This window comes from Hyperolius riggenbachi, chromosome 2, assembly GCF_040937935.1.
Source record: "Hyperolius riggenbachi isolate aHypRig1 chromosome 2, aHypRig1.pri, whole genome shotgun sequence".
In the NCBI taxonomy this organism is placed as follows: Eukaryota; Metazoa; Chordata; class Amphibia; order Anura; family Hyperoliidae; genus Hyperolius; species Hyperolius riggenbachi.
Window position 1 is genome coordinate 540,298,592 of NC_090647.1, and position 72,089 is coordinate 540,370,680.

General features: G+C 45.4%; 1 long non-coding RNA gene across 1 annotated transcript; it reads left to right on the forward strand.

Moving 5' to 3' along the window:
• The first annotated feature begins 4,463 nt into the window (after positions 1 to 4,463).
• On the forward strand, positions 4,464 to 59,149 carry LOC137545087 (uncharacterized). Its single transcript, XR_011025989.1, has 3 exons — positions 4,464 to 4,606; positions 54,489 to 54,585; positions 58,965 to 59,149. It is a non-coding gene; the product is annotated as an uncharacterized lncRNA (long non-coding RNA).
• Positions 59,150 to 72,089: the final 12,940 nt, after the last annotated feature.

Consider the following 72,089-nt stretch of genomic DNA (forward strand, 5'->3'; position numbering starts at 1 on the left):
AGGCCCCCAACAAGTAAAAATTCAATCATTAGGCCCCCAACAAGACAAATTCAGCAGTCATGAGGCACATAAATAGACAGCATTTCACATAAATAGGCAGAATGCCCCCTTATTATGGTAGACACCTCTCACCTGGATTCTGACAGGGACCCCCAAGTTAGGTAGTGAGTGACATGGAGCCCTTTAGGCAGTGAGTGACAGGGAGCCCTTTTAGGTAGTGAGTGAGTGACAGGGAGCCCCTTTAGGTAGTGAGTGAGTGACAGGGAGCCCCTTTAGGCAGTGAGTGACAGGGAGCCCCTTGAGTGAGTGAGTGACAGGGAGCCCCTTTAGGCAGTGTGTGAGTGACAGGGAGCCCCTTTAGGCAGTGCGTGAGTGACAGGGAGCCCCTTTAGCTAGTGAGTGAGTGACAGGGAGCCCCTTTAGGGAGTGAGTGAGTGACAGGGAGCCCCTTTAGGCAGTGAGTGAGTGACAGGGAGCCCCTTTAGGCAGTGAGTGAGTGACAGGGAGCCCCTTTAGCTAGTGAGTGAGTGACAGGGAGCCCCTTTAGGGAGTGAGTGAGTGACAGGGAGCCCCTTTAGCTAGTGAGTGAGTGACAGGGAGCCCCTTTAGGGAGTGAGTGAGTGACAGGGAGCTCCTTTAGGCAGTGAGTGAGTGACAGGGAGCCCCATTTAGGCAGTGAGTGAGTGACAGGGAGCCCCTTTAGCTAGTGAGTGAGTGACAGGGAGCCCCTTTAGCTAGTTAGTGAGTGACAGGGAGCCCCTTTAGCTAGTGAGTGAGTGACAGGGAGCCCCTTTAGGGAGTGAGTGAGTGACAGGGTAGGCCCTTTAAGTAGTGAGTGAGTGACAGGGAGCCCCTTTAGCTAGTGAGTGAGTGACAGGGTAGGCCCCTTTAGGGAGTGAGTGAGTGACAGGGAGGCCCTTTAAGTAGTGAGTGAGTGACAGGGAGCCCCTTTAGCTAGTGAGTGAGTGACAGGGAGCCCCTTTAGCTAGTGAGTGAGTGACAGGGAGCCCCTTTAGGGAGTGAGTGAGTGACAGGGAGCCCCTTTAGGGAGTGAGTGAGTGACAGGGAGCCCCTTTAGGGAGTGAGTGAGTGACAGGGAGCCCCTTTAGCTAGTGAGTGACATGGAGCCCCTTTAGGGAGTGAGTGAGTGACAGGGAGGCCCTTTAAGTAGTGAGTGAGTGACAGGGAGCCCCTTTAGCTAGTGAGCGAGTGACAGGGAGGCCACCGCCCCCCCCCCCCAGCAGCCGCCGCCGCCGCTGCTTCCCCTACCTGAGTTGCCAGCAGCGTCAGACCTCAAGATCAGCGGCGACCCGACCAGTAAGAGCGGGCGCTGGACGCACCCGCTCTATATGCGGAAGTGACGTCACTTCTGCATATCAGTGCGGGCGCTGGGTCCTAGCGCCCGCACTATTGTCGCCGCCTGATCGGGGTCTGACGCGGCGGAGGCGGTGGCGACGGCTAGAGGGATGGAGGGAGGGAGCAGCGGCCAGGGGTGGTTGAGCGGCGGCCGGGTGGCACCCGCCGCGGCGGGGATGGGGCCCCCCTGCAGGCCCGGGGCCCGTGACGGGAGTCACGGATGTCCCCCCCTGATGGCGGGCCTGCTGGTGTGGGACAACCGATTAGCAAGCGTTCGCGTTATTTGTTTGTCTTTGTTCTCCGTGTTCATTTGTTAGTCAGGGTTGGAACGTTTTGTCACTGTTGCGCTAAACGTGCAGTGACCGTGCTGTTAACGCACTTGTCGCTGTTGCGCATAACGTGCGGCGACCGCGTTTAGCTAGTTAATTTGTTATTTTCCTTGGCGTTCAGATTGTGGTTTATTTACTGTGTCTTCCTTACTCAGTTCATTCTCTGTCTTTGCTCAGTCTTGTGTTGCTGATAGCTATCGCCTCTCTTGCGATTAGCTTTCTCACTCTGGTCTGCTCTGATGTGATATGTCTACCGTCGCGGGGTGGCGACTAGATTGGTAGACATTCATATTGTCTGTCTCTGTTTTTGCTTTCTTCTGAGTTGTTACTTTGCCTAGTCTTGCCTAATCGTGCAATTTCAATCTGGCATCTGTGGCTGTACAGAGGACTTGTTCCTCTGTACTCCACAGCTCCATCTGCTGGTTGGAATTCTCCTCTACAAATCTATACTGGGTGCTCTGCTTCTGTGATTGTCATGATTTCCTTCTGCTTCAGCGCACATGGTGTGCGCTGACTGGAAATCGCCCGCAGATCATTACACTAGGCTTCTCACAGTGCAGTCTTCTTACAGTCTAGGCTTTTCATGGGCTGCCTTCTCACAGACTTCACTCTCTTCTCTCAACATTCACATCAGTGGTCGAGGCAACTAGATGAAGGGGTGGAGCCTAGGAAAAAGTAATTTTTGACTAGTAGGTTTAGATTTTTGCATTTAAAAATGGCATGCACACGTGACTTCAGCCGAAGTCGGCACATAACCGAAGCCGCTAGCAGGACCACAGAAGGGGCCAGGAGGATGGCGGAGTACCTTGCGGGCTATGGTGGGCTGGGGAAGCCCAAAATAAGCCCTTTTTTTGCCCCAGCTCAGGATCCCTTTAAAATGTGTACGTAGGCCATGTTTTATATAATACTGATGATTTCAGAGCCGGACATCTGCAAAGGCTTTATGGGCCATGGTCAGGGGTGGCTGCTGCCCAAGGCGGATTGCTAGACATAAAAAGGGGGGTTTGCTGCATGTGGATGAGGAGGCTGCAGTAGTAATGGGAAGACTACAAATGGGGAGCAACACATTGAACAGCAGAGGCACTATTTAAAGACAAACCATAACCAAGAATTGAACTTCATCCCAATCAGTAGCTGATACTCCCTTTCCCATGATAAATATTTTCCTTTTCTCAAACGGATCATCAGGGGGATCTGTATAGCTTATATTGTGGTGAAACTCCTCCCACAGTGTGATGTCAGCACCAGGGTTCTGCCAGTTTCCTGTCTGTGAACCTCATTGCATTGTGGGAAATAGCTGTTTACAGTTGTTTCCAACTGCCAAAAAAGCTAGCAGCATCTCTATCCACTGACATCACCTGCCAGCAGTAACACATGTTTTTATACATAATTATTGTAAAAATGAAACACTATTTTTTTATTTCATTATTTTCACTGGAGTTCCTCTTCAAGGCCTCTTTTCCACAGACAGTTAATAGGCAGTGAAATGCCTCTCAAACTCTCACAACTGCCTGCTGCTGCTTGATAACTGCTCACAGCTGCCTGGTAACTGCTTGTTGCTGCCTGGTAACTGCTTGCTGAGCACACGGCTCAACAGTCCGTGGAAAGGAGGCCTAAGGGAGCTGTACAGAGGCTATTAGGGATGGTCAATTAGAATGCTAATAATACTGAGTGGATGCAAATATTATGCTAATCTGTGCAGCAAATGGACCTACAGCAGCTGCAGCATTTGATTGGTGCATTTCCAGGAAGCATAAATATGCATCAAATTAGCACCAACATGGTGTTTTTAATATTTATGCTTTTCAGAAACTTTCCATTAGCTTTTAATTTTTCATTTTTTAAAACGTTTTTTTTGGATTCAATTAAAGCAAATCTAAAACAAAAGAAACAAAACAAGAAAAACGAAAAAAACAAAAAACAAAACTTATGAGATAATGAATTGTCTGTGTACTACGGATAATGAATAAAATATTAGTAACAGAAATATTAATTAAAACAAGAAAAGAGTCTCATATTTTCATTTTCTGTTATAAAGCTTTTTTTTTTTTTTTTTTAACAACATTGCATCATTCTGTCACATTTGCAGCTTTGAAACCACACTCTGTCTTATAAGCTATAAAACAAAGCAGAAATAATAACCCTTTTAACATTCCTGCAGTAAAACCTTATCTCAAGCTGTCTCTCAGGGCCCATTCACACTAGAGCATTTTGCCGCGATTTCAACAAAACGCTCAAACGCTAGCGCTTTTTAAAAGCGCTAGTGTAATAAAACCCTATGGGCCCGTTCTTACTTGGGCGATATGTGCTAAACGCCACAAATCGCCCAAAAACGTGAAACACAAATGCGTCGCCTGCACCATTTTCAGGCGATTTCCAGGCAATTGCGTTTCAGTGCTATAGAAGCGCAAAATGCGATCGCTGAAAAATCGCTGCAGTGTTCAGTGATTTTTTCACGTGAAATCGCAGAAAAATCACTCCTACAAGACGCCGGCAAAAATCGACTAGTTCACTATCTCAAAAGTTTATATTTCGCTTTGGGTTTGCTTTAAGATGGACTATTAATATTATACATTTTCTGTGGTGCATTCAAACTATCTCCAGCTCCTGATTGGATCCCACATAGTGTCCAACTTTTGTAATGGGTGTCACTCTTTAATTTCTGCGCTGATCATTTTCACTGATTGCGTTTAGTAAGCTCTCTCAGGAAGGGCTGTGTTCTGTAAGTGGAATATATTGTGAAATCAAAACCGCACCGTCTTCCTGTGACCCGATAAGACATACGCCGGTGTGATTTCACTGCTCTTTGAAGCTCTCCAGACTGGCAAGGTATAAAGTGTGACTCCGCTCTTCCGAGAACTCTGAGCCACATGAAAGCAAAGACCTGGAGACGATCATCTACCTGTAAGGACAGGAAATCGGTGAGTAATATCACAGAAAGTGACATGTCTGAGCTGTTGTTTGTACTGGACAATCAGCCGATCTGCAGACTTTCACTTCTTTCCTGGTAAAGCCCCAAAATACACCACAGAGATGCTGTGTATCCCTGTGCATTCTGTTCTGTCATAGCAGATGAAGCACAGACAGATGCCTGGCAGAAGTCATTATTACAAGGGCAGATAATGTCCAACATCTTGATTTTATTTTAACTAACTCTTTCTGTCCACCCCTTGCTTTCTGTCCACCCCTTGCCTGTGTACTCCTTACCCTCAAAATCCTCTCATCGTGATGACCAAAGAGGTGGTACTTAACCTGGGGCGATTCTTCATTTCATGTGTTTTTGCACCTAGGACTAATTAACTAAACAGCAGGACGTACCTGTTCCACGTCTGTTCACTTTGCACATGCACTACTATGTTTTCAATGCCGACTGCATCTGTTCTTCAATGCATTTTTGTATTGCTACTTGCTAGTTATGTTTTGATAATGTTGTTGTTCTTGCACTATGCTCTATGCCAATGTGTACCCAGTGCAGTTTCTAGGCTAAAATGCACCCAGGGCGAGGGTGTAAAAATTGCCCCCAGTATGGGTAGCCAAGAATAGGTACCCTAGTATAGGTAACCAGGCATAGGTGAGCCAGCATAGTTTCCCCCGCTATAGGTTAGCCAGGTAGGTGCCTCCAGTATATGTAGCCAGTATAGTTGCCCCCAGAATAGGTTAGATAGGCAGGCGCCCCCGGTATAAATTAGATAGGTAGGTGCCACAGTACAGGTTAGCTAGCTGGGTGCCTCTAATATAGGTAGCCAGAATAGTTGCCCCCAGCATAGGTTAGATAGGTAGGTGCCTCCAAAATAGGTAGTCAGTATAGTTGCCACCTGTATAGGCTAGCTAGGTAGGTGCCCCCAATACAGGTTAGATAAGTGCCCCCAGTATAGGTTAGATAGGTAGCTGCCCCTCAGTATAGGGTAGATAGGTAGGTGCCCCCCAGTATAGGTTAGATTAGGTAGCTGCCCCCCAGTATAGGTTAGATTAGGTAGCTGCCCCCCAGTATAGGCTAGATTAGGTAGGTGCCACCCAGTATAGGTTAGATTAGGTAGGTGCCCCCCATCATAGGTTAGATTAGGTAGGTGCCCCCCAGTATAGGTTAGATAGGTAGGTGCCCCCCACTATAGGTTAGATTAGGGAGGTGCCCCCCAGTATAGGTTAGATTAGGTAGCTGCCCCCCAGTATAGGTTAGATAGGTAGCTGCCCCCCAGTATAGGCTAGATTAGATAGGTGACCCCCAGTATAGGTTAGAATAGGTAGCTGCCCCCCAGTATAGGTTAGATAGGTAGCTGCCCCTCAGTATAGGTTAGATTAGGTAGGTGTCCCCCAGTATAGGGTAGATTAGGTAGGTGCCCCCCAGTATAGGTTAGATTAGGTAGCTGCCCTCCAGTATAGGCTAGATTAGATAGGTGCCCCCCAGTATAGGTTAGATTAGGTAGCTGCCCCCCAGTATAGGTTAGATAGGTAGGTGCCCCCCACTATAGGTTAGATTAGGGAGGTGCCCCCCAGTATAGGTTAGATTAGGTAGCTGCCCCCCAGTATAGGTTAGATAGGTAGCTGCCCCCCAGTATAGGCTAGATTAGATAGGTGACCCCCAGTATAGGTTAGAATAGGTAGCTGCCCCCCAGTATAGGTTAGATAGGTAGCTGCCCCTCAGTATAGGTTAGATTAGGTAGGTGTCCCCCAGTATAGGGTAGATTAGGTAGGTGCCCCCCAGTATAGGTTAGATTAGGTAGCTGCCCTCCAGTATAGGCTAGATTAGATAGGTGCCCCCCAGTATAGGTTAGATTAGGTAGCTGCCCCCCAGTATAGGTTAGATAGGTAGCTGCACCCCCAGTATAGGTTAGATTAGGTAGCAACCCCCCTAGTATAGGCTAGATTAGGTAGGTGCCCCCCAGTATAGGTTAGATTAGGTAGCTGCCCCCCAGTATAGGCTAGATTAGGTAGGTGCCCCCAAGTATAGGTGAGATTAGGTAGCTGCCCCCCAGTATAGGTTAGATAGGTAGCTGCCCCCCCATAATGGAGGGGGGGAGCCGGAGCCACGGGGATGGCAGCCCGACCTCTCCCTCCCTTCCTCTCCTCTCCTGGGCTGCCCTCCGTGCTCCCCCCTCAGCTGTAGAGTGAGCAGGAAGCAATGAATACAACTCACCTGCCTGCGTTCCAATCGCTGCTCTCTCGCCGCCGGTCTTTTCCTCTCTGCATACACACTGATACACACGCTGCTTCCGGCTAAACAGGAAACCGCTTGGCAAATGTATTTAATGAGATGGTGCACACCAGCGGTTTGTGGTTTTTAGCAAACCGCAAACGTGCCTCCTGCTGCAGGTTTGCGGTTTGCAGAAGGGTTTCTGCCTCAATGTAAAGTACAAGAAAAATGCAAACCGCTCTGGAAAACACTACATCAGAGCGGTTTTCCAGGCGTTTTTGTTACAGAAGCTGTTCAGTAACAGCTTTTACTATAACAATATGTGTAATCTGCTACACAAAAACGCTCCCAAAAATGCTAGGCATGTTTAGAAAACGTCTCTAAACATGCCTAGAATCACTCTGAAATCTGCTCTCAAAAACGCCTAGCGTTTTGCGGATCTGCTAGCGGTTTTGGTGTGCACTGGGCCTCTCACTGTTTCTTTGCTGTTGAAGTGTTTCAGAAAACAGGAGTGTATTCCACCGAATAGCTCAAAGAATCTCTTTGGCATAAATGAAAACAAATGCTTTTTTTTTTTTAGTCCTCGAAGCGAACGCTCTCACTTCCAGGAAGTATAAGGAGGACGGGAAACTTTTTTTTTTTTTGCTCAGAAAGACTGCGGCTTCTGAAAAGAAGCCGTTGGTCTTTCTACCAGGGACTTAGAGCAATAAATGGGAACTAGGTTCCCATCCGTTGATCTCCGGGCTACCGGGGGCGGCACGGGAGCGCGCAGCAGCCGCCTGGACGTGACAATCAAGGCGGCTAAAATGGTTAAAATCAGTGGCAGAAACAATGCTTCATCCAGAGTGTCTTAATACTACTTTCCTACAGTTTTTCTTGGTTTCAAATAGCTGTAGGAGCTGCCATGTTTCATGGAAAAGTTAACCCCTCCCCCCCTTCTCACTGCCCATAGCCAGCACTAGGGTGTGAAGTTCAGCCTATGTGACTTCTCTAAATGTTTGAAGCACCATGTCCTCTTTCATGTTCAGGTGCCCCCTCGGGCTGCAGCCGCCCAAAGCTCGGGATATCCAGCACTGAGTCCATAGTTAATTTTATTATATCCTGAAATGTTGCTCTTCGAGTTGCTGCATGACTTCCCTATTTCCTCCTGCCTGGAGGATTTACAAATGGTCTTAACCCTCCTGGCGGTTTGTCAAAATCCGCCAGGGGGCAGCAAATACGTTTTTTTTTTTTTTTTTCTTTTCATGTAGCGAGACGAGGTCTCGCTACATGATAGCCGCTGCTCAGCGGCATCCCCCCAGCCCCTCCGATCGCCGCCGGCGATCAGAGATCAAGATGGCGACGGGGCGGGATGACGTCACCGACGTCATCGACGTCGTGACGTCATAGGGGACTCCGATCCACCCCACAGAGCTGCCTGGCACTGATTGGCCAGGCAGCGCATGGGGTCTGGGGGGGGGGGGCGGCTGCGGCGACGCGTATAGCGGCGGATCGGCGGGTAGCGGCGGCGATCGGGCACTGCACGCAGCTAGCAAAGTGCTAGCTGCGTGCAGCAAAAAAAAATTATGCAAATCGGCCCAGCGGGGCCTGAGCGGTGCCTCCCGGCGGCATAGCCCGTGCTCAGCACGGGCTTACTGCCAGGGAGGTTAAAGGACATCCGAGGTGAAAATAAACTGATGAGAAAAACAATTGTATCTATCCTCCGTCTCCTTAAAAATGACTTTTTTTTTTAGATATCCCAGTTTTATTTTATATCTAAATCTAGGTTTTTAATTTTTTAAAATGTGTCTCTGCTCAATGACACATTAATTGAAGTATGCTAGAGCTAAAATCTATGAATTAATATTTGTATTTCTTTCCTGCTCTCAGAAGCCAATTACTTATCAGTGAGGGTCACACTGTAGTCTGACCAAGTCCGACCTGACCCAGACAGAAACTGTCATTTGCATTCATGATGTTTAACTCTTTCAGGCAGAGAAAGAAAAAAGGGACACAGCCTAGTTATTTGTGTGCTAGGCACTGTACATACACATTCTGTGACAGGAGAAGTGAAGCGTCGGCACTACAGTATTCGCGCTGCGTTTTGAAGGGTATGGCATATGACACACACCTCTTCATCCACACTTCTGGTCTTTACAGCGTGCTCTGATTAATTAGAAGTTGTAACGTAGTAGGAAGAAAGGAGAGGGAGACAATCGGCACTGCTGCTGTTATTATTTAATCCAAAGTGCGGTGGAACACATGTACATAATCCAAAACAGTGAATCTTTAAACTGTGGCATCAAAATTTTCAATCAACAATGACATGCATGAACGTACCAGTGTCTGAGGTGGTGTGGTGGCGGTGGGTGCTGGGCACAGATAGCCTTACGGCCGTTTCACACAAGAATTGCGCTTCTACAGAGGCTGCAATGTGTGCTGTCACTGGCTGGGCTTTATAATGTTGAAAGCTCGGTATGCGGCGAAATCCGCCGCTCTAGACCACCCACTCAGCTCCCTATGCGACCAATAAGGTGCTGGAACGCTTATGCGCTCCAGCCAGGATTGGATGGACGAGAGGGAAGTCAAAATACTTCCTCTCTCGATGGAAGCCTGAGCAGTTCACACTCCATTAGGTGACTGCAGAGCTTAAAGGGCAACTGTAGTGAGAGGTATATGGAGGCTGCCATATTGATTTCCTTTTAAGCAATACCAGTTACCTGGCAGCCCTGTTGAGCTATCTGCCTGCAGAAACACCAGAAACAAGCATGCAGCTAATCTTGTCAGATTTGACAAAAATGTCAGAAACACCTGATCTGCTGCATGCTTGTTCAGGGGTTATGGCTAAAAGTATTAGAGAGGGAGAGGGTCAGCAGGATAACCAGGCAACTGGTATTGCTTAAAAGGAAATCAATTTGGCAGCCTCTATATACCTCTCACTACAGTTTTCCTTTAATGCTGATCAGACCATACGCATAGGGATAGGTGCCATCTTGTGGCCAAAAACTATAATGCAGCACATATATGCTACTTAATGATTTCCAATGTGCTAAAATGGTGAATAATGTGTAGGAAACTAATAATCATAGTTAATAAATCCTGTTAGGAGTTGATCATTTATAATTCATCATTTTTTAAAGTGACACGTGCATTAAGTGGCTGAAAACAGCCATGTGCTCGATTAGAGTGAACATAATATTAAAAATATTATAAAAATATGAGTGGACTAAAAATGCATAAATTAAATATGCATAATGGAGGGGCTAAGGATAACAGGGCTTCCTGGCTGGAAGAAATACATTTGCGTCTGTACACGATACTGCTGTGCCCATTGCTGTACCTGATGTTTGCCAGTACCAAGAGCCATCAAACATAAACTAATTATGCTTTAATACAAATTCCAAACCGTCACATACAAAACATTTTTGAAATTTCGTTTTTACCAGTACGATCCAAGAATGTTCTGATAGCTTTCAAGCCAGGATCATGTGGGACCAGGCTATATAGGCTTTCCACGTCGATAGCCCCTATCAGATCACCCTGATGCCAGGGAAATTCTTCCAGGCCAGACTAAACATGCACATGTCTATCTCATCATGTCACATGTCACCTCAGTTGTCCTTTAACCACTTCGCATCCAGATTTTGTTTCCCACTTATGGACCAGAGCAGTTTTGACAGTTTAGCTACGTCCTTATTTCATCAGAAATAACTTTAGCCCTACTCATGATACAGAAATGAAATAATAATTTTTCAAGACAAACTAGGCTTTCATTGCATGCCATTTTTTCCCTCAAACAATTTTGTTTTCTATGAATTTTAATGGGCAAACAAGGAGAAAAATAGAAAAAACACATTTCTCAGTTTTACCAATTCCAGTTTAAAAATAAAAAGTGCTACTGTAGATAATAAACACACATTTTGTTTGGCTATTCTTACCGCTTATCACAAAACTTGTGACTCCTGTCACAATTTATGGTGAAGATATTTGATTCTGAAATAATGCTATAGAGTGTATTTTTCACTATGAACTGAGAAAATAAAAGTATTTTTAATGGTAAAAATGAATCTCACTAGCTCAGGAAACATATATTCCCATTCACCAATTAGTGCTGCATCAGATAGTGCCAGAAATGTGCACAGGAGCAAGCCCCATCCTGCACAGCACTGCTTCTGCTACAAGTCAGTAGATTCCACTGACCTGTGGCTTAGATCCTAGGTTCTCAATGTGTGGTACCTGTACCCCAGGGGGCACTTCTGAGGGTTCCAGGGGGTACTCAGGCTTGATATACTTAACCAAGAATAACAAATTTAGAGTTGTACAAAATAATAAATCTTAAACAACTTCAAATTAAGTGTTTTAGCTAATTAAAAGCAATAGTAAATGCTTGGAAATTGTTTAGAACCAATAATCATGTACTTTGATTAAATATATATTTGTCAAGGGGTACTTGTGATAATGTTTATTAAGCTAGGGGGCACTTGGTGAGTACAGGGTTTTAAAAGGGGTACAAACCAATAAATGTTGAGAAACACTGGCTTAGATTAAGTCACAGAGGACGTAGACATACTGTAGTGGTGGATAAAGTGGTTAAATGTGAATTGCTTACATGTCTAAGAGTGTTTAATGAGAACTCCCTCTGTGTGGTCACATTTATGAATAACATTGTTTATAAATCACACCTTAACCACCTTCACACTGTAAATGAATCACAAATATTTAGCTACGGCTGACCGTGCCCTAATGTCACTGAGTTCAAGGCTTACAGATTACCCAGCATGCCCATGGTGAACCAGAACTCCTAGGAGTATGTAAGGGGCTACAATGGGCCAAAAAGCCCTCTTACTAATATGTTATGCAAAATAAAAGTTTGCCTCCTTAAAACAGAAAGTATTTGTGATTATTCAGGTTGGAGTGATCATATGATGCCCCACAATGCATCACTGCTGAATATGCAAATACTCCCTGTGGTGTCCCTGCAAGCTAACCACACCTCCAGAACCGCTGGAATGCAATGATGTGTCAGCCTGTTAATTGTACAGAGCCACAATAATCCAACATGCTACTTGGAGGTAGCAGCTCCCGTTCTGCCCCAATAAATATGTTAGTGGGGCAGAACGGGAGCTGCTACCTCCAAGTAGCTTTTTACAACATCGCTGCCCTGAAGAAGAAACCTTCTCCTAGACCTAGCTTGCATTATACAGGTATTTAATCAGGGCCGGCCCTAGACTTTTTGCCGCCTGAGGTAAGTTTTGAAAAAATTGCCGCCGCCCGCCCCATCCCCCCCCCCCCCCCCCTGGGATGGAGGGGTAGCTGCCAGGACGGGGGTGTTGGGTCGGACCCCCCCCCTCCCTCGCCTGGGTCCCCCGATCTGCGCTCCCCTCCAGCTTTAAATGTAGCGTAAGCAGCCGACAGACAGTAAGAGGCACGGGCGGGGGATCACTCACCTCTTCCTCGTTCCAACATGCGCTCCACTGACGTCACTTCCTGCAACGCCGGAAAATACAGTGGGCGGCGTTGCAGGAAGTGACGTCAGAGTAGCGCACGCTGGAACGAGGAAGAGGTGAGTGATCCCCCGCCCGTGCCTCTTACTGTCTGTCGGCTGCTTACGCTACATTTAAAGCTGGAGGGGAGCGCAGATCAGGAGACCCAGGCGAGGGAGGGGGGGTCCGACCCCCCTCCCCACCACTAGGCCCAATACCCCCGTCCTGCCAGCTACCCCTCCAGCTCGGCGGCCGGCACCACCGCAACCACGGACAGGCGGATGCCGCCCCTAGAACTTTGCCACCTGAGGCAAAAGTTTCACCCCGCCTCATGAGCGGGCCGGCCCTGTATTTAATTCATGATTTTACAGTGTCAGTTGCCAGAAGTTTTTCTTCTTTCTTCAAAGTGCCACCTTGTCACTCAGTCACTTGTCACTTTATGATCATTTACAGAGGCGGGAAATGTCACCTTTGCTGGCTTATTTTAGAAATACTATTCCTTGCAGTTCTTTAATTAATCATTTATATGCAGGATCAAGGTTCTCTAAAGCCTGTTATTTTTGCTGTAAATTTGAATCTTTTTTTGTGTAGTGGCTTAGTATGCATTCATTTGTAAGTCTAGATTTTTTAATAAAAGTTGCACAGCGGTGACATCTTCCGCAACACTTTACATAGTTATGTCACTGACTGTCCTCAGAGGAGCTCACAAACTAATCCTACCATAGTCATAGTCTAATATCCTACCACATTATTATTGTGTATTTATATAACACTGACATATTCTGCAGCACTTTACAGAGTACATAGACATGTCACTTACTGTCCTCAGAGGAGCTAACTATCTAATCCCTACCATAGTCATAGTCTAATGTCCTACCATATTATTATGATGTATTTTTATAGCACTGACGTCTTCTGCAGCACTTTACAGAGTACATAGTCATGTCTCTGACTGTCCTCAGAGGAGCTCACAATCTAATCCTACCATAGTCACACTCTAATGTCCTACCATATTATTATTATGTATTTATATAGCACTGACATCTTCCGTAGCACTTTACAGAGTACATAGTCATGCCACTGGCTGTCCTCCGAGAAACTCACAATCTAATCCTTCCACAGTCGTAGTCCTGGTGCCATTACAAATATTTTCCAGGACAACAGAGGAGGTGCTCCACAGACAGCAGAGCACAGGGAGGATTTTAATGTTTACTTGTTACTGATATTCAAGTGAAGCACGTTGGTGGAGGCGCCCAAAAGTATGTTGTAGCAACAGCTAGATCATTTTACTCATAAAATTAGATAAATAAAAATAAAAGTAAATAAAAATATAGGGTATGATGAGGAGGTCTCTTACCTCCAAAGAAGACTCACGTGGGTAGAAAAAGGAGTCTTTATTAAAATAACGGTTATACTGTAGACAACACGTTTCACGGGACTCAGCCTGCTTCCTCAGGTCAATAAAACAGGTAACCCTGTTATCTGCTATAGTTAGGTGTATAGTATAGATATACACCTAACTATAGGTACATACATCTTCAGTATAGATAGCGAGGTATAGGGGCCTTCAGTATAGGTAGCCAGATATAGTATAGTTAGGTGTAGGTGCCTTCAGTATAGATAGCTAGGTATAGTGTAGTTAGGTGTAAGGGCCTTCAGTATAGGTAGCCAGGTATAGTTTAGTTAGGTATATGTGCCTTCAGTATAGAATATCTAGGTATAGGTACCTTCAATATAGGTAGCCAGGTATAGTATAGTTAGGTATAGGTGCCTTCAGTATAGATAGCTAGGTATAGGGGCCTTCAGTATAGGTAGCCAGATATAGTATAGTTAGGTGTAGGTGCCTTCAGTATAGATAGCTAGCTATAGTGTAGTTAGGTGTAGGGGCCTTCAGTATAGGTAGCCAGGTATAGTGTAGGTAGGTATATGTGCCTTCAGTATAGAATAGCTAGGTATAGGTACCTTCAATATAGGTAGCCATGTATAGTATAGTTAGGTGTATGTGCCTTTAGTATAGGTAGCCAGGTATAGTATAGTTAGGTATAGGTGCCTTCAGTATAGATAGCTAGGTATAGTACTTTCAGAATAGGTAGCCAGGTATAGTATAGTTAGGTGTAGTTGTCTTCAGTATAGATAGCTAGGTATAGCGTAGTTAGGTGTATGGGCCTTCAGTATAGGTAGCCAGGTATAGTGTAGTTAGGTATATGTGCCTTCAGTATAGAATAACTAGGTATAGGTGCCTTCAGTATAGGTAGCCAGGTATAGTATAGTTAGGTATAGGTGCCTTCAGTATAGAATAGCTAGGTATAGAGGCCTTCAGTATAGATAGCTAGGTGTAGGTGCCTGGGTGCCACTTACCTCCCTCCAGCTCAAGAGGTGGTGTCTGGGGCTAGTCCTGGTCTCCCCTCCTTCTGCCGCGACTGGCTGAAGGGCAGATGAGCAGCGGTGGCTGAGGGAACGCTCCGGCAGGTGTAGGGGCGGCGGGCAGGATGCGTTGTGCCCGGCGCCGCCCCCAGCCATGACGTTGAGTCATGGCAGAGCCGCCCCTGGCCTCTCCTCTTCAGCTGTGCCGCCTCTCTCCTCCCCTGCCTTCTGATTGGCCAACAGCCGACAGCAGAATTTGATGTGACACGGGCCAAGCTTGGCCGCATTATACAGCTGCCGGCTGCAAAATGTAATGTGACGCGGCCACCAAATAGGCGGTCGCGATCTACCGGTAGGTCGCGATCGACCTATTGGGCACCCCAGGTCTATACTGTCTCAGTTTTGCAAACAATCAATTATTCCCTAGTTTAAAATGAATTAGGGCACAGTGATTAAAACCATCCTGGCGGTATGGACGAGCTCAGCTCGTCTATCACCGCTGGAGGCTGCCGCTCAGGCCCTGCTGGGCCGATTTTCTTCAAATAAAAAGCAGCACACGCAGCCGGCACTTTGCCAGCCGCGTGTGCTACCTGATCTCCACTGCAGCGCGGCGATCCGCTGCGTGCAGCGGCGAAAGAGGGTCCCCCCCCAGCCGCCGGAGCCCAGCGCAGCCGGAACAAATAGTTCCGGCCAGCGCTAAGGGCTGAATCGGAGGCGGCTGATGTCAGGACGTCGGCTGACGTCCATGACGTCACTCCGCTCGTCGCCATGGCGACGAGGCAAGCAAAACAAGGAAGGCTGCTCATTGCAGCCTTCCTTGTTAATTCTGATCGCCGGAGGCGATCATAATTACGCTTCAGGAGCGCCCTCTAGTGGGCTTTCATGCAGCCAACTTTCAGTTGGCTGCATGTAATAGTTTTTTTTTTATTTAAAAAAAACCCTCCTGCAGCCGCCCTGGCGATCTTAATAGAACGCCAGGGTGGTTAATGCACCATTTGGCCTTCATCATATTTCAGTCGAAAAATCAAGAATCATTCAACCATTGCCCTGCTTGTTGTGTGTTGTGGTACAAAACTATTCAACCATTCAGGGCCGGTTTTAGTAACAATGGGGCCCCAAATTAACCTGAGGGGTGGGGGCCCCCTACAGAACCCCCCCCTCGACCAAAAAGTGACAGGGCCCTTAATTGCAGTCAAATTTTGTTGCATCCAAATTTTACCCCAGAGTCCCTGAGCCAGCTGTGGTCCCTCCCTCCAGATCACCCCCCAACTTAACAGTGCTCCCCATGGCCCCTGCAATGACAGCAGCAATGTAGCATCTCACCTGTTCTGATGGGGAAGCCCCTCTGTCAGTCCTTTGACTCCATTTCAGGGTCCCTGGGGAGCACAGTTACGTTTTGGGGGAGACTCCTTGGGGGCCCCTACAGGCCAAGTTTTGGGGGAGACTCTTTGGGGGCCCCTACAGGCCATAGCCATAGCAATTGCCCCCTTTGCCTCTATGAAAACATTGCCATGACCATTGCTCTGCCTGGGGAATGAGAATGTACTAATTCTTTGTTTTTACACTAACAGCTTTTAAACTCCAATTTACTGGCAAGGCGAAGGTAAAATGCAGGGCCGGATTTACCATAAGGCACTGTGATGATCGCTGCTGCAGCAGCTGTTGCTGGAAGTAGTAGTGCTGCAGCTCAGGCAGTTCTGATCTATTTCCATGCAAACTGCATAGCTTTGTCTGTCTTTCCCTGCTGTCAGCTTGTGACTGATTATCATTCACCTGTGTGGGAATCTGCATGTCTGCTCCCATTGGATGACCTCAGTATAAAGATCTGCTTCCTGCAGGGTTTCCTTGGGTTAGCATAGCTTCAGTTAAGCCTGTCTTGCTGTCGCTTTAGCCCCCGATCGTGTTTCTTGTTATTATGATACTTTGCTGGTTTTGCATCATATATTGGTTCATTGCCCATATATATGCATACCAGCACGTTTATTATTTTCCTTGTATTTGTGTTAAGTTGATACATCAGTGTCGCTGATGTATACGTACACGAACTGTTTATATCCTGTGTGCAGTTAGTCAGCTTTCCAGCACGTTTTGGTAGGTTGCGCGTACCGTGACCACCCGTGCTGAGGTAGTTACCCTGCTCCTGGTTACCGTTTGTGGATTGCGTTCATCTCTGCGAAGAGATAACGAATCCTTCTGAATCCTGTTCTGTTACTGTTTGTGGATTGCGTTCATCTCTGCGAAGAGATAACGAATCCTTCTGAATCCTGTTCTGTTACCGTTTGTGGATTGCGTTCATCTCTGCGAAGAGATAGCGAATCCTTCTGAGTCCTGTTCCCTGTATTACTCCATTCCTAGTCAGCGTTCCTGCTTATGTCATATATCGGTTCATTGCCGATATATACATATGTTAGTCAGACGTTACAAATAGTTTCATTGATAGCTGTAATTGTAATACGCTAGGAAAACATACTTATTGTATATTTATCTGTGTTACGTTCATCTATCTTGATCCTGCTATTTTCTGACTATCCTGTCCTGTCTTTGTGAGGCACGCCATCGCCGCAACGCATTGGCTGCCTCATTCCAGTCTGTCTGGTTTTGGACGCTTGCTGTCGCTAAGTAGCCGCTAGCTAGCAAGCGTTCATTCTGTCTACCTGTCCTGATCTCCTCAGTTCTGGTTTGTGCGCTCAGCGCTACTTTGCGCTGAGACGTTATAACGAAAGCATTGTTTGTGGCTGTCAGATCTGCACCGGCTCTGTGCGCCACAATCTCCTATTGGAGTCAGTCCTCCCCTCCACTATACTAGGGATAGCCTGTTTCCTGGTGCTAGTGTGTGTACCTCCTCCACGCCAGCTCATGCGTTGCATGCTGACTGTGGAGAATACACCACCAAGCCTTACATTATGCAAACCCCATTACCAATCCCTATTGTGGGGGGAATTTCCAGAAATTATGACACTGTTTGTCAGGGGTCCTGCTCCTTTAAAAAATTTGAAAAGCTTGGTCCTGAAGTTACAGACAAATTTATATCAGAATTGGTTAAAGTTCTGGCCAATCCCGACTTTCGGGCTTCTGCAATTTCTACCTGGTCTGATTGGATCGTTTGTGCTCTTTTTAAGGGCAAACTTTTTGATTGGGCAATCGATGTCTTAGATCACACTCAGTTTAGACAAAGTCCTTTGCAATTTATAGCTTTTGTAATTCACAATTGGTTGCGCATAGATCCATTGCCTTTTCCTCTTAATGAACTCCTGGCAGCAGGCCAATCAGCTGCTCCTTCAATTGCTTGCAAGAATGAGCAGCAAGCAGAAAGTGTTACTGATAATTTTCCTGCAGCTTTGAATAAATCATCAAAAACCGCAAGGTCAAAGGCAAAACGCAAACGTTCTAAAAAACGTGTCCAATCTGCAGAGTCGTTATCCTTAGCGACTGAGACCTATAATGAGATTCTGCCATTAACAGATAATGAAATGCAATTGTCTTTCAGGGGAGTTAAATGGACTTATGAAACTACTAATGAACTTTCATCACTGGCTAAGGAAAATAAAGATTTTTGTTTAAAAGAATTATCTGAGTATGATTATGAGGAGATATTACAGAGTATTGAACAAATCAACTTATTTGTGAAGCAAGGAAAGTTTGCATACACTACAGTTAAACACTTGCTACAGGTATTAGAGATTCTTAAGAATAAGGAATCTGCCAATCACCTGCTAATTAACCCAATCTATGTCCCTGCCACAATCATATCTGCAAACTGTGATCTGCCTGTTAAGTATGCTTGGAATCCTCCATTTGAGAAAGGAGAGATGGAAGCTCTGGTCAATGAATGGAAGAATGATTCAAGTTCATTTTGTCAATTTTACAGTGCAAAAAGTGAATTAGTATTGAATGCATGCATTAAGTCTGCCTATAACCTAATAAAAACTGGTGTGTGTGGGTATGACTTTGTGGCTCCATTGATCGATGTGTGGAAAATGATTTTGGATGATTTTTATGCGATTCAATCAGTTGATACCAGGGAAGACACACTGTCAATTGGAGACTGTCCCACTTCTCCAGTTACTGAGTCCCTGCCATGTCTTGTGAATGTTCCTGTAACCCCACCCTGTACCATGGATAACTCAGTGTTACTTCCCAGTAAAACAGAAGCCACTGATACTTTCTTAACTTTGCCCTGCACAAATTTCTCAGCAGAGAATCCAGAGGTCCTGCTGACTTCTGAGTCCAGCCTAGCCAGTACTCATGAGTCTTTGTTCAGTGAAACAGACACCAGAAAAATCTTGCCTGTCTCTGCAAACACTTCTGCAGAAATTACCCGTGTTAATAAAGTTCAACTCCTGTCTGATCCAGCAGATGCCAATAGATGCACTACATCAGTTTCCGAGTCCCAGCAATCCTGTCCAGAAATCTCAGAACCCCAGCATCTGAATTTTCCAATTTTACAATTGAATGGTGATTCAGATGCGCAAACATTGTGTCTTGATCTTCCTGTTTATACACCTCGCTCTAGTTTCGTGAATAGCTCAGAGCATCTGCTCTGTGAACCTGAAATCGCAGAATTATTACCTTGTTCAGAAAATGTTCCAATAAATTTGCCCTGTACCATGAATTGTGCAGTAGATCTCTCCAATGAAACTCAGGTCACAGAATCATTATGCTGTCCAGCAGGTGCTTCCATGGTTTTGCCCTGCAATATGGACTGTTCAGTGATCCTGTCCAGTGAAGCTGTGGTCGCAGAGTCTTATGCTTCACCCAGTACTTTGGATATTTCAAACCCTCTAGCAGAAGGGTCTGAGGCACTGCTTACCTCAGTTGGTGTTGCAGTAATATTCACTTGTCTAGCAGCTGTTTTGGAATTACAGTCTGCTCTAATAAAACTTGGTGAATTTCTGCCCAGCAAAGCAGAAGCCATTGAAATATTGTCCTCGTCAGCAATTGTGTTAGATACCTTGCCCTGTACACAGTCTGATTTAACCAATGTTGAGTCCCTCTCCAGTGTTGTAACAGCCGAGGAACTCCAGCCCTGTCCTCTGAATGTTTCAGAAGTCTTGCCCTGTAACATGGATAATTCTGATTCTCTGGTCAAAATAATAGAAATCTCAGAATTTCAGTCCGGTCTGATGAGTGTTCCTGAAACCCAGCCCTGTATCCTGAAAGATTCTGGTTCTCTGGCCGCTGTGGCAGAGGTTCCAGAGTCCCCTTCCTGTCCAGGGAATTCCTCAGTTTTGCCTAGTCCAGTGGGGGCTGCTGCAATACTGACTTGTTCTGCAGCGCCTCATGAGCTCCAATCCAGTGTATTAAAAGAGTCTCTGTCCAGTCCAGAGGTAGTTGTGGAGTCCCTATCTGGTACAGTGCATACATCAGAAGATTTGTCCTGTCTTGTTAGTGCCCCTGAATCTGATTTGTTACTGACTTTGCTGGAATCAGCGACATCTAAGTCTGATCCATCATTCTCGTGTAAAAGTCCAGTAGTTGCGAAGTTTAGTCATGATGATTTTTTTTTGGCCAGTCCTGGTTTTGGTCCTGTCTTGGCTGACCCTGAGGCTCACAGTTCCTTGACATGCCCAGAGGTTTCTCTTGTGCCGGTGTGCCCAGATGTTCTTTGTGTGCCAGAATGCCCAAGTGTGTCTAAGGTGTTAGCGTGCTCTGATGCTTCCTTAGTGGGAACACGTTCTGATGTTGCCAGTCTGCCTGCATGCCCAGAGATGGTTCTGGTCCCTGAAAGCCCTGATATTGATGTTTGTTCTTGTGGCCCTGACTCGGGAATTGCCCTAGGTTCCATAGGGGTTCTTGATAGTTCTCCATGTGAGCCTAAGGGGCATTCTGACCTATGGGGATCTCTTTGGAGCTTCAAGGTGTTCTGGGAGGTCTCTGAGAAAACTTGTCCTGGTGCCTTGGACTGGTTCAACAGTGGGTTTTGTGTTGGTAAAGACAGTACCGGTGGGCATTGCAAAGGCTTTGGCGTTTCTGAACGGTTCCTGGAAGGCGGTGGGTATCGCTCAGGGAATTTCGGAGGGCTTTCTTCTGGAAATCATGGTTCTGATGGGTGTCACATTGGGGCTTGTAGTACTGATGGGCATGGTTCTGTAGGTTCTGGTTCTGATGGGTCCAGTCTTGTGGGGACTGATTCTGGAATTCGGTCTTGCCGGGCTGTCCCGGTCATCATGAATTATCAGTCGGACTGTTTTGTTGGGAATTTCAGTTTTGAAAAGCGTCTGGAATCCGCTTTTAAGGGCGGGGGTACTGTGATGATCGCTGCTGCAGCAGCTGTTGCTGGAAGTAGTAGTGCTGCAGCTCAGGCAGTTCTGATCTATTTCCATGCAAACTGCATAGCTTTGTCTGTCTTTCCCTGCTGTCAGCTTGTGACTGATTATCATTCACCTGTGTGGGAATCTGCATGTCTGCTCCCATTGGATGACCTCAGTATAAAGATCTGCTTCCTGCAGGGTTTCCTTGGGTTTGCATAGCTTCAGTTAAGCCTGTCTTGCTGTCGCTTTAGCCCCCGATCGTGTTTCTTGTTATTATGATACTTTGCTGGTTTTGCATCATATATTGGTTCATTGCCCATATATATGCATACCAGCACGTTTATTATTTTCCTTGTATTTGTGTTAAGTTGATACATCAGTGTCGCTGATGTATACGTACACGAACTGTTTATATCCTGTGTGCAGTTAGTCAGCTTTCCAGCACATTTTGGTAGGTTGCGCGTACCGTGACCACCCGTGCTGAGGTAGTTACCCTGCTCCTGGTTACCGTTTGTGGATTGCGTTCATCTCTGCGAAGAGATAACGAATCCTTCTGAATCCTGTTCTGTTACTGTTTGTGGATTGCGTTCATCTCTGCGAAGAGATAACGAATCCTTCTGAATCCTGTTCTGTTACCGTTTGTGGATTGCGTTCATCTCTGCGAAGAGATAGCGAATCCTTCTGAGTCCTGTTCCCTGTATTACTCCATTCCTAGTCAGCGTTCCTGCTTATGTCATATATCGGTTCATTGCCGATATATACATATGTTAGTCAGACGTTACAAATAGTTTCATTGATAGCTGTAATTGTAATACGCTAGGAAAACATACTTATTGTATATTTATCTGTGTTACGTTCATCTATCTTAATCCTGCTGTTCCCTGACTGTCCTGTCCTGTCTTTGTGAGGCACGCCATCGCCGCAGCGCATTGGCTGCCTCATTCCAGTCTGTCTGGTTTTGGACGCTTGCTGTCGCTAAGTAGCCGCTTGCTAGCAAGCGTTCATTCTGTCTACCTGTCCTGATCTCCTCAGTTCTGGTTTGTGCGCTCAGCGCTACTTTGCGCTGAGACGTTATAACGAAAGCATTGTTTGTGGCTGTCAGATCTGCACCGGCTCTGTGCGCCACAATCTCCTATTGGAGTCAGTCCTCCCCTCCACTATACTAGGGATAGCCTGTTTCCTGGTGCTAGTGTGTGTACCTCCTCCACGCCAGCTCATGCGTTGCATGCTGACTGTGGAGAATACACCACCAAGCCTTACATTATGCAAACCCCATTACCAATCCCTATTGTGGGGGGAATTTCCAGAAATTATGACACTGTTTGTCAGGGGTCCTGCTCCTTTAAAAAATTTGAAAAGCTTGGTCCTGAAGTTACAGACAAATTTATATCAGAATTGGTTAAAGTTCTGGCCAATCCCGACTTTCGGGCTTCTGCAATTTCTACCTGGTCTGATTGGATCGTTTGTGCTCTTTTTAAGGGCAAACTTTTTGATTGGGCAATCGATGTCTTAGATCACACTCAGTTTAGACAAAGTCCTTTGCAATTTATAGCTTTTGTAATTCACAATTGGTTGCGCATAGATCCATTGCCTTTTCCTCTTAATGAACTCCTGGCAGCAGGCCAATCAGCTGCTCCTTCAATTGCTTGCAAGAATGAGCAGCAAGCAGAAAGTGTTACTGATAATTTTCCTGCAGCTTTGAATAAATCATCAAAAACCGCAAGGTCAAAGGCAAAACGCAAACGTTCTAAAAAACGTGTCCAATCTGCAGAGTCGTTATCCTTAGCGACTGAGACCTATAATGAGATTCTGCCATTAACAGATAATGAAATGCAATTGTCTTTCAGGGGAGTTAAATGGACTTATGAAACTACTAATGAACTTTCATCACTGGCTAAGGAAAATAAAGATTTTTGTTTAAAAGAATTATCTGAGTATGATTATGAGGAGATATTACAGAGTATTGAACAAATCAACTTATTTGTGAAGCAAGGAAAGTTTGCATACACTACAGTTAAACACTTGCTACAGGTATTAGAGATTCTTAAGAATAAGGAATCTGCCAATCACCTGCTAATTAACCCAATCTATGTCCCTGCCACAATCATATCTGCAAACTGTGATCTGCCTGTTAAGTATGCTTGGAATCCTCCATTTGAGAAAGGAGAGATGGAAGCTCTGGTCAATGAATGGAAGAATGATTCAAGTTCATTTTGTCAATTTTACAGTGCAAAAAGTGAATTAGTATTGAATGCATGCATTAAGTCTGCCTATAACCTAATAAAAACTGGTGTGTGTGGGTATGACTTTGTGGCTCCATTGATCGATGTGTGGAAAATGATTTTGGATGATTTTTATGCGATTCAATCAGTTGATACCAGGGAAGACACACTGTCAATTGGAGACTGTCCCACTTCTCCAGTTACTGAGTCCCTGCCATGTCTTGTGAATGTTCCTGTAACCCCACCCTGTACCATGGATAACTCAGTGTTACTTCCCAGTAAAACAGAAGCCACTGATACTTTCTTAACTTTGCCCTGCACAAATTTCTCAGCAGAGAATCCAGAGGTCCTGCTGACTTCTGAGTCCAGCCTAGCCAGTACTCATGAGTCTTTGTTCAGTGAAACAGACACCAGAAAAATCTTGCCTGTCTCTGCAAACACTTCTGCAGAAATTACCCGTGTTAATAAAGTTCAACTCCTGTCTGATCCAGCAGATGCCAATAGATGCACTACATCAGTTTCCGAGTCCCAGCAATCCTGTCCAGAAATCTCAGAACCCCAGCATCTGAATTTTCCAATTTTACAATTGAATGGTGATTCAGATGCGCAAACATTGTGTCTTGATCTTCCTGTTTATACACCTCGCTCTAGTTTCGTGAATAGCTCAGAGCATCTGCTCTGTGAACCTGAAATCGCAGAATTATTACCTTGTTCAGAAAATGTTCCAATAAATTTGCCCTGTACCATGAATTGTGCAGTAGATCTCTCCAATGAAACTCAGGTCACAGAATCATTATGCTGTCCAGCAGGTGCTTCCATGGTTTTGCCCTGCAATATGGACTGTTCAGTGATCCTGTCCAGTGAAGCTGTGGTCGCAGAGTCTTATGCTTCACCCAGTACTTTGGATATTTCAAACCCTCTAGCAGAAGGGTCTGAGGCACTGCTTACCTCAGTTGGTGTTGCAGTAATATTCACTTGTCTAGCAGCTGTTTTGGAATTACAGTCTGCTCTAATAAAACTTGGTGAATTTCTGCCCAGCAAAGCAGAAGCCATTGAAATATTGTCCTCGTCAGCAATTGTGTTAGATACCTTGCCCTGTACACAGTCTGATTTAACCAATGTTGAGTCCCTCTCCAGTGTTGTAACAGCCGAGGAACTCCAGCCCTGTCCTCTGAATGTTTCAGAAGTCTTGCCCTGTAACATGGATAATTCTGATTCTCTGGTCAAAATAATAGAAATCTCAGAATTTCAGTCCGGTCTGATGAGTGTTCCTGAAACCCAGCCCTGTATCCTGAAAGATTCTGGTTCTCTGGCCGCTGTGGCAGAGGTTCCAGAGTCCCCTTCCTGTCCAGGGAATTCCTCAGTTTTGCCTAGTCCAGTGGGGGCTGCTGCAATACTGACTTGTTCTGCAGCGCCTCATGAGCTCCAATCCAGTGTATTAAAAGAGTCTCTGTCCAGTCCAGAGGTAGTTGTGGAGTCCCTATCTGGTACAGTGCATACATCAGAAGATTTGTCCTGTCTTGTTAGTGCCCCTGAATCTGATTTGTTACTGACTTTGCTGGAATCAGCGACATCTAAGTCTGATCCATCATTCTCGTGTAAAAGTCCAGTAGTTGCGAAGTTTAGTCATGATGATTTTTTTTTGGCCAGTCCTGGTTTTGGTCCTGTCTTGGCTGACCCTGAGGCTCACAGTTCCTTGACATGCCCAGAGGTTTCTCTTGTGCCGGTGTGCCCAGATGTTCTTTGTGTGCCAGAATGCCCAAGTGTGTCTAAGGTGTTAGCGTGCTCTGATGCTTCCTTAGTGGGAACACGTTCTGATGTTGCCAGTCTGCCTGCATGCCCAGAGATGGTTCTGGTCCCTGAAAGCCCTGATATTGATGTTTGTTCTTGTGGCCCTGACTCGGGAATTGCCCTAGGTTCCATAGGGGTTCTTGATAGTTCTCCATGTGAGCCTAAGGGGCATTCTGACCTATGGGGATCTCTTTGGAGCTTCAAGGTGTTCTGGGAGGTCTCTGAGAAAACTTGTCCTGGTGCCTTGGACTGGTTCAACAGTGGGTTTTGTGTTGGTAAAGACAGTACCGGTGGGCATTGCAAAGGCTTTGGCGTTTCTGAACGGTTCCTGGAAGGCGGTGGGTATCGCTCAGGGAATTTCGGAGGGCTTTCTTCTGGAAATCATGGTTCTGATGGGTGTCACATTGGGGCTTGTAGTACTGATGGGCATGGTTCTGTAGGTTCTGGTTCTGATGGGTCCAGTCTTGTGGGGACTGATTCTGGAATTCGGTCTTGCCGGGCTGTCCCGGTCATCATGAATTATCAGTCGGACTGTTTTGTTGGGAATTTCAGTTTTGAAAAGCGTCTGGAATCCGCTTTTAAGGGCGGGGGTACTGTGATGATCGCTGCTGCAGCAGCTGTTGCTGGAAGTAGTAGTGCTGCAGCTCAGGCAGTTCTGATCTATTTCCATGCAAACTGCATAGCTTTGTCTGTCTTTCCCTGCTGTCAGCTTGTGACTGATTATCATTCACCTGTGTGGGAATCTGCATGTCTGCTCCCATTGGATGACCTCAGTATAAAGATCTGCTTCCTGCAGGGTTTCCTTGGGTTTGCATAGCTTCAGTTAAGCCTGTCTTGCTGTCGCTTTAGCCCCCGATCGTGTTTCTTGTTATTATGATACTTTGCTGGTTTTGCATCATATATTGGTTCATTGCCCATATATATGCATACCAGCACGTTTATTATTTTCCTTGTATTTGTGTTACGTTGATACATCAGTGTCGCTGATGTATACGTACACGAACTGTTTATATCCTGTGTGCAGTTAGTCAGCTTTCCAGCACGTTTTGGTAGGTTGCGCGTACCGTGACCACCCGTGCTGAGGTAGTTACCCTGCTCCTGGTTACCGTTTGTGGATTGCGTTCATCTCTGCGAAGAGATAACGAATCCTTCTGAATCCTGTTCTGTTACTGTTTGTGGATTGCGTTCATCTCTGCGAAGAGATAACGAATCCTTCTGAATCCTGTTCTGTTACCGTTTGTGGATTGCGTTCATCTCTGCGAAGAGATAGCGAATCCTTCTGAGTCCTGTTCCCTGTATTACTCCATTCCTAGTCAGCGTTCCTGCTTATGTCATATATCGGTTCATTGCCGATATATACATATGTTAGTCAGAAGTTACAAATAGTTTCATTGATAGCTGTAATTGTAATACGCTAGGAAAACATACTTATTGTATATTTATCTGTGTTACGTTCATCTATCTTGATCCTGCTATTTTCTGACTATCCTGTCCTGTCTTTGTGAGGCACGCCATCGCCGCAACGCATTGGCTGCCTCATTCCAGTCTGTCTGGTTTTGGACGCTTGCTGTCGCTAAGTAGCCGCTTGCTAGCAAGCGTTCATTCTGTCTACCTGTCCTGATCTCCTCAGTTCTGGTTTGTGCGCTCAGCGCTACTTTGCGCTGAGACGTTTTAACGAAAGCATTGTTTGTGGCTGTCAGATCTGCACCGGCTCTGTGCGCCACAATCTCCTATTGGAGTCAGTCCTCCCCTCCACTATACTAGGGATAGCCTGTTTCCTGGTGCTAGTGTGTGTACCTCCTCCACGCCAGCTCATGCGTTGCATGCTGACTGTGGAGAATACACCACCAAGCCTTACAGGCACTATAGACACGTGCCTACAGGTGACTGATAATGGAAAGGCGGTTCCTGCTCTTTCCCGAGTGCCCCTCCTCCTTCCCTATACAGACTCCAGATAAGCGTATAAATGAGAGGTTACTCACCCTGCTCTCGGCATTCCATTGACAAGGTCTCCCTTCAGTCAGGGGTGCCACAAGTACTACTACTACTACTTAATACTGAGGGTACCTCTGGCTACCTAATACTTGGGGTCACCTATAGATAATTAATACTGTGGGTACCTCTGGCTACCTAATACTTAGGGGCACCTGTAGCTACTTAATTCTGAGGGTACTACCTAATACTAAGGGGCACCTGTAGCTACCTATATGACAGGCAAGGGAAGTAAGGGAGAAGTGACAGTTGGGACAGCCAGCACACTTGCAGTATGGTTCGGTGGGGGTTTGTAGGTTCATGGAGGGCAAAGTCTAAGGTACCAGGACATCTGTGCCTATAGGCCCCTGTGAGGTAAATCCGGCCCTGGTAAAATGATCTGAGGCTATGAAAATATCAAACTCATTGGGATCTGGGAAGGCTCAATGGGAACCAGAGTCTTCTTTCTTCATGGGTAAGTATCTAACCTGAAGCCAGTTTATTTTCATTTCCATCCAGAATCTGCATAATGAGTGTAAAAAAAATAAATCAATACATTGCAAAGTGAGAACGAAGTTAAGGTCAAGAAACGATTGATATTCACTATGTAATTTATTCATATTGTTTGATCCACAATCAGCCTGCATGTAATCATTTTTACTGCTGGCAGACATGAAAAAAAACCAGCACCAACTGTCATTATCTATAACCACACCCCCTTAGAATGCGATAGGCTTAAAGTTTTTTTTTATAGATATACATATGCACAGAGGGAAATACTGATTGCTTGGCTGTTATTTCCCACAATGCAAGAAGGCTCACGGACAGGAAATTGTCCTGACATCACACTGTGGGAGGGGTTTCACCAGAATATCAGCCATACAGAGCCCCCTGATGATCTATTTGAGAAAAGGTAAAGATTTCTCATGAGAAAAGGGATATCGAATACTGATTGGGATAAAGCTCAATCCTTGGCTACAGTTCCATGTCTGTACTTGTGTCTCTATCTCTCCTTTATGTTATTAGAGCGAAAAAGGAGCAAGAACACATTTTCTGGAACACGAAAAGGTAAAAAGGTATCCAGTTGAAATTGTCTTTTTTTTCTTTCAACATAAATATACACTCTTCTCCCAGAAAGCTATATTGGTCTCCTTATCTACAGGTCCATACTTCCTGTGAGAAGTGAAGATAGAGTAACACGCTGTGGTTGGCTGACAGAACTTTGGTGTGCATGAAACTCACAAGAGCCCGGTGCAGTTGACATTCTACTTTAGAATAAGGGACTGTTATTTGGATTGTCGTCATTAAATAAAAATCCCCACTTTCTATTCTATCTGGGCAAATGCGGTTGTTGACTACATTTATCAAGAGGTGTGACTCATGTAACTTTACATCATAGCGCAGAGCTGACTCTTCTATCTCAGGCCTACACCCCGAGAGACAACACCAAGGAGGAAGTCAGATAAAAGAAGCTACTTTTCATTCCGTGCCAAATTCTCCAAAACCTCATCTTAAGACTTTGATCTCCGCCTTCCTGTTAATGTCACTGCTTCCTTTTCTATCTGAAGTTTGATGTCATCCAAACACGACGCTTGCTGGTGACCAGCCAGAGACAAACTACGGGAGACTTTGCAAATTTATTCTTTGGCCTCTCTCCACTTTAAGCATCTGGTTATATTCATAGGAATTGTCACTTTAAAAAACACTTTAAACCCTGTAAACCTAGGGGGTATATTTATCCAGTGCTTAAAGAGAACCAGAGATGAAGTGAAGTAAAGCTTTTATACATACCTGGGGCTTCCTCCAGCCCCATACGCACGGATCGCTCCCACGCCGCCGTCCTCCGCTGCCTTTATCCGCCGGTACCGGGTCCCGTAGTTTCGACCAGTCGGCCAGTCGGCGCCAGCACGCGGCCAATTGTCCGCATCACTGGGGCTCCCTCCATACCCGTTCGCATGCGGCTCCGTACTGCGCAGCCGCATGCGTAAGGGTATGGGGGGAGCCCTGTGCATGCGGACAATTGGCCGCGTCCGCCGGAAGTGACGGGACCCGGTACCGCCGATAGAGGAAGCGGAGGATGGCGGCGTGGGAGTGATCCAGGCTTATGGGGCTGGAAGAAGCCCCAGGTATGTACAGTATAAAATCTTTTTTCATTTTCCCTCTCTGGCCGTCTCTAGTTTCCTTTAAGAGACTCTGAAGTCTCATTTTTTTTACCAGTTTTTTAAATTTAATCTTGTTTAGCATTATAGCCTAAGTGGAATCGCTGCAATCCCGCCGCAAAACAAGTGTTTTTTTTTAATAGAGAAAAAGCCCTGCAAAGTTCCTGGGCTCGTAGGGCTTTACTTCCTTGAAGAGGCAGAGCTTTGAGCTGTAGCTCTGCCTCTCCGCAGTCAATCTCTGCTGATCGCCGCCTGCTCTCCCTCTCAGTCTTCTTTCACTGAGAGGGGCAGGGAGGAGGTGGAGATCGGCGGAGTTTGTTTGCGGAGAGGCAGAGCTACAGCGCAAAGCTCTGCCTCTACAGGGAAGCACGATCTGCGACCTGTAAAGTCGTTTTGCGGCGGGATTGCGGTGATTCAACTTAGGCTATAATGCTAAACAAGATTAAATAAAAAAAAAACTGGTAAAAAATGAGACTTCAGAGTCTCTTTAAAGGGAATCTGAAGTGAAAATAAACCTATAATATAACGAATTGTATGTGTAGCACAGCTAACAAACAGAATATTAGTAGCGCAGATATGAGTCTCATATTGTTTCCAGTACAGAGAGAGTTAAGACACTTCAGTTGTTATCTATGCAAAAGAGCTTCTCTGAACTCTCCGACCAAACTTGGTTGGCTCCAGTGCCATTTTATGAAGCACCTATACATGAAAAAAACAGTGAAAGACAACTTCAGATAACGTTTTACTGCAGAGAAGTTCAAAGGGTCATTAGCTCTGCTCTGTTTCATAGTTTAAAATGCAGAGTGTAGTTTGTAAACTGCAAATATTAGAGAATGATGCAATGTTATAAAAATAAAGCTATATAACTGAAAATAATGGGGGGGGGGGGAGGGGTAATTATTATACTAGAATACTGACCGCACATTGGAGGGAAGGGACTATTGTACTAGCCAAGTCACAATCCTCACCACATTTACTGGGGTTGGTGGTGGGGAACAGAATTATTATACTGACCACATTTTACAGGGGGAGGGGGGAAAACACTATTCTACTAGCCATGTACATACTGGGGGTGGAGGGGGGATCGTTACACCAGCCAAGCTACGTTTACAGCAGAGGAAGGTGTTACACTGACCACACTTCAGAGGCTAGGGGAGTGTTGGATTATTATACTAGTCACACTTACTGGGGGAGATATTATTCTGGGCTCACTGCATCGGGAGGGGGTGGGGATTATTGGCAATTGCCCACACTTGCTGGGGGGGGGGGGAGGTCACTGGGGGATGGCATTGAAGAAGGTTAATATGGGATAGAGGGTGTAACTTAGGTTGGGGGACCCCATGAAATGTTTGCAGGGATGCGTTATGAAATTGTAGTTATGTCCGTGTGCGTTGGTCTCCAATTCCCCCCCCATGCGTGGGTGAGTGATCTGGCTGGCAGATCATCTCAGCCGAGTCCAGGCTGACCCTATTATTATTGTACTCACCCCGCCTGCTCTGTTATGCGCTGCCACATCATCCCGCCTCCCCCCTCCATAGCAACAGAATACATTGCTAGCAGACTAGCAACACATCTGCACAGAACTCAGTCTCGAACTGTCCTCCAAGGGATTGAGTCCTGATCCCAGCAGGCCACAGTCCTTGGACGTGTGTATGAGGATTTAGTTTTGGATAATATGGAGAGGAAACAGAACCTATGGGTTTGCACTACTGTTTTTATCTCCATACTTCCTGCCCCTAGGATCCTTTTTATTGCCCTTATTTTCCTTTGCCTGAGACTTGATCTCTCTGTCCTTATGCTACACACTGTACATTACCAAGTGATCCAAGGTCTAAGAGCCCCATCAATATTATGCTATGGGTCCCACAATTTATAATTACATCACTGATCACTTACTGCACTGCTGTCCAACTTCACGGGCACGGGGGGCCATTTTTTTTTCAGACCCCATGGTGGACGGCCGAAGGTTCTTGCTAGAGCCGCAGACAACCCCCCCCCCTCCCCCCCCCCCCCCCCCCCTCTCCCGGAAAAAAATGCAATTAAAGGACAATTGGATTGGCAGCACTTTCCACAAAATCCACACGCAGCGCGCCAAAAACCATGGGGGTTCTGTTGTGCCGAAAAATGGGTGTGGCCATGGACCAGAATGTGGGTGTGGCCACGGGTGGAGACAAATTTACATGAACTTAGCAATGTGGGACATTAGATTAGGACAGTGGGGGCGAGCCTTTTGGAGGCCGAGTGCCCAAACTGCAACCCAAAAGTCACTTATCTATTGCAAAACAGCAATTTAAACTACATACAAACGTTTTAACTCATACATGAACATTATGGAAAATCCAAGTTGAAAATAAACTCTGAAGATAAACAATTTCATCCATCCTACTCCTGAAAAAAATGTATTTTTTTTTAGAACCTCCCAGTTTTATCCAGTTTTATTTTCCGTTTTAAAAAGCTAAAAAAGTAGGTTTAATGCTATTGTCTTATGATGATGATTCAGCTTTTCCATAGTCTCCCAGTTCGCAATCATGTGACCCCCAACAAGACAAATTCAGCAATCATGAGGCCCCCAACAAATCATGAGGCCCCCAAAAAGACAAATTCAGTAATCATGAGGCCCCCAACAAGACACATTCAGCAATCATGAGGCCCCCAACAAGACAAATTTAGCAATCATGAGCAGGGCCGGGACAAGGTCCACTACCAATAGAGGCTCAGCTGACCGAGTGCGCCCCCCCCACACACAGTTAAATGAAACTATAAATTATGCACATATACTACTACATATCCACCTCACCATCAGCAGGCAGACGCTGAGAGGGACGTTTAGAAGGGGGCTGGACTGACTCACGCAGTGACCCAGACACCACCAGACAGCCAGTGTCAGGAATGGGGGGTGGGAGCTACCAGCGCAGTATAGGCTACGTGAGGTGTGATGCACGCTGTGCTGGCTCTCTCTCTCTTTGCATAAAAACGCAGGGCTGAAGGGAGAGAGAGCGGAAGCATCATCACCATAGCAACAACACCACGGTGTCAGGAGAAGGGATGGGATTCAAGCACGCCATAAGCAGAGCTACCAACAGCACAGGCTACTTACGTGAGATGCATGCTGCGCTGGCTCTCTCGCTGTGTATACACGACCTGCTGGAGAGAGAGAGAGAGAGAGAGCGGCTGACCCTGGTGCTGACATCACACGGTGGGAGGGGTTTCTCTACAATATCGGCCATACAGAACCCCCTGATGATCTGTTTCAGAAAAGGAATACATTCCTCGTGGGAAGGGGGGTATCAGCAACTGATTGGGATGAAGTTCAATTCTTGGTTACGGTTTCTCTTTAACTACTCACTTGCTCACCTGTAATGTATTACTGTCAGAAGCTCTGCTCCCTACATCTCTAAGACTGCCGTGGCTATGGTTCCCAAAGTCCTCTGAAGCTCTGCGGCCACCAATTGGGCCACCACAGCAAGCAGTTGGGGGTGGCCACTGAGCTTTGGAAGATTTTAGAAAACAAAAAACACCACAGCAGTAATTCTACCACACCGCCGATCCTAGTAGTAATATTAGAGAGTCTTACATTCCCAGACCTCTACTTTGCGTTGGAAGTACTTTTTAAGTGCAATCAGGGATGGTCCGCCCATGAGGCGGGGTGAGGCAGGTTCCTCAGGCGGCAAATTCGGGGGGCGACACCCACTTGGCTGTGGGTGGGAGGGGCCGCTGAGCTGGAGGGGTTAGCGAGCAGGAAGGGGGTATTGGGCACAGTGGCGGGGAGGGGGGTTGGTTATACTGGGTGGGGGGGACGGCATTTTTTTCACAAATTTGCCTCAGGCGGCAAAAAAGTCTAGAACCGGGCCTGAGTACAATTAAGCACGCTACCACTTTAACTAAGCTTTAAATAAATTACTTTATGTCATTTGTATATTTCTTCAACTCTGCAGAATCAATTAAAGCAGAAGTTCAGATCTTTAGATTCACAAGAATAAAGAAATAAACGTTATTGACCATCAGGAAATTAAGAAATGTTACTTCCCTATAAGTTGTTCCTTTCTGAGGTCGGACATCTTTGATTTAGTGAGAAAATATGATAGTTGCATTTGTGGTTTCATAAAATTCCTATGTAAAGTCCCAGAGTGGCTGTGAGTAGATAAACTGCTGGTGAACCTTTGCGCTGAAGAGGAACTTTAACCCAGGAGTGAACTTCATCCCAATCAGTAGCCAATACCCCCTTACCCATCAGAAATTGTTACCTTTTCTCAAATAGATCATCAGGGGGCTTTGTGTGGCTGATATTGTGGTGAAACCCCTCCGACAGTGTGATTAGAGATGTCGCGAACCTCCGATTTTCGGTTCGCGAACCGGGTTCGCGAACTTCCGCAGAAGGTTCAGTTCGCAATAGACTTCAATGGGGAGGCGAACTTTGAAAAATAGAAAAAATTATGCTGGCCACAAAAGTGATGGAAAAGATGTTTCAAGGGGTCTAACACCTGGAGGGGGGCATGGCGGAGTGGGATACATGCCAAAAGTCCCGGTGAAAAATCTGGATGTGACGCAAAGCAGCGTTTTAAGGGCAGAAATCACATTGAATGCTAAATTGCAGGCCTAACGTGCTTTCAAACATCTTGCATGTGTATACATCAAACAGGGAGTGTAATTAGAGTACTGCTTCACACTGACACACCAAACTCACTGTGTAACGCACCGCAAACAGCTGTTTGTGTAGTGACGGCCATGCTGGACTACTGCGCAACATGGCGTGATTGCTCTTCCTCACTCAGTGATGTCAGGTAATGTGTGACTTCCTTCTCAACTTTCCATGGCATTGTTAAAAAGCTTACGTTTTGTTTTTAATTTACATTTTCTACTTGCTGTGTACTTGTTCAGTACCACTACAATGAGAATCCTGTGGAGGCGGGCAAGTCTGCCATTGTGACCCCGGGTAATGGCCGGGGAATGAGAGGTTTGAATCCGGTGTGGAGCCTGAGCAACGGCTACCACTACACATCCAAGGAGGGCAGCGGGCAGGCATGCTCGCCCGCCCGCCTCGAGGTAGTGACCAAAAATAACAATACAGGAGGAGGACTTTCGAGGCCCTGCTGTGTATTTGAAATGAATGTACTTTAAATCCTTTAACGAGAACCAGTTATGGCGGGCAAAGATGACACCACATTCCTTTCACGAGAATCATATGGAGGCGGGCAAGTCTGTCATTTGTGACCCCGGGTAATGGCCGGGAAATGAGGGATGGAATCCGGTGTGGAGCCTGAGAAACGGCTACCACTACACATCCAAGGAGGGCAGCAGGTAGGCATGCACACCCGCCCGCCCCGAGGTAGTGATCAAAAATAACAATACAGGAGGCGGACTTTCGAGGCCCTGCTGTGTATTTGAAATAAATTAACTTTAAATCCTTTAACGGGAATCCGTTATGGAGGGCAAGTCTGCCATTGTCACTGCGAGGAATGAAGGTTGGATTGCGGCCCGAAGTGGGAGCCTGCTGAGACCCATGCTGTAGCTGCCCTGACCGTGCTTTGCAGACCAGGCATCTGTGGTCAGATGGACCCTTGAGCCAGCGGAAGACAAACCAAGTCGAAAGCATTTGCCAAGAATGTTTTACGGAGGGCAAGTTTATTTGCCCTTTTTTTAAATTTTTTGAAAATGATAGATGGTTGTATTTTTAAATTGTTTGAAAGTTTAGATGGTTGTATTTTTAAATTGTTTGAAAGTTTAGATGGTTGTATTTTTAAATTGTTTAAAAGTGTATCCATTCTTCCTCCCCCCCAGCCACGAACAATACCATGGGAACGTGGAGCAGCAGAAGCCCCCTGTGACGGCTGCCACGGTTGTTCTCCGCTGCTTGTCTTTTGAGGGGTGCTTCTTTTCCTCAGGTGTTCTTGCCATAGCTGTTTGTGCCTTCTCTCCAGGTGCCTTCGTAAAGCACTTGTCCCTACATGACAGTTGGCCATTCCACGGCTCAATTTTTGCTGGCAGAGACAACAGATGGCTTTGCTCCGATCTGAGACACACACGTGAAAAAATTTCCAAACCGCTGCGGCCCCCTGGGGTGATGGCGCTACGGTGGCATCAGCAGCAGCTGACGTTGAAGGGCATGTGTGCTCCCTGGCCATAGCTGGCGATACATGGCACCGGACACTGCCCCCAGCTGTTTCTGAGGACGAGCTCCCTCTGCTTCTATCATGGAGTCGTCTCCTCCTACTCCTCTCTGACTCCTCCTCTGAACTGTCCCCCTGGTCATCTCCTCTACCGGGAACATATGTGGTATCCGTATAATCGTCATCATAATCCTCCTGGCCAGCTGCGCTTTCCTCAGACACCTCCTCAAGTGCACCAACTTCAGGTGGTCCACCATCATCCCCATCCACACACGTTACGTCCATACTATCGCCACCTAACTCAGACGTATGAGGTGGTGTACCTGCGCCTTCTTGTTGTTGTTGCAGTAGTGGCTGGGAATCAGTGATTTCACCACCACCACCAAATAACTCCTGCGAAGTGTCAAATGCAGCGGATGTGGTGCTTGTTGTAGCGCTGGTGGCTGCGGGAGATGAGGTGTTCTGTGTTAAATACTCAATCACCTCCTCACGATTTTGGGAAGTGATGGCACGTGCTTTCTTCTGAGCACTGTATTTTGGGGCAGGTCCGCATGAAATCACAGCAACACCACCTCGCACAGCCACAGACCTGCCGGTGCCTGGTGGCCTTCCTCTGGGTCTGCCTCTACCTCTTCCTCTACCTGGTTTGTCCATTTTGTCCATCTCGGGGGTATGCTAGCTATATGCAGTGAGGTGGGTTCTCACTCAACACAACAGGTAGTTAGATGCAGTGAGCTGGGTTCACTCAACAGTAAAGGTACTTAAGATGCAGTGAGGTGGGTTCTCACTCAACACAACAGGTAGTTAGATGCAGTGAGGTGGCCAGGTAGGTTCACACTCAACACAACAGGTAATTAGATGCAGTGAGCTGGGTTCACTCAACACAAGGCTAGGTATATGCAGTGATGAGGTGGGTTAAGTAAACACAACAGGTACTGGGTAGTTAGATGCAGTGAGCTGGGTTCACTCAACAGTAAAGGTACTTAAGATGCAGTGAGGTGGGTTCTCACTCAACACAACAGGTAGTTAGATGCAGTGAGGTGGCCAGGTGGGTTCACACTCAACACAACAGGTAGTTAGATGCAGTGAGCTGGGTTCACTCAACAGTAAAGGTACTTAAGATGCAGTGAGGTGGGTTCTCACTCAACACAACAGGTAGTTAGATGCAGTGAGGTGGCCAGGTGGGTTCACACTCAACACAAGAGGTAGTTAGATGCAGTGAGCTGGGTTCACTCAACACCACGCTAGGTATATGCAGTGATGATGTGGGTTAAGTAAACACAACAGGTACTGGGTAGTTAGATGCAGTGAGCTAGGTTCACTGAACAGTATACAGTAAAGGTACTTAAGATGCAGTGAGGTGGGTTCTCACTCAACACAACAGGTAGTTAGACTTAGATGCAGTGAGCTGGGTTCACTCAACACAACGCTAGGTATATGCAGTGATGAGGTGGGTTAAGTAAACACAACAGGTACTGGGTAGTTAGATGCAGTGAGCTGGGTTCACTCAACACAAAGCTAGGTATATGCAGTGATGAGGTGGGTTAAGTAAACACAACAGGTACTGGGGTATATGCAGTACTGGGTAGTACAATGTGCAGCTCCCTGTCACACACACAGGCAGTCAGTCACTGAATGTGCTGGGCTGCTGGCAGTGGCACACACACTATCAATTAGCAAGGCTGTGCATGCAACAAAAGTGTCAGAAAAAAAAAATGTACAGGTTGAGCTCTGAAAAGAGCTGTTGCTGGGTGCTTTAAAAGCAATATTAATCAGTCAGGAACAAGCAAAGCAGCCTAGAACCTAACTAATCTGTCCCTAAGAGAAAAAGTCTGCAGCATCTGTCCCTTTCCTCTCTCTAGCAGGCACACGAGTGACTGTAATGGCCGCCGGAGGCTGCCTTATATAAGGGGGGGTGGGGCTCCAGGGCTTACTGTAGCCTGAATGGCTACAATGTGCCTGCTGACTGTGATGCAGAGGGTCAAAGTTGACCCTCATAGTGCATTATGGGGCGAATCGAACTTCCGGAAAAGTTCGCCTGGCGCAGGCGAACGCGAACCCCCAATGTTCGCCTGGAACCGTTCGCCGGCGAACCGTTCGGTACACCTCTAAGTGTGATGTCATGACCATGGTCCTGACAGCTTGCTGTATGTGAACCTAGCTGCATTGTGGGAAATAACGGCTGTTTCCAACTGCCAAGCAAGCAATATTTCCCTCTGTGCATAGAACAGGACAGAAGCTGTCATCACCAGTGATTGATTTCAGAATGTAAATTAGGGAGAGGAAAGATTTTATAATGGGCAAACACTGACTACTTTATAATGAACATAGTAAAAAAAAAATATCCAATTTGTATTAATTATGTTATTTTCACTACAGTTACTCTTCACTGCACTTCAATTGCCTCCATAGTCACCAGATCTCAATCCAATAGAGCATCTTAGACTGTCAGCTTACAAGGGCAGAGCTCACTCATCCTTCTGTGTCTGGGAATTTGCTACATGTTTGTTCATCATATTGCATTTGTCACTGTAATCACTATGTCTACCAATTATTATTAGTAGTAGTATTATGTACCAATGTCTATATTTGATATTACATACCGTTGTCTGTATCATTTTGTACCCCATGCTTGTTTCTTACTCTGTACAGCGCCACAGAATATGTTGGTGATTTATGAATCAATACTTATTTGACAGGTTATCTCCCAAGCTGCATGACATTTGTAACAAATGTGTATTAATCTTGGAAAGTAAGCTTCTCATTAGCCAACCTTTGTAGCTCAGCCATAAAGCGAGAGAGGCTCCAGCCTCAGGGTGCAGTGTAGGAGGGGGCGCACAACTCGCTCAGCTATCATTCCCTTATTGCAGAGGTCCCCAAAGTTTTTCAGTCAAGGGCCGGGTCAACATACTTCAGACTGCAGGGGGGCCGCAACATAAATAAAATGATACTGAAAAACGACATTGAATCTAGGTATCGATTCCCCCAATCATGCCCAGAGGAGAGCTCCCAGCAGAAGCCATTCAGTCATGCAGCACTCGAAGAAAGTCTTTGTGCTCCAGACAGTGAAGCATACCCAGGTGACAACCTGATGCAGAATTGGATTGGAAGCCAGCGAATGACTGCTCACTGGCTTCTACAGTATGTGGATGGGTGGTGCCAACACTGCTATTCTATATGCGGGCTGACGATATTTAAAGGTACAGTGGGCTGCATCTATAAGTTATACATTTTCTGTTTGGGGGGCCAGTGTAAAAGCCTCGGAGGGTCGCATTCAGCCCGCGGGCCTTAGTTTGAGCACCACCCTATTGTGTTTGAAGCAGAAAGAAATGAGAAAAGGGGATACATGGCAGTGACTGCAAGACAGCTAACTAGAGATAAAGGTGTTAAGGAGGGGGGGGGGGGGTTGAGGGCCCCGGGGGCGCCTCTTAAGGTCCGTACACACGCCGGACTGCAGGCAATGATGGGTCCGTTGTCACCTCCCGCTGGGCGGGCGTTCCAGCGACAGTCCGGTGTGTGTACAGTCTGTCTGCAGACTCATACGGCTGTTTCTGAGCGATCCGCCCGGCGGATCGCTCAGAAACAGCCTTATCAGTCCGCCGACAGACTGTACACACGCCGGACTGTCTGCTGAAAACCCGCCCAGCGGGAGGTGACGACGGACCCGTCGTTGCCTGCAGTCCGGCGTGTGTACGGACCTTTAGTCTAATAGCAATCAGAGTTTGACGGCTGGGGAGGGAGGGATAAAGGGGGGTGGGAGGGATGGAGGGGTGCACGTTGGTGTCTAAGCCTCAAGTGCTAGAGGACCTTGTCCCGGTTCTGTTTGGAAGTAACAACATGATTAGCATAAGAACTGTCCATCGTAACTTTCAAGAATTAGGTTTATAAGCTGAGCAGCTGCAAACTAGCCTGAGATCACCAAGCGCAAATCCAAGCAGTGAAAGTGGTGTACTGTAATGTTTCTACGCATACTATGTAGTCCTTTACAAAAGCCATGCACAAGAAATACCTTCTAGTATAGCTAACACTATCTCAAGTACATTATTATATTATTAGCATTACACTTATACTAGGTTGATAAATGGTTTATATTTTCTGAAATTGTCTAACACAAGCACCCACTAAACCTTACACCTTCTAGGAAGTATGAATCGATGTTGAGAGCCTGTGGTGTAAGTTATTACACTCTGAAGCCATAGAAGCAGAGATGAATTAGAATGTGATGGGGCCCTGTAATGATCCGCTTAGCTGGATGCACTGGCAGACAGCTGTTTGACCATTCCTCTACTCTGTGGGCTGCAGGTCTCTGCAGGAGAAACCTGTTTTTCCATTACAAGTTTCTGGTCTGTTCTGCTGCTGAGGAATTTGCATACACTCGTTATGCAAATCCCTTACCTGCCTCCTTTGATGACTGGCAGTATAAAGAGCCATGTTTCCCAGAGACCTTTGCTGGTCATAAGAGTTAGTCCTGTGGAACACTCCTGAGTGTCAGCAAAACAATGGCAAATTGAATTGAATTGAATCCCAATCGGACATGTCGGATTTAATCGAATCAATGAATCGAATTGGACAAAAAATTGTATGGTGTAGATGGGGCTTAAAGGGGTTCTGTGGGGGTTCCTGAGGAGAAAAACTGCCACTTACCTGGGGCTTCTAACAGCCACCTGCAGTGGTAATGTCCCACGCCGTCCTCCTCCCATCCGCCGTTCCCCGCAGCCGGCACCGGGCTATTATTCGGCTGTCACACAGACGAATAATGCGCGTTGCCGCGCCTCCGCTCGCGTCATCTGAGGCTTACTGCGCAGGCGCAGTACAACGGAGCCTTGTACTGCGCTTGCGCAGTAAGCTTCCGATGACGCAGGCGGAAGCGAGCGGGTGCGCGGCCACTGTAGCGCAGCCGCAGTTGGATTCCATGCCCCGCTAGACCGGGGCCGGTGGCGGAGAACGGCAGATAGGAGGACGCCGCCGTGGGACATTACCACTGCAGGGGGCTGATAGACGCCCAAGGTAAGTGTCTGTTTTCCTCCTTAGAAACCCCGTAACAGAACTCCTCTAAGGTCACTAGCCTGTGTGTAATAAGAATCTAGGAATCTCTTCTGATGGAAGGTCTACAACTTTTTTTCAACCTGTGACTCCTTTGTTTGTAATGTTGTACATGAAGCCATCAGAACTTTACTGCAGTGTGAGACAGATGTTTTTTACGAACCCTAGGGAGCAGGGCAGGGCTGGGCTCAGGCAGAGGCAAGAGAGGCTCCAGCCTCGGGGCGGAGTGTAGAAGGGGGCGCACAACTCACTCAGCTATTGAATTTTAAGCAGAGATGAATAAGAAAAGAGGATACATGGCAGTGACTGCAAGCCAGATAACTAGATTAAGGCGTGTGTGTGTGTGTGTGTGTGTGTGTGGGGGGGGGGGGTTGGGGGCCCTGTAGTGCCTCGTAGTGTAATAGCAATCAGTGTCTAACGGCTGGGGTGGGTGGGGTGTAAGGGTGCACTTTTGTGACTCAGCCTTGGGTGCTGGTGGACCTTGTCCCGGCTCTGGAGCAGGGACAGTGTACAAATTCCAAAGTGTGTGATTTCTTATCTGTGTGGTGGACACGTGCAGTCAATATAACAATGGTATGAGAGCAGAATATGTTTTCTCTCCATGCCCTTAGTTGTCAGTCTCTAAAACGTTTCCCCCCACGGGGCACCCTGTGGCTTCTGGGCCCCCCTTCAGAAGCATCCATTGCAGGGTCTATTGTTACGCCCATGCAGCCTGGGTTCCCTTCTTTCAAGGGCCATACAACAAGTGTGAACATCTTAATATTCACACCCATAAAAAGTGTAGCCGCAAAAACACCTGATCTGAAGGATGGACCCCTTTATTAGAGGGAGGGAGGTAGTAGTTGAGGCTCCCTTACAGCTCTGGGCACCCCTGCGGTCACAGGGGCTGCTTCCCTGTAGTTAAACCCCTTTTTTCCAGTACACTCCAGGACAGGTACACTTTGAGACTTGGCTCCTCCCAGAAACAGGAAACATCCCAGAGCCTCCCTATAAATTAAAAATGGAACCGGAGGTCAGGCAGTATAGGATGTTTCCTGTTCCAGGAACATGCCTCTCTAAGTGTACAGCTGTCCCGGAGAGCCTGGGGGGCTAGGGGCGAGTGGTGTACGCAGCGTTTTTTCTGGGAGGCTGGGTTATCAATAGTACCCATTTAGCTTACCCAGGTCCCTGCAGCAGACTCTGTTTTTTTCCTGGGGAAGAGAGAGAGCTTGCGGGAGGGCCGCTCCGAGGACGCAGTGTGGCAGGAGGCTTTCAGCCGGGCGGTGGACGCCGGATTGTGCGGGCAAAGGCCGCATGTGGAGCACTTCCGGGTCCGGAGTCAGCTTCCGGGGCAGATGACGTCACCGCATGCGCGCTGACTGAAGAGGAGCGGCCTGTTAGCGTCCCAGCACCACAATCTCCTCGTGGCAATGGAGGAGACACAGGAGCCGCCGAAGGTGAGAGCGGTAGGGTGCTGGGATGGGGCTGGGGCTGTGTTTTGCCGGCGGGAAGCGGTGTATGGTCCTCGCCTATTCATCTGACTACGGTGCAGTATGATGTGCAATTGTTTTGTAATATCAGCATGTGGTTTCTTGACTTAAACTTTGGAATATGCTGTTCATGCACTGTGGGCATTTTGTTTTTATGCATGTTTGACTGATATCCTGTAAATTGTTTGCCAGCAATACTTTAACTGATCTGGTGGATAACAGTATATGAACAGGAGTTTCTTCACTGTTGGTTATGGGATATCATGCATTTAATCACATATGGGTTTGTTTCTTTGTATTTCAGACTAACCCAGGTGATTCGGTGCCTAGGCCCAGTCATAAGCAGTGCCCTGCATGTAGTAAAAAATTAGATATGAACTGGAAGAAATTTCTTTGCCAGCATTGTCTATCTAAAGCAGTAAAGGAGGATGGAGGTTCTACTAAAGAATTAATAAACTCTTTTAGTAAAGAATTGAAGGATACTTTAAAAGACTTTAAAGCTTCATTATCAGTGCCGGCAGTATCTCAACAGCCTGAAGGGCCTCAGCAGGTTCAGATACAAACACTGTCTAAGACTCAAACACAAGCACAACCTCAGGTGCAGTTTCAGTCTCAAATACAGTCCCAGGCACAAGCACAGCCACAGGGTCAGGCACAAGCACAGCCACAGGGTCAGGCACAAGCACAGCCACAGGGTCAGGCACAAGTGCAGGAACAATCCGTGGTGGAACACATACATAAAAAAGCATCTAGAAAATCTAATCGGGTGGTGGAGTCAGATGAAGAAAATGAACCATTAAGTGTTTACGATTCTTCGGCGGAGTCTGATATGTCACAGGATGGGAATAGTCAGGAGAAGCCATCTCGATTTAAATTTCCAGTATCAGAGACAGAGATGTTATTGGAAGCAATATATGAGGAATTAAAAATTAAAAAGTCAAAACCCACTGAATTATCCGTTCATGATAGGCTATATGAAGGAATGGAGTCCATGGAGGATTTAGTATTTCCAATACATCAATCCACAAAAAATATGATTAGCAGCCGGTGGAAGAATCCTGATAGGAAACTTTTTATGTCTAGAGGATTTAAGAGACTGTTTCCCTTTGCCGAGGACGATTGTAAAAATTGGGATAAGTCACCTAAACTAGATGCAGCTTTTTCACAGGTGGACAGAGATGACGAATTGGCTTTTGAGGACTTGGGTCACTTAAAAGACCAATCTGACAAAAAGATTGAATTTGCGCTTAAAAAGTTGTGGCCTGCGATTTGTACAAATTTCAGGCCGGCAACGGCAATTACCTGTGTTATCAGAGTACTGGGTCTGTGGATGTCCCAGTTGCGGGAGAATATAGTTGCTGAGACTCCTAAAGATCAATTACTGAACTCTATGACGGTAATGGACAAAGCAGTATCTTACATTACCGACGCAATATCAGAGTCAGTAAGAATTACGGCCAGAGCTGCGGGTATTCTCAGTGTGGCTAGACGTCATCTATGGCTAAAAACCTGGCAAGGTAGTATGTCTTCAAAGAATAGGGTGGTATCAATGCCGGTAGTGGGGGATACACTGTTTGGGCCGGAACTAGAGCAAATTCTAGAACGTACAGCTGACAGGAAAAAGTCATTTCCCAGAAAGAAATCACAGGTTCAAGGGAAGCGTCCTTTTCGAAAAGACCCACAAAACTTTAAGAACTTTAAAACAAGATTTCAAACCAAAAAAAGAGACTGGCCTTTTTTCGAAAGGTCAGAAGAGGCAGGACTCGACAGCAGGGCCGCCATCAGAAATTTTGGGGCCCCTCACAAATCATCAGTCCGGGCCCCCCCCCACACACACACAAACTGAGAAATGTGCGTAGCCATTACATGTTGGCAGAGCTAGTTGGAGGCTTGCTGTCCACAAATTAATCACGAATAACCACGGTGGATACTCGTGATTCAAGTTAGCTCTAATTGCCACAGCTGAGTGGCTAGATGCGGCGGGGTTAATTACCCAGAACGCCGTTCTCCACCCAGCGTTTCAACGAGGTGCAAGTGTCCGAATGGACGCGTTGCAAGCCTCGATATCGAGCACTTCCTCCTTCAAGCCGGAAGGAGGAAGTGCTCCATCATTTTTTTAGAACCTCCCAGTTTTATTTTCTGTTTAAAAAAGCTAAAAAAGTAGGTTTAATGCTATTGTCTCATATGGTAATGATTCAGCTTTTCCCATAGTCTCGCAGTTAGCAATCATGAGGCCCCCAACAAACCATGAGGCCCCCAACAAGACAAATTCAGCAATCATGAGGCCCCCAACAAGACAAATTCAGCAATCATGAAGCCCCCAACAAGACAAATTCAGCAATCATGAGGCCCCCAACAAGACAAATTCAGCAATCGTGAGACCCCCAACAAATCATGAGGCCCCCAACAAGACAAATTCAGCAATCTTGAGGCTCCCAACAAATCATGAGGCCCCCAACAAGTAAAAATTCAATCATTAGGCCCCCAACAAGACAAATTCAGCAGTCATGAGGCACATAAATAGACAGCATTTCACATAAATAGGCAGAATGCCCCCTTATTATGGTAGACACCTCTCACCTGGATTCTGACAGGGACCCCCAGGTTAGGTAGTGAGTGACATGGAGCCCTTTAGGCAGTGAGTGACATGGAGCCCTTTAGGCAGTGAGTGACAGGGAGCCCTTTTAGGTAGTGAGTGAGTGACAGGGAGCCCCTTTAGGTAGTGAGTGAGTGACAGGGAGCCCCTTTAGGTAGTGAGTGAGTGACAGGGAGCCCCTTTAGGTAGTGAGTGAGTGACAGGGAGCCCCTTTAGCTAGTGAGTAAGTGACAGGGAGGCCCTTTAGCTAATGAGTGAGTGACAGGGAGGCCCTTTAGCTAGTGAGTGAGTGACAGGGAGGCCCTTTAGCTAGTGAGTGAGTGACAGGGAGGCCCTTTAGCTAGTGAGTGAGTGACAGGGAGGCCCTTTAGGTAGTGAGTGAGTGACAGGGAGGCCCTTTAGGTAGTGAGTGAGTGACAGGGAGGCCCTTTAGGTAGTGAGTGAGTGACAGGGAGGCCCTTTAAGTAGTGAGTGAGTGACAGGGAGGCCCTTTAGCTAGTGAGTGAGTGACAGGGAGGCCCTTTAGGGAGTGAGTGACAGGGAGTCCCTTTAAGTAGTGAGTGAGTGACAGGGAGGCCCTTTAAGTAGTGAGTGAGTGACAGGGAGGCCCTTTAAGTAGTGAGTGAGTGACAGGGAGGCCCTTTAGCTAGTGAGTGAGTGACAGGGAGGCCCTTTAAGTAGGGAGTGAGTGACAGGGAGGCCCTTTAAGTAGGGAGTGAGTGACAGGGAGGCCCTTTAGGTAGTGAGTGAGTGACAGGGAGGCCCTTTAAGTAGTGAGTGAGTGACAGGGAGGCCCTTTAAGTAGTGAGTGAGTGACAGGGAGGCCCTTTAGCTAGTGAGTGACAGGGAGGCCCTTTAAGTAGTGAGTGAGTGACAGGGAGGCCCTTTAAGTAGTGAGTGAGTGACAGGGAGGCCCTTTAGGTAGTGAGTGAGTGACAGGGAGGCCCTTTAAGTAGTGAGTGAGTGACAGGGAGGCCCTTTAAGTAGTGAGTGAATGACAGGGAGGCCCTTTAGCTAGTGAGCGAGTGACAGGGAGCCGCCCCCCCCAGCCGCTGCCGCCGTCGTCGTCGCCGCCTCCGCTGCCTCCCCTACCTTGCCAGTGAGTGCTGCCCAGCGTCAGACCTCAAGATCAGCGGCGACCCGACCAGAGCGGGCGCTGGACGCACCCGCTCTATATGCGGAAGTGACGTCACTTCCGCATATCAGTGCGGGCGCTGGGTCCTAGCGCCCGCACTATTGTCGCCGTCTGATCGGGGTCTGACTAGGTGGAGGCGGCGGCGGTTAGAGGGATGGAGGGAGGGAGGGAGCAGCGGTCATGGGGGGTTGAGCGGCGGCCGGGCGGCACCCGCCAGGGCCGCGGCGGGGATGGGGCCCCCCTGCAGGGCCGGGCCCGTGACGGGAGTCACGGATGTCCCCCCCTGATGGCGGGCCTGCTCGACAGTTAGGAATCCTGCAACCCAATTTAAACAGTGACATAATTCCGGTGGGAGGAAGGTTGGGCTACTTCCTAACACATTGGAGAGAAATGTCAGACAGCCCATTTATTATCAATACGATAAAAGACGGTTATCACATAGTATTCCAAAAGTTCCCACCATCAAGATTTGTGATAACCAAGAATTTGATATCCTCGGTCCATCTGGAGGCCATACACTCAATAATACAGGATATGTTGGAGAGGAAGGTTGTATCGGTAGTGCCAGTGGATCAAAGGAGGAAAGGTTTTTATTCAAAAATCTTTCTGGTTCCAAAACCGTCGGGAAAATTCAGATTGATTCTGAATTTAAAACCGATCAATCCTTTCATAAAATACGAAAAGTTTCGTATGGAATCAATTCACTCGATCAGGAATCTTTTAATTCCGGGAGGATTTATGCTCAGCATAGATTTAAAAGACGCGTACTGGCACATTCCGATAGAACTGGAATCTCAAAAGTTTCTGAGGTTCGCTGTCCAGATGGGAAGCGGAATACAACATCTACAGTTCCGTTGCCTCCCGTTTGGGATTACTTCTGCTCCAAGGATCTTTGCAAAGGTCATGGCAGAAGTAGTCGCAGCACTGCACAAAAAGGAGGTACTAATAGTCCCCTATCTAGACGACCTATTAATTATTGCAAAATCAAAGCAAAATTTGATGGGACACAGGGAAACAGCGTTGCAGGAACTTCAGTTAGCCGGCTGGTTAGTCAGCGAAGAAAAATCGCAGCTTCAGCCCACTCAGGAAATCCAGTTTCTCGGATTTATCATAAATTCGATAGACCAAAAGTTATATTTGCCAAAGGAAAAGATAAAAGTAGAGGACGAAGTAAAAATTAGATCTTCAATGGTGGTTGGCAGTGAGCAACCTAGAGATAGGAAAATTATGGAGATTTCCGATACAAAAAATTCTGACCACAGATGCAAGTGCAGTCGGTTGGGGGGCACATGTGGACTCTTTTCAGACACAGGGCATTTGGGATCAGTCAATGGCCAGAAGTTCTTCCAATTTCAGAGAGTTGTATGCGGTAAAGATGGCAATCATCAGCATGATGCATATGTTACAGACCACTCACGTTCAAGTACGAATGGACAATTCCACGGTGGTGGCCTACATCAACCGTCAAGGGGGAACAAAGTCGAAAAGACTGTTGCAGTTGGCGTTAGAAATTCTGAAAATTGCAGAAAAGAAATTTCTATCTTTAACGGCAGTACATTTGAAGGGGACATTGAATGTTCTAGCCGACCAGTTAAGCAGACAACAAATCTCCAATACGGAGTGGAGTCTAAACGACAGAATTTTCGATCAGTTGGTGATCAGATGGGGTCGTCCTCACGTAGATTTATTTGCGAACAGGAGAAACAAAAAATGCAGTCATTTCTACTCTCTGAATATGATGGACAATCCATTAGGAATAGATGCTCTGTCGCAGGACTGGAACAAGCCATTGATGTATGCATTCCCACCTCTGAATCTGATGGCCCTAGTGTTACAAAAATTGTTAAGGTCAACCGGAACAATGATGTTAATTGCTCCGGATTGGCCCAGAAGGTCATGGTACCCCTTGCTGCTGGCTCTCTCGGTGGATCCTCCATGGAGACTACCAGTAGCGAAGGATATGATTCTCTGTCAGGGACAGCCTATCCAACAAGCAACTACGTGGAAGCTAACAGCATGGCTACTGAGGAAGCAGTCCTTAGAACCAAAGGGCTGTCTTCAAGAGTGATTACAACACTGCTAAACAGCAGAAAACGTAATACTAGATTAATTTACCAGAAATACTGGAAAACATATAATTTATGGTTACAAACGTCAAACTTCAAATCCACAGAAATCGCTTCCATTCTAGAATTTTTACAGGAAGGCGTGGATAAGGGGCTGGCTTTGAGCACGATAAAAGTCCAAATTTCAGCCTTATCGGTTTTTTTTTTTTATAAAAAGTTAGCGACGGATCCGCTCGTTATACGGTTTGTTAAGTCAATTGAAAGAAGTAAACCAATTTTGGTTAAAAATTTTCCCAGATGGGATTTACCTTTTGTTTTACAGTCTCTTTCATCTGATTTTTTTACGGAGAAAGATTCCTTACGTATTTCTACGTTAAAGACAGTATTTCTGGTAGCCATTACCTCTGCGAGAAGGGTTAGTGAGCTACAAGCGTTATCTTGCAGACAGCCGTTTTGTTCTTTTTATGAGGATAGGGTAGTGTTAAGAACAAGTCAGGAATTTCTTCCTAAAGTAAGTGATATTTACCATAGAACACAGGAGATTATACTACCATCATTCTATACAAACCCTAAAACGAAGGAAGAAGTAAGATGGCATAGACTGGATGTTAAAGAAAACCTATTAGCATACCTGGACAAAGTGAAAGAGTTTAGGAAGACGGAATCTTTGTTTGTAAACTTTTCATGTAAACATAAAGGAGCTAAAGCTTCAGCCACAACGATAGCCAGATGGATCAAAGATTGTATAAGAGAAGCTTATAGAGCCGCAGGGAGAGACCCACCTTTAGACTTAAAAGCTCACTCTACAAGGGCAGCTGCTACGACATGGGCCTATAGGCAGGGAATATCGCCTTTGGACATCTGTAAAGCTGCAACGTGGAAGAGTCTCAACACCTTTATGAAACATTACAAGCTTGACCGACTATCTGCAAAGGATCAAAGCTTTGGGAGAACTGTCCTGGAGGCAGTAAACCCGCCCTAAGGTGTGTGTAAACGTATTTTCTTGTTTATCATCTCAAAGTGTACCTGCCCTGGAGTGTACTGGAAAAAACACATGTTAGCTTACCTGCTAACGGTATTTTTAGTCACTCCAGGACAGGTAGGGGTACCCACCCTTTCAATGGGGAAATAATGTATCTAATGTACATATGATTTTATTAATATCTGTATATATCATATCATGATCTTGTAAATGGAATGGTTGTGTTTTATATAGTACTAGCTGATTGCCCGGCGTTGCCCGGGTATGTATTTGGCTGGTGTTGGCTCCGCCTAATTTTTCTAACCCTAACACACAATTACTCACTGACCAAGTTTGTGAGCTTTGCGGTCTTTGGTATCAATAATCTGCATTGAAATGAAACAAATCTGATTGGGTGTGAGTGGCTCCACCCCCTTTTCTGAATTTGAACCCCAGTCACCCAATAACCAACTGTACCAGGTTTGAGGCCTGTGCCATTAACAGTTCAAGAATGGTAGCAATTAAATATTCCCCTTGAAAAGCAACAGGTGAAGTTTGATTCACTTTTGTAGGCTCCACCCACTTTTCTGAATATTAATCCCAGTCACCCAGTGACCAACTGTGCAAAGTTTAAAGACCCTGCCATTAACAGAATGGCTGCAGTTTACATTTTCCCAGTGAAATTTGTATTTGTCTCCACCCACTGATGACCCGGCGTTGCCTGGGTATGTATTTGACTGGTGTTGGCTCCGCCCACTTTCTAACCCTAACACATAAACACTCAATGACCAAGTTTGTGAGCTTTGGGGTCCTTGGCATCAATAATTTGTATATTCCCATAGAAATTAAACAATCAGATAGGCTGTTTGTGGCTTCACCCCTCTATAGCATTTGAACCCCAGTCACCCAATGACCAACTGTAGCAGGTTTGAGGCATCTGCTATTAACAGTGTAAAAATGGCAGCAATTTAAATATTCCACTTGAAAATCACCAGGTGAATTTTGATTGGCTATTATAGGCTCCACCCACTTCCCTAAATATTAATCTCAGTCACTCAGTGACCATCTGGGCAAAGATTGGGAACCCTGAAATAAACAGTGTAAGAAGGGCTGCAGTTTACACTTTCCCAGTGAAATTTGTTTTTGGCTCCGCCCACTTTTTGTAACCTGGACACAAAGTCACTACTCAATGCCCAAGTTTGTGAGTTTTTGGGTCCTTGGCATCAATAATTTGTATTTTCCCACGAAATGAAACAAATCTGATTCACTGTTTGTGGCTCTGTCCCCTTTTCTGAATTTGAACCTCAGTGACCCAATGACCAACTGTACCAGGTTTGAGGCTTGTGCCATTAACAGTGCAAGAATGGCAGCAATTGTAATATTCTCCTTGAAAAGTGACGTGATTTTTGATTGGCATTTTAAGGCTCCACCCACTTTTCTGAATATTAATCCCAGTCACCCTGTAACCAGCTATGCTAAGATTGAGAACCCTGCCATTAACAGTGAAGAAGGGCTGCAGTTTACAATTTCCCAGAAAAATCTGTTTTTAACTCCACCCACTTTTTGTAACCTTGACACACCGTGACTACTCAATGACCAAGTTTGTGAGCTTTTGGGCTCCCGGCATCAAAATTGTGCTAATGGAAGCAGTTTATCCAGCAAAGAAATCTGGCTGTTTTTGGCTCTGCCTCTTTACTGAATTTGAACCCCAAACACTTAACGACCGACTGTAGCAGGTTTGAGGCCTCTGCTATTAACAGTGTGAGAATGGCTGCAGTTTCAATATTCCCCTTGAAAATCAATAAGTGAATTTTGATTGGCTCTTGTAGGCTCCACCTACTTTTCCGAATATTAATCCTAGTCTCCCAGTGACCAACTGTGTGAAGTTTGAGAACCCTGCCATTAACCGTGTAAGAAAAGCTGCAGTTTACATTTCCCCATGTAAAAAGTTAGTTGTTTTTGGCTCCGCCCACTATTTCTAATCTTGTCATACAGTCACTTAATGACCAAGTTTATGAGCTTTGCGGTCTTTGGCATCAATAAGCTGCATTTTACCTTTGAAATTAAACAAATCTGATTGGCTGTTTTTGGCCCGCTCCCTTCAGAATTTAAACTCCAGTCTCCCAGTGACTGACTGTAGCAGATGTTAGGCCTCTGCCATTAGGAGTGCATGAATGGCAGCAATGTAAATATTCCCCTTGAAAATCAAAAGGTGAATTTTGATTGGCTGCTGTAGGCTCCACCCACTTTTCTGAATATTAGTCCCAGTCACCCAGTGGCCAACTGTGTCACGTTTGAGAACCCTGCCAATAACAGAATGGCTGAAATCAATCTAACAAATCTGACTGTCTGTTTGTGGCTCCACCCCTTTAGTGAATTTGGACCCCAGTCACCCAATGACTGACTGTGTCAGGTTTGAGGCCTCTGCCACTAACAGTGTAAGAATGGTAGCAATGTGAATATTCCCCTTTGAAAATCAATAGGTACATTTTGATTGGCTGTTGTAGGCTCCACCCACATTTCTGAATATTCATCCCAGTCACCCAGTGGCCAATTATGTAAAGTTTGGGAACCCTACAATGTAAAAAAATGAAGTTGTTGGCACCGCCCACTTTTTCTAACCTTGACATACAGTCACTCAATTATCAAGTTTATCAGCTTTGGGGTCCTTGGTATCAATACTTTGTATATTCCCATTGAAAAATGAACTAATCTGGCTGTTTGTGGCTCCGCCCCCTTCCTGAATTTTGACCCTAGTCACCCAGTGACCAACTGTACCAGGTTTGAGGCATCTGCTTTTACCAGTATAAGAGAATGGTAGCTGATGAGATATTCCCTTTGAAAATCAAAAGGTGAATTTTTATTGGCTGTTGTAGGCTCCACCCACCTTCCAAAATCTTAATCTGTCACCCAATGACCAACTGTGCAAAGTTTGAGAACCCTGCCATTAACGGTGTAAGAATGGCTGCAGTTTATATTTTCCCAGTAAAAGTTGTTTTGGCTCCGCCCACTTTTTGTAACCTTGACACACAGTCACTCAATGACCAAGTTTGTGAGCTTTCAGGTTCCTGGAATCAAAAATGTGTGAATGGAAGCAGTTTATCCACCAAGGAAATCTGATTGGCTGTATGTGGCCATGCCCCTTTAGTGAATTTTGACCCCAATCACCCAATGACCCACTGTAGCAAGTTTGAAGCCTCTGCCATTAACAGAGTAAGAATAGCAGCAGTTTAAATATTCCCCCTGAAAATCAATAGGTGAATTTTGATTGGCTGTTCTAGGCTCCACCCATTTTCTTGAATCCTAATTGCATTCGCCCAGTGACCAAGTGTGGCAAGTTTGAGAACCCTGCGATTAACAGTCTAAGAATGGCTGCAGTTTACATTTTCCCATTTAAAATGAATGGCTGAAATTTGATTGGCTGTTTTATGCTCCGCCCACTTTTCCTGGATTTGTAACCTCGGTCACCAAGTGACCAACTGTGCCAAGTGTGGGGACTCTGGCTTGATTACTGTGAGAATGGCAGGCTTTTACATTTTTTCCATTGACTTAAATGGGTGGAATCTGATTTGCTGTTTGTAGCTCCGCCCAGGTGTGCAGGGGGGCCGCGAGACCCCCAGAACATATCATCCCAGGTAGTAAGGGATCTGTGTACCAAGTTTCGTTCAAATCGGTCAAGCCGTTTTTGCGTGATCGCGGCACATACACACACACATACATATACACACACACACACACACACATACATCCGATTTTATATATATAGATGTATAAACATGAGGTTAGGTTTGTTCCTGTTACTTGTCATTATACTGCCTGACCTCCGGTTCCATTTTTAATTTATAGGGAGGCTCTGGGATGTTTCCTGTTTCTGGGAGGAGCCAAGTCTCAAAGTGTACCTGTCCTGGAGTGACTAAAAATACCGTTAGCAGGTAAGCTAACATGTGGTTTTGCCACTTGAGCCAGTGCAATGACAGCTGGAGACAATAAACCTGACAATCCATTTAAAGCGGAATATAACCCACAATTTCTTCTTTGCTCTAAAAGATTATTTACAGCACATAATATACTAACACAAAGTTTTTTTTTTTTAGTAAAACAGCATTCAAAGGGTTACATCACAGGGCTGACTCTTTCTTCTGCAGGGAGAACCCGCATCCAAACTGCTGCTAAGCTTGTCTTGTGTACTCATTCTTTTTCTTTACATCTATGTAAACATTCTCTGGCTGTGCAGGACTTCAGCTGATGAGTCCTGGGGTGAAAAACAGATCAGAAATAACTGCTGGCAGCATTTTTATTTATTTATTTATTTGTTGTATTTATAAAGCGCCAACATATTACGCAGCGCTGGACATTAATTTAGGTTACAGACAATATTTAGGGGTGACAAACAGCAATATGACAATACAGGAATACAAGAAAACCAGATCACACAGCACAGTATTAGTACAAGGTAATGCTTAGTCAGTCACTGAAAGGGAGCATGGAGATTAGGCAAGTTAGGTTCACTCAAATGCATAGCATGGGTGCACAGTAATAGAGGTGCATGATCAGGTAGGACACAAAAGGAGAAGGACCCTGCCCAAAGGCTTACAATCTAGAGGGAGAGGTAGGGACACGAGAGGTAGGGGACCAGAGTTCGGCTGTGGGTTTAGAGCAATTGTGAGGGGTGGTAGGCAAGAGTGAAAAGGTGAGTTTTGAGGGCCTTCTTGAAGGTGTTGAAGGAGGGGGCTGCCCTAATGGGTGGAGGTAGGGAGTTCCATAGTGTCGGAGCGGCTCTTGAGAAATCTTGGAGGCGTGCATGGGACTGGGTGATGCGGGGGACGGTCAGGCGAAGTTCATTGGAGGAGCGGAGTGAGCGGCTTGGTGTGTATCTCTGAGTAAGATCAGAAATGTAGGTTGGACAGGTTTTGTGGATGGATTTGTAGGTCAGACACAATATCTTGAATCTGATTCTGGACTGGATAGGAAGCCAGTGGAGGGATTCACGGAGGGGAGCCGCCCTGGTGGAGCGATGGGAGGAGTGGATAATTCTGGCAGCCGCATTCATGATGGACTGCAGTGGGGCTATTCGGGTCTTAGGGAGTCCAGACAGAAGGGCATTGCAGTAGTCGAGGCGGGAAATTATGAGGGCATGGATGAGGAGTTTGGTGGTGGCAGGGGTCAGGAAAGGGCGAATCTTACAGATGTTACGAAGGTGGAAGTTGCAGGACTTTGTGAGGTTTTGGATGTGGGGAGTGAAGGAGAGTGTGGAGTCCAGGGTGACACCCAGACAGCGGGCTTGAGAGGTAGGGTGAATAGTAGTGTGGTTAACAGTGACCTGCACATCTGGGAGGTCCAGGGATGACCGGGGTGGGAAGATCATAAATTCCGTTTTGTCTAGATTTAGTTTTAGGAACCTAGCGGACATCCAGGAGGAGATGGCAGATAGGCAGGAGGAGACCTTGTCCATGGTAGTGGTGGATATGTCAGGGGTGTGGAGATAGATTTGGGTGTCATCTGCATACAGATGATAGTTAAAACCCATGGAGGAGATAACCTTGCCAATGGAGGATGTGTATAGGGAGAACAGTAGCATTCACAACAGAATGACAACAGTTATAAATGAAATGCACCAGCAGCTTTAAAAATAAATAAACTTAACTTTGGGAAGTTATAATGTCTAAATGAATAATAATACTTGTGCATAAAAGCAAATATGATAATTGTATGGGTTATAAAAAGTAGGAAAACACATTTTTGTTGCAAATTTTGTCAGTTTTAAACCGCTAAGCTGATAATGTGCCTGTCTGTCCGACATCACCAGACCCTTATGAGGGACGTATGTCAGAAGCGCACACATGTCTGGATACGGATTCCCTCTTTTTAGGGGAACACGTGTGCGCTTCTGACATACGTCACTCATAAGGGTCTAGTGATGTCGGACAGACAGACACATTATCAGCTTCTTTAAATGGATTGTTATTTGCAACCATTCTGTAATTCTAAATGTTAAATACCTATGCATTTGTTTACCGTATATGTTGTTTCTAAAAAGGGAACGTATGTATTATGAATTGTCATTTACTATCTTAGGCACTGTTATTGGCCTGATGAAGCGGGCTCAGATCCGTGAAACGCGTTGCCTGTGCTAATAAAATGTCTTTGTTTACACAAAGATCTCGTTACTGAGGTAAGCCAACTCATTTTCTCAATTTTATCTGATTTTAATTGTTTTATCTACACCAGGATGCCTCTTTTCCACATTTGTGCTCTCCATACCCTCAACATTTGGGAGTGTGTAGTGTGTGTAAGAGGACTACAAGTCAAATAATTTAGGGTGAACTGTAATTGAGAATTACTGTAATAACGCGCATTGGATCCTGCTATGCATGTGTGTGAGAAAACATGCTGACATGGCAGCAAAATGTGACGAACAGCAAAAGCTGTCATTGCACCAGATCTCCAACTCCCCATGGCCAGTTTTCCATTGCAGCAAAACAGACTAAAAAAAGTCTGTTTTGCGCTATAGTGGGTACCAAGCAGAAAAGAGTCAATGTATGTTTCCTATGCCCGAGATTGAGAAAAGTGTGCGCCCTTTGTAAGTGTACATTTTTTATTACATACAGTAAGTCCTGTTCAGTTGTTTAGCTGTGTGGAACTGAAACACTAGGTAATGTGTGATGATCAGAAAACAGCACAACGCCGCCATCTAGTGTCAAAACTTTGAGTAACAGGAGATAAACAATAAAAAAATGAAAGTTATGTAACATGAGCTACAGTACGTGACTGCATACAGGTAAGCAATCTACAGCACAAAAAATATCGGGAAAATAATGCCATTTTTATGTGTCTGCGCACACAGTTGTAAATGTAATGCTATCTTTTCACTATCACTAGATAAGCCCCTTAATGATACCAGAGCTGGACTAACTAGGAGAAACAGGGGAAGCAGGCATGTACTGCAAGCTGATGTTTACTGCTCCCCTGTTCTCCTCTGTCCTCCTCCTTTCCTACCTAAATGCCTATAACCCCCAGGGCAGCTTCTTCCGGTTTTGCCTAGTTGGAAGCACACTGTGCAATGTGCATGCGCATACGTCATGGGCATATGCAGAGCACTCCTGGCCACAGACTTGCGATGTAGGACGTGCGCAGCTGGGCCTGAGCCTGTGCACTAATGTCCAACCTGGAAGAGGCTGCCGGGGGGCATTTAGGTAGGAAAGGAGGAGGACTGGGTGAACAAAGGGAGTGGTGGGAATCAGGACAGCTTTCAGCACTTACCTGTTCCCCTCCATTTCTCCTAGTTAGTTCAGCACTGGTATCCTTTAAATCACTGGCGTAACAATAGGGCCTGCAGCCCCTGCACCCGCGGGGGGGCCCGGCCCCCCTCCTGGGGCCCGCTCGGGGCCGTTTTGTGGGGGTTGGAGGGGACGCAGCATGAGGGGAAAGCCATGCAGCAATTCGGCGGGGAGGGGGGAAGGTCCCCCCCCCTCCCTCACCTCGGGGCTCTCCCCTCTGCGCTCCCCTCCGCCTTAAATCTAAGTCCGGGCAGTGTCTGGGCAGTGGCGGGCAATCTTCGGGTGATCCGGATAGTAGTTATCCGGATGACACCCAGTACTGCTGTGCTGTGCGACGGGCTGGGCGGAGGATCAAGCTTACCCTTCTGACGTCTTCTCCGGCCGTCCCTCGGCGCCTCCCAAGATGCGTTCCACGCAGCGGTCCTGTGACTACAAACACTTCCTCCTTCCGGGTTGAAGGAGGAAGTGTTTGAAGTCACGTGAGCGCCGAGTGGAATGCATCGTGGGAGGCGCCGAGGGACGGCCGGAGAAGACGTCAGAAGGGTAAGCTTGATCCTCCGCCCAGCCCGTCGCACAGCAGTACTGGGTGTCATCCGGATAACTACTATCCGGATCACCCGAAGATTGCCCGCCGCTGCCCAGACACTGCCCGGACTTAGATTTAAGGCGGAGGGGAGCGCAGAGGGGAGAGCCCCGAGGTGAGGGAGGGGGGGGACCTTCCCCCCCTCCCCGCCGAATTGCTGCATGGCTTTCCCCTCATGCTGCATCCCCTCTAACCCCCGCAAAACGGCCCCGAGCGGGCCCCAGGGGGGGGCCCGCTCAGAAATTCTGCAGGGTGGCCCGGTGGGGCCTAGTTACGCCCCTGCTTTAAATTACTTTCTATATAACACACAGCTTTTAAAGTCTGTATAATAATACAAAGAAGGCAATGACGGCCCCAGAATTCAACTATAGTATATCCAAACTCTGGCTAGTGGATGTGAAGAGATTATGGAACCTTGTAGTGGTTACAGTCCAGAGATAAACTATAGTATGGCTGCACTCCAGATGCGAGGGCCCCAGATTTTCCAAAGGCCCCCTACAGCAGTACCGCTTGTACTGCCCTGATGGCAGCCCTGCCACACCCACTAACAAGCTGGTTGAGTTTAGCAAAATGCTCATCCCTAGATTATATATTTAACTAGTTGATGACCCGGCGTTGCTCGGTTATATATTTGGCTGCTATTGGCCCTGCCAACTTTTTCTAACCTTAACACACAAACACACTCAATGACTAAGTTTGTCAATTTGGGGTCCTTGGCATCAATAATTTTATTTTCCCATTGAAATGAAACAATTCTTATTGGCTGTTTGTGGCTCCACCCCCTCTTCTGAATTTGAACCCCATTCACCCAATTACCAACTGTACCAGGTTTGAGTCTTGTGCCATTATCAGTACAAGAATGGCAGCAATTTAAATATTCAATTTGAAATACGTGAATTTTGATTGGCTTTTGTAGGCTCCACCCATTTTCCTGAATATTAATCTCAGTCACCAAGTGGCCAACTGTGTCAAGTTTGAGAATCCATGGCTGCAGTTTAAATTTTCCCACTGTAATTTGTATTTGGCTCTGCCCACTTTTTGTGACCTTGACACACAGTCACTCAATGGAGTTTGTAAGCTTTCAGGTTCCTGGCATCAAAATGGTGTGTATAGAAGCAGTTTATTCAGCAAAGGGATGCGATTGGCCCTTTGTGGCTCTGCCCCCTTTATTGATTTTAAATCCCAGTCACTTAATGACTGTTTGTAGAAGGTTTGAGGCCTCTGCCATTAACAGTGGAAGAATGGGAGCAGTTTAAATATTCCCCTTGAAAATCAATAGGTGAGTTTTAAATGGCTGCTGTAGGCTTCACCCAGTTTTCTGAATATTAATCCCAGTCACCCAGTGGCCAACTGTGTCAAGTTTGAGAATCCTGTCATTAACAGTGTAAGAATGGCTGCAGTTTATATTTTCCCACGTAATAAGTTGGCTGTTTTTGGCTCTGCCCACTGTCTCTAACATTGACAAGTTTATGAGCTTTGGGTTCCTTGGCATCAATAATTTGCATTTTCCCATAGGAATTAAACAAATCTGGCTGTTTGTGGCCCTGTCCCCTTTTCAGAATTTGAACCCCAGTCACCCTATAACCATTTGTACCAGATTTAAGAACTCTACAATTAACAGTGTAAGAATGGAATCCATTTAAATATTCCCCTTGAAAATCAATAGGTGAATTTTGATTGGCTTTTGTAAGCTCCACCCACTTTCAGGAATTCTAATTCTAGTCTCCCAGTGACCAACTGTGTCAAGTTTGAGAATCCTGCCACTTACAGAATGGCTGCAGTATATATTTTCCCAGGTAAAAAATTTAGCTCCACCCACTTTTTTTAAACCTTGACAAACACAGTCACTGTATACCCAAGTTTGTGAGCTTTGTGGTCCTTAGCATCAGCAATTTACATTTTCCCACTGAAATTAAACAAATCTGATTGGCTGTTTGTGGCTCCACCCCCTTTTCAGAATGTGAACCCCAGTCACCAAATGACCGACTGTACCAGGTTTAAGGCCTCTACCATGAAGAGTGTAAGAATAGCAGCAACGTAAACATTCCCCTTGAAAATTAACAGGTGACATTTGATTAGCTGTTGTAGGCTCCACCCACTTTACTGAATATTAATCCCAGTCACCCAGTGGCCAACTGTGTCACGTTTGAGATCCCTGCCATTAAAGGGACACTATGGTTAAATAACTGGCTATAATATCAGTTAATATAAAATATGGCTCTGATGAAAAAATGCAGGACACAGCTACATCGCAGAGAGCTGGTCTCCACAGCAACAGTGTAAGAATGGCTACAGTTTATATTTTCCCCTGTAAAAAATGTAGTTGTTGGCTCCGCCTTCTTTTTCTAACCTTGACATACAGTCACTCAATGACCAAGTTTATGAGCTTTGGGATCCTTAGCATCAATAATTTTATATTTTACCATTGAAATTAAACAAATCTGACTGTTTGTGGCCCTGCCCCCTTTTCAGAATTTGAACCCCAGTCACCCAAGGACTGACTGTAGCAGGTTTGAGGCCTCTGCCATTAACAGTGTAAGAATGGCAAATATTCCCCTTGAAAATCAATAGGTGAACTTCTCACCAATCTATGTTTCCCAATATTTGTTGTGTACTATGTACAGTACTACAGAGGATGTTGGTGCTATATAGATAATAAAATAATACTAATAATAATACTCTTCTTTTCAGAATTGTATCCATTCAGAGAATGTTTACCCTTATGATTCATCTTCATCTCTGGGTCTGGATACAGAGAGACAGAAGAGGCTGAACTTGATGGACTTGTCTTTTTCAACCTAGACAACTATAAAACCATGTCAAGTGTAAACTCCTGTACATTTAGAAAGAATAAAATGGAAAGCTAGATCCTGTAACGATTTGTGTCAGCAAGAAACAAAGTTCTGATTCTTAGGTGATCTGCAGTATCACCTATAATACAGATATGTACCTGATTATATGGTGATATGCAGAATCACCAATAATACAAGTATACCAGACAACTGATGTGATAGCTACTAGCAAAGTACAGTGCTTGGTGCAACAGTAGTACTGATAGGTTTAGCAATACCTCACCAGAGGAGCTGGTGGGTCCTAACAGTACAGAGCCCCTCACCAGAGTCAGGGCCCTCTGGTGAGAGTAGAGTGGTCAGACTAATCGAGTTGGCAACAGACAGACAGATACAGTACAAAATCAGAAGCAAAGACAAGAAGGTTTAACAGGCAGAATCGGCAGCAAGATCAGATGGGTAGAAGTACAGAATCGTGAGGCAAAAGGATAATCAGAGTTCAGGCAAGGTTCATACACAAAGAGGCAATAAAATCAATTATAATTATAGCTATCAAACAATTCCTATCTTGTGTGAAATCCCCGGTTTCCTCCCGGATCAAAGCACACCGGAACTATCTAAGGGTCTGAGCGCTAACACGAAGTATTCGCAACATCAGACAAGTTGAGAGTGATTCAGCTTGGCTTATGAAGCAGAGGAGACCCCTCTGGCACGCCTACTCCTGTCAGCCAATGAGGAGCGGCGAGTGTCTTCTCTGACGTCAGCCGACCAGCCGGTCAGCTGACGCGCCTCCTCCCCGCATAAAGGTCCTGTCTGTGGTGACCTTATGTGCGGCTGACAAACCCGTCCTCGGCGTGCTAGACGCCCGAGACGCGGGTAGACTACTAGGCAGGGAGACGGAGGCAGCTGCAGTGGTAGCGCTGTTCACCACAGCTGCCTCTCCATTGTTCATTACAGATCCCCTTTAAAGAGACTCCGTAACAAAAATTGCATCCTGTTTTTTATCATCCTACAAGTTCAAAAAGCTATTCTAATGTGTTCTGGCTTACTGCAGCACTTTATACTATCACTGTCTCTGTAATAAATCAATGTATCTTTCCCCTGTCAGACTTGTCAGCCGGTGTCTGGAAGGCTGCCAAGTTCTTCAGTGTTGTGGTTCTGCTATGAACTCCCCCTTCCAAGCCCCTCTATGCACACTGCCTGGGTGTTATTTAGGATTAGAGCAGCTTCTCTCTTCTCTCTTATCTTTTACAAGCTGGATAAATCATCCTCTGAGCTGGCTGGGCTTTCACATACTGAAGAATTACAGACAAGGGCAAAGCTGTTTGCAGGAAGAAACGAGCAGCCTGAAACTTCAGTGCATGAGAGCTGAAGGGGGAAAGAAACACACAAATGATCTCTTGAGATTCAGAAGTAAGGCTGTATACAGCCTGCTTGTGTATGGATGTATTTTCTATGTGTGGACATACTGTACATCAACCTACTTCCTGTTTTGGTGGCCATTTTGTTTGTTTATAAACAAACTTTTTAAAACTGTTTTTAACCACTTTTAATGCGGCGAGGAGCGGCGAAATTGTGTCAGAGGGTAATAGGAGATGTCCCCTAACGCACTGGTATGTTTACTTTTGTGCGATTTTAACAATACAGATTCTCTTTAAAAAGAAATGAAAGGAGCAGAACTCTAGGCAACAAGTGAAAAATATTTTGTGCTTCGGCAGAGTGACAGAGTCAGAAATACACGTGGCTCCAGTCCAGAGGGTGAGCAGCATGTTTGTGTTGTCATAGTGGAACAGATTCCTTCTGACTCTCACGCTCCTGATACTTATGGAGTAAAATCTCTCAAGTGTTCAGCGCTAATGTCCTTTCACTGACCCACGGCCATTTTCAGATCAATCTCAGTCTGTGTTTATAAGGGGGTTGTTTCTTACGCTAATGTTTGAAAGATAAAGATACATTGATAAGATTATCTATATAAAGCTTTCGTGTATATATATCTAAACAAAACTCATTAATGATGTTTGTTTTGTGCTGTCAAGTTGGGGAGGAAAAGATCTGCACAGATCTCGAAAGCACAAAAAACATACGATAACTGAGAGTTTGACATAAACATGACATTGCTGGCCAACATTAACACAACATGTACAGCAGTATTAACGTAAATAAAGAAGGTAGCTTAGCAGCATATCACAAAGCCACTATAATTATAATTACAATCTACAGCATGCTACTTTTTAAATACAGTAGATAAGATAAAGTCATTTAGATATTGTCCAGTCCTGATAGAAATAATTTCCCACTGTTCAGACTTTTGCTTCACAAGGAATTTTCCAAACAGTATTTTATATTTTATACTTTGGTGTTTTCTGCAGAAGAAGCCATATGCAAACTGTGTGAGTTCTGAAAATAACCAATCCCCACAAAGTACAGTAGGGTCCCAGTTATCTGAAACTCAACTAACCAGCAGTCTTATCAACCAGCACACATCGCCAGCAGACAGTACTCACAGTGGTGAAGACCAACTTCTTAAGGTACATACTCACGGGGGACCTTTGTGGCTAGTCGCTAGCGCACAGGGGACGCGCACGCGACAGCCCGGCGACAGCTCCGCCTGTGTGACAGCTGTCGCCGACAGTTCCTCCCCCCCCCCCCCCCCCCGCAGGGAGCTCCGCTCAGTGTGTGCGTGTTGCTGTCGCTAGTCCGTATACACACGGCGGACTAGCTACAGTTGTGGCGAAGTTGCGGCGACAGCTGTAGCAGGCGATTGACCAAGTCAATCGCCTGGCGACAGCTCTAAGTAGCGATGGTTCCGGGGCGCGCACGTCATACACACGAGCAACCTGTCGCCGCAACACGCGCATGCCACGTGGTTGTGGCGACAGTTGTAGCCCGTGTGTATGGGCCATTAGGCTTTTTGTAGGCTCTGCTGTCATTAAAGAGGAACTCCAGCCTAAACAAACATACTGTCATTAAGTTACATTAGTTATCGTAATTAAAATAGATAGGTAATATAATCTCTTACCCACACTGTTTTAAAAGAACAGGCAAATGTTTGATTTCATGGGGGGAGTCATCTTTTTGGTTGAAAGGAGGTGACAGGGAGCATGCGACACAGTTCCAACTGTCCTGTGTGCTGATCACCCCTCCCAGTTGCTAGGCAATGTGAATAACAACATCGGCAATCCCATCATGCTTTGCACAGCATCAGGGAAAAAAAGCCCAGGAAGTTTTCTTTGATGGGTGGAGCTTAGCTAAAAATGTAGCTAAAAATGATACTTTGGTAAGAAAAACAAAGTTTTGATGCTGTGAAACTGTTAAAGAAACACCAAGCCTTTTCAGTGCTGTTGAGTAGATTTTTAGTCCGGAGGTTCACTTTAAAGACTGAAATCCATTGCTTCCCCGAGGTTAATAAGCTTTCAATTACTGTATGTAATATGAAGGTGTGATTTGCCTTCTTAAAACAGAAGGTACTTGCGAAAATTTAGCTTTAAGTGAACATCTGTAGTTACCCACAATGCACCGCTACTGAATATGCAAATTCAAATACTTATCCGGCATCAGCCAATCCCTGTCGGAGTCGGGTAACCGAGACTCTACTGTATTCACATTTTTTTCAGCTCTATTTGCTCAGCCTGACTTATTGCAGGAAACAGAAGTTTGCCTTCTTAAAACAGAAGGTATTTGCAATTATTCAGGTTGGAGTGAGGTCTGAGGTGTCAGTGAAAGTGAAAGTAAAATAGCAACATCTTTTGTTATTAAAGCGGAATATACTATAATTTCAACTTTGCTCTAAAACATTATTTACAGCATATTATATGCAACCAGCATTTTTTTTACTAGACCAGCATTGGAAGGGTTACACACAGAGCTTTAAAGTTCCGTGGAGAGAAATGCTGCCGCAGCCAAAGTTTAGATACATTTACGTAAACACAATGTTACAAGTGAGGAATGTGACTCACTCTCTCTCTGTGTCAGGGAGCTCCTGCACAGTCAGAGTGTGTGTCACATTCCACACTTGTTACATTGTGTTTATTTAAATGTATCTATCTAAACTTCGGCAGCATTTCTCTCCACGGAACTGTAAAGTTCTGTGCGTAACCCTTCCAATGCTTGTCTAGTAAAAAAAAAATGCTGGTTGCATATAATATGCTGTAAATAATGTTTTAGAGCAAAGTTGAAATGCTGGGTTATATTCTGCTTTAATTAAAGTCTTTAGTCAGGCAGGATACTTCTTAACTAACTTTGTACATCTAGACTAAGGAATATTTGCCAAGGATCTTCTTTTACAGACCTGTTCAAAATTCAGACAAACTATATGCTGACCATTGGTGGACTGTGATCTTCAAGTTATTCCACAAAGTTTCAGTAGGATTTAAGTTTGGGCTCTGACAAGGTTCAGTGGGCTCTGAGCTGAATGACGGCTCAAGCTGCTGCCACTGAAATTCCGGGCAGCGTTAAATGCTATTCCCCCTCCAAGTCCTAGCAACTCAGAGAGACACATAATTCAGGGACCCAAATTACACATGTGTGGGCTGAGAAACATATTAGGTGCTACATTGCAGCCAGTGAGTACCAACATGAACTGCTTTGTCAATTTTCTATGTGCTTCAATTTATTCTCATGTTGGAAAATGAACTTTCTTTCCATTGACCACTTTCTTGCTGGAGGCAGCAGCTTTCCTCAACTATTTGGTTTTTTGCTACATTCCTTTTTCCTTCTATCCTAACAACTGCTCCAGTACCTGCTTTAGAGATGACCGAATTCCCCAACCTCCATGCTTTACAGTAGGTATGGTGTTTTTGATGTGCTTGGAGTACAGAATGGATAGCACACTGGTAAAGCCTTTGACCAGGGTTTGAATTCTGGCTTAAGCCAGTATGTAAACATTAAAGGGAACCAGAGAGGAAGGAGACTTAAAAAAAGAAAAAGATTTCATACATATCTGCGGCTTCCTCCAGCCCCATAAGCCCGGATCGCTCCCACGCCGCAATCCTCCGCTTCCTGGATCCGCCGGTACCGGGTCCCGTTACTTCCGGCGGGCATGGCCAATTGTCCGCATGATCAGGAGCTCCCTCCATATCCTTACGTGTGCGGCTGCGCAGTATGCAGCCGCACGCGTAAGGGTATGCCGGGAGCCTCTGTGATGTGGACAATTGGCCGCGTGCTTCCGCCGACTGGCCGATTGGCTGAAAGTACGGGACCCGGTACCGGCAGATCCAGGAAGCAGAGGACGGCGGCGTGGGAGCGATCCAGGCTTATGGGGCTGGAGGAAGCCCCAGGTATGTATAAAATCTTTTAGCCTCTTAATATCTGGTTCTCTTTAAGGAGTCTTTGGACTCCTCCCTAATTATCTAAGTGGCTGCAGCCCTGAAGCTCTTTGAGTCTGCCAGGAGAAAAGCATGATATAAATGTTCTGTGTCTTGTTTTGTTAGGGAAATATTTGGTAAGGGGAGGCTACACCGTATTTTACTTATTTTAATATTAAAATGAAATTTTAATTGGGTACTTTTCCGTTAGCCCGGCGCATCCACTAGGTGGCGATAAAACTCCACCAGAATTACATCTTTCCCTACTATCCATGGCGGCCTGGAGGGGGAATTGTAATTAACGCCACCTAGTGGATGCACCCGGCTAATGGAAAAGTACCTTAAATTGTTTTAAATTATGGGATGTTTTATAAATCTTTTCTCTGACAATAATATCAGGTAAAAATATTTATAAAGCATCTTGCATATTATTAAAGTGGACCTGAACTCTTGCACAGGACAGAAGAAAACAGAAAGAAATGCACCCTGTATATATTTAGAGAGTTAAGCCTGTCTAATTCCCCCTCATCTGTGACTAATCACAACTGTAATTTGATCTCTCAGCTGTGTCAGCTGGCTGCTTCGGCAGAGCAGCTAATTTGTAAACACATGGCGTTAACCTTATGCCTCCTTCCATGAAAGCAGGAAGTAGACACACTGCAGATTTATTACAGGATTTGTATCAGCTGTAACAAAGGAAAGTTTTGCTGTAAAGGTTATCATGCTGTTGTTATCTTTTAGAGCAGAGAGAGAATGCTGAGATCAGGTCCCCTTTAATTATTCATCTGCTATTGCAGGTGTTGCATGTAGGTTTATATGTGGCATGTAGGTATATGTGATCATGGCATATAGGTGCATGTGTGTGTATATGGTACTTCTATCTATTTATTGATCAGAGTGCATTACGACCTATCGAGACTTTTTGCAACTCAGGCCTCAAGATTGGGGCAGGTTGTATAATTATAGTTTGCAAATCATTTACACGTTTTACTTTTCAGGTGATTTCTTTTTATTTTTCAGGTAATTTGGCATGCCTTATCTCAGTATCTACAAATGAGAAATGGATCTGCTATATGTTTTGAAAAAATTCGGGAAATATACAAAAATGAAGGGAAGTCAAAATAACGAAACAAAATTAAATGGGGTACAACATTGAATAAATAAACTACCGAACAATCCACTGTAGGCTACTAATCGCAATCACTTTATTAAATACTACATACAAATCCCCTAGATAACCCCCCCTAAAAAGGGCAGCCACTCCAGTGGTTTAACACTAAGCCAAATACACAGCCGGCATGTGTCCCACAACTGCGCATTCACTTTACACACCCATGCATGATGTCCATTCCACTCCCGGGAGTAATGAAAAATATACCATAATATTCCAAAGGGCAAAAAATGGTATACCATACCATACCCATACCATACCATAGCATACCATACCATTCCATACCATACCCATACCATACCCATACCATACCATACCATACCATTTTTTGCCCTTTGGAATATTATGATATATTTTTCATTACTCCCGGGAGCAGGGCCGGATTTCTACTCTTTACCACCCAAGGCCACTGTCACCAGCCGCCCCCCTTCAGTATAGGTAGCGAGATAATCCTCCCCCTTTTCCCTCTAGTATAGGTAGTGGGATGACCCCTCCCCCCTTTCCCTCCAGTATAGGTAGCCAAAGGACTCCCTTAATTCCTCCTTTTCCCACCCCCGCACCTTTCAGTATAGGTAGCCAGCTCACCTGCACACCTCAACAACTATCAGTGTCACTTGTTTCTTCGCTCGTCTCCAGTGCAGAGGCTTTCTCTTCCTTTACATCTCCAATGCTGTCCAAGTCCATAGCCGCCGGTCACAATGCAAACGTGCACAGAGAGCAAGGTGGCGGCTGCACAGGCGGCTAGCAGCAGAATACCGCGGTCAGGCACTCACCTGATCTCCCTGCATTGCAGCATTTGCAAGCTTGCAAATGCTGCACCAGTTTAGTCTGTTGCTTTGGTGCCCCTGCTCCTGTAGTGCCCTGGGCCATGGCCTAGGGGGCCTTGGCTTAAATCCGGCCCTGCCCGGGAGTTGCATGGACATTATGCATGGGTGTGTGAAGTGACTGCGAGGCTCCCCTAATTAGGATACGCGCAACCTTAGCATAAAAGCCAAGCGCTTGGTATCATTTACTCTGGTTTTGCATTAAATAAATAACCCTGTGATAATATTTACATCTTTTTTATGTTGTTCTTCCATTATAATTTTATTTTTTTGGTTTATACTTTTTGTTGAATGTTTCTTTACGACTTTTCCCTGCTCCACCTCTATAAAATCTGCTATCAGATCCGCTCACACTCGGCATCCTTTGTTCTGTGATATCCGGAGAGACACACAGGTTGTTTAAACTATTTTCTGAATGATATCGTATCGCTATAGGTCAACATTTTTATCACTGTGTTTAAGACTAGACCATTGTTTTTTTTTACAACCCTGCGCAGAGATAAGCAGGGAGTTGCTCGCTATTAAAATTTTTAGGTCAAAACTTCTGTCAATCTAATGTGTTAATACTATTTTTTAAGTGATGTGTGTACTTTAATTAGCTTAATATTAATGTAAAATAAAAATGTAATATTTCCAAAATAAAAAATATGATAATATATTTATAAGTTATACTAAAAATGCATTTTATTTAAATATATTCTTCTATAATTATACTGTAGGGGAATATATTGCTCTGTCACACATAGAGCTTGATTCACAAAACTGTGAACTGCTATCACAGCAGTTATCACGTGAGCTGCCGCTCGCCGAGGTTTCCACGTGAACAGCGTGACTTCACGTGATAAGCAGACGTTTGCGCGCGATCACTGTAGCAAGAAACTGTAGCAAAAAATAGAAAAAAAATAAATCAATACATTTTAAAATGAGATGTTAAAAAATAGAATAGAGATCAAGAAATTATTGATATTCGCCATGTAATTTGTCCATATTGTTTAAGACACAATCAGCCTGCACGTAATCATATTTACCACTGACAGACATTAAAAAACAGACAGACGGCACCATACCCTATATATAACCACACCCCCTAACAATGCGATAGGCTAAAAGGTTGTTTATTATGGATATGCATATGCACAGTGGGAGATACTGCTTGCTTGGCAGTTGGTAAAAGCCATTATTTCCAACAATGCAATGAGGTTCACAGACAGGAAATTGTAAGAACCATGGTCTTGACTTCATACTGTTAGAGGCCATATTAGCCATATAGACCCCCTATCACAATGAATTGATCTATGTCTTGTTTTTTTCACCACCAATCAGGCTTTCTTTAGGTGGTACATTTTGCTAAGAATTATTTTTTTCTAAATGCTTTTTAACGGGAATATTAAGAAAAAAATGGGAAAAAATCATTACTTCTCAGTTTTCGCCATTATAGCTTTAAAATAATACATGCTACCGTGATTAAAACCCACATATTTTATTTCCCCATTTGTCCTGGTTATTACACCATTTAAATGATGTCCCGATTACAATGTATAGCACCACTATTTTATTTGGAAATATACATATATATATATATATATAATTTACAAGCTTATAATTTAAAAAATAATAGTAGTATACCCTCTTAACATGCACATTAAAAAAGTTCAGACCCTTAGCTAACTATTTTTTTTTCATTGTAATTTTTTTTTTTTATTAAAAATGTTATTTAGGTATTTGTTGGAGAGTGTGGGAGGTTAACAGTTAATGTAAAATGTAACAGTGTGTCTGTTTATTACAAAAAAAAGTATGTAGATGTAGTTTTACTTATTTGCCCACAAGGTGGCCCCCGCGATTTTTTTCTGTAATGCGTCCTGCTAGCGTGAAGCATGAACCCACTTTTGAACCAGAGACAGCGGCAGAAGCGCCTGACCTGGGCTACAGAGAAGCAGCACTGGACTGTTGCTCAGTGGTCCAACGTACTTTTTTCGGATGAAAGCAACTTTTGCATGTCATTCGGAAATCAAGGTGCCAGAGTCTGGAGGAAGACTGGGGAGAGGGAAATGCCAAATTGCCTGAAGTCCAGTGTCAAGTACCCACAGTCAGTGATGGTCTGGGGTGCCATGTCAGCTGCTGGTGTTGGTCCACTGTGTTTTATCAAGGGCAGGGTCAATGCAGCTAGCTATCAGGAGATTTTGGAGCACGTTATGCTTCCATCTGCTGAAAAGCTTTATGGAGATGATTAAATTTTTCAGCATGACCTGGCACCTGCTCACAGTGCCAAAACCACTGGTAAATGGTTTTACTGACCATGGTATTACTGTGCTCAATTGGCCTGCCAACTCTCCTGACCTGAACCCCATAGAGAATCTGTGGGATATTGTGAAGAGAAAGTTGAGAGACGCAAGACCCAACACTCTGGATGAGCTTAAGGCCGCTATCGAAGGATCCTGGGCCTCCATAACACCTGAGCAGTGCCACAGGCTGATTGCCTCCATGCCAAGCCGCATTGAAGCAGTCATTTCTGCAAAAGGATTCCCGACCAAGTATTGAGTGCATAACTGAACATAATTATTTGAAGGTTGACTTTTTTGTTTTAAAAACACTTTTCTTTTATTGGTCGGATGAAATATGCTAATTTTTTGAGATAGGAAATTTGGGTTTTCATGAGCTGTAAGCCAAAATCATCAATATTAGAACAATAAAAGGCTTGAACTACTTCAGTTGTGTGCATTTGAATCTAAAATATATGAAAGTCTAATGTTTATCAGTACATTACAGAAAATAATGAACTTTATCACAATATGCTAATTTTTTTAGAAGATCCTGTATATACGTTTTGGCCAAAACCAGAAATTGGCCAAAGTGGGAATTGGCCGGCCATTTCTAGAACTGGCCGATTTGACGTCGGCCAAAGTCCAAATTGCTGGGGATTTCTGACATTGGCCGGCCAGTTTGCAAAATGGCCAAAGTCAGTTGGCCAAAGTCCAAAATGCACTAATCCCAGAACATCCTGGGTCCTGTCCAGCACCATGAATGGCACTCAGAACTTCCTCTCTGCTCTGAAAGATACACAACAGCATAATAACTTTTACAAAAATGATTTCTTTGTTACAGCTAATACAAATCCTGCAACAAATCAGCAGTGTGTCTGCAAAAACAAAACAAAAGGCATGTACATGTGTCAATTCCCCTTCTTGATCGTTACCTTGCCGTGGTGAGGGGGCTTGCGTATCACAATGAAGCAATGACCGCCGGCTATATGAGTGTCTCGGGGGGGGAGGCACACCAAAGATAATAAGGTTGTTGCTTCATTGTGGACAGACCAAATTTGATCAGCTGGACAGTCACTGTTGTTCTGTCATTGAGCTACCTCAGCCCGGCGACCATATGGGCTTGAAAACCGCCATGGCCTGCACTCTCGCAATGGTGCGCACCAGTCCAGTACGGCCGTCACAACACAAACAGCTGTTTGCGGTGCGTTAAACATTGAGTTTGGTGTGTCAGTGTGAAGCAGTACACTAATTACACTACCTGATTGATGTATACACATGCAAGATGTTTTAAAGATGTTTTAAAGCACTTTAGGCCTCCAATTTAGCATGCAGTGTGATTTCTGCCCTTAAAACGCTGCTTTGTGTCAAATCCAGATTTTTCCCCGGGACTTTTTGCATCTATCCCACTCATCCATGCAAAAACTCAGATGTTAGACCCCTTGAAACATCTTTTCCATCACATTTGTGGCCAGCATAAATGTTTCTAGTTTTCAAAGTTCACCTCCCCATGGAAGTCTATTGCGGTTCGTGAACTGCAGGGGTAATATGGCTACCTATACTGCAGGGGTCATCTAGCTACCTATACCGCAGGGGACATCTGGCTACCTATACTGTAGGAGGCATCTGGCTACCTATACTGCAGAGGGCATTTGGCTACCTATACTGCAGGGGGCAACTGGCTTTCTATACTGCAGGGGGCATATGGCTGCTTATTTTGGAGAGACATCTGGCTACTTATACTGCAGGGGTAATATGGCTACCTATGCTGCAGGGTCATCTAGCTACCTATACTGCAGGGGACATCTGGCTACCTATACTGCAAGGGACATCTTGTTCCTGCTGTTCCTTGTTCCTGCTGTATGGATAGCCGAATGACCCCTGCAGTATAGGTAGCCAGATGATTCTGCAGTATAGTTTGCCATATTGCCCCTGCAGTATAGGTAGCCAGATGTCCCCTGCAGTATAGGTACCTAAATGACCCCTGCAGGGGTCATTCGGCTATCTATACAGCAGGAACAATATGGAAAATTATACTGCAGGGTCATCTAGCTACATATACTGCAGGAGACATCTGGCTACCTATACTGCAGGAGACATCTCACTGTCTATACTGCAGAGGGCATCTGTCTACCTATACTGCAGGAGACATCTGGCTACCTATACTGCAGAGGGCATCTGGCTACCTACCTATACTGCAGGAGGCATCTCGCTACCTATACTGCAGGAGGCATCTCGCTACCTATACTGCAGGAGGCATCTGGCTACCTATACTGCAGGAGACATCTGGCTACCTATACTGCAGGAGGCATCTGGATACCTATACGCATCCATGCAAAAAGGGCATCAAGAAAAAAGGGCGCAGGATATAGCCGAAATTATACGTTTCTATCTAAAACAACATTTTTCGTTAACAGCTTATAAACGAAAATCAAGTGCTAAATATATTGAGTAAACAGAAATGAAACGACAAAATACCATTAAACAAAAAACAATATTTCCCATTGTATTAAGCATAGTAATACAACTGTAGATATTACAGGTATTTTACTGCAACTATATCTAACTGTACTCTCACACAGATCTCTCTCTATACCTAGCCCTAACCCCAGACCCCCCACCCCCTTTGTGGAAATATACATAATGTAATAAATTGTATATATTACAAATATTTTACTGTAACTATATCTAACACTACTCTCACACAGAACCCTCCCTGTACCTATCCCTAACCCCTAGACCCCAATGGTGGTGCCTAACCCTAAACCCCCCTGGTGGTGCTTAACCCTAACCCCCCCCCCCCCGTTGGTGTGTAACCCCAAAACACCCATTGTGGTGCCTAACCCTAACCACCCCCCTGGTGGTGCCTAACCCTAACCACCCCCCTGGTGGTGCCTAACCCTAACCATCCCCCTGGTGGTGCCTAACCCTAACCATCCCCACTGCACAAATACCCTCACACACATAGAAACAATAATATATTTGATATCGTAAAATGCTTCACTGCAAATAATATGAATAGACTAATTATATATAATTATATATGTTTAATACAGTAAATAGCCTTACAGTCATGTAAACATTTAAAACATTATGAACAGTAAAAGTTAAATATTTGTAATAGAATAAATAGCTTTACAATCACGTACGCATTAAAAATATTATAAATAGACTAGCTGATTGCCCGGCGTTGCCCGGGTATGTATTTGGCTGGTGTTGGTTCCGCCTACTTTTTCTAACCCTAACACACAATTACTCACTGACCAAGTTTGTGAGCTTTGTGGTCTTTGGTATCAATAATCTGCATTGAAATGAAACAAATCTGATTGGCTGTGTGTGGCTCCACCCCCTTTTCTGAATTTGAACCCCAGTCACCCAATAACCAACTGTACCAGGTTTGAGGCCTGTGCCATTAACGGTTCAAGAATGGTAGCAATTAAATATTCCCCTTGAAAAGCAACAGGTGAAGTT